Source organism: Pholis gunnellus (genome assembly GCF_910591455.1).
Source record: "Pholis gunnellus genome assembly, chromosome: 9".
Taxonomy (NCBI): Eukaryota; Metazoa; Chordata; class Actinopteri; order Perciformes; family Pholidae; genus Pholis; species Pholis gunnellus.
Window position 1 is genome coordinate 10,402,889 of NC_136535.1, and position 69,851 is coordinate 10,472,739.

The window sequence follows — 69,851 nt, forward strand, 5'->3', positions numbered from 1 at the left end:
ACACTGGAGGGTCGAAACACGTTGGAGGATCACGTTATCCCCCCAGATCCCTCTCTGTGTGCAGACACGCTGCCTGAGTCTCCTTGCAGTGACATTACAATCTAATACAACTTAATACAAACAAATAGCTTAAACTCTAAACAATTCAACACTCATGTAAATCATTTCACTCTAAATAAGTTATTTAACATTCAGCTAAATTCAATTCAAATGAATTAAGGTGCTTTCCTGGATTATGGTGCTTGACATTAACTGGAGGTTCAGTGTTTCTGTTGCACCACCAGCCGTCAAACTGGTCTCTCCACTCCAGATAAAGCCTCACGTTCCTCGCCCACTCCGCCTCAGGGTGGTCCCATAACGGCCGACACTCACCGGGACTTACCGTTAAAGGCTCACCAGGACCCTGAGGTGGTTTAGCGGGACTTACCTTCAAAGGCCCACCGGGTCCCTGAGATGGTTTAGGGACACTTACCTTTATAAACGCACCCTGTTCCTGGTGCTTAGCATTACCTGGCGGTCCAGTGGCTCTGTTGCACCACCAGCTGTTGCTCGCCCCTTCAGAGTCAAGGTGGTCCCATAATGGCCGACGCTTACCGGGACTTGCCTTTAAAAGCTCACCGGGTCCCTGAAGTGGTTTAGGGGGACTTACCCTTAAAGACTCACCTGGTCCCTGAGGTGGATTAGAGGAGCTGTGGAAAAACAACAAAATAAGTTCTTATAATTATGCAAATGACACACAATGTTACATAACCATATCACCAGGGGACTATTGTCCAGTACAAGCACAGAGTGAGTGCATTGGAACAATCAGTAATTGAATGTGGGAGATTCTTCTTCAATTAAACAAAGACAAAAGGGAGGTAGTTGTTTTGAAGCCAAGGAGTACAAATTGGAAGTCAGCGCTCTGCTTCGATCAACAATGTTGAAAACCAGAGACCAAGCCAGGAATCAAGGTGTAGTCAAGGACTCTGAATTTCAACAACCACATGAAGGAAATTACAAAGTCAGCCTACTAGCACCTTGAGAATAATCAAGGATTAAAGAATTTATGTCACAGCAGGATTTATAAAAACTTGTCTATGCACCATTTATCTGGAATAAACTACCAGAAAACTGCAGGTCGGCTACAACTGTGACAGGCTGAAGTCTTTCTATTTGCCGCTGTCTTTTAGCAAATCATTTCTGACACTGCACTCTAACCTTTAGTCCTATTCTATATTAGCTTGTCTTACTTTCCTGTTGTCTTGGCTCTTTAATGTTTTTAATTGTATTTGAATGCCATTTTGTGGTGTGTTTCTTTTGTGTAGAAAACTTTGAACGGCCTTCTTGAAATGTGCTGAATAAATAAAACGTACCTTCTCTTGTCTCACCTTTGGGGGGAACTTAGGGGGAGGCTACGGGAAGAACTAGAAGAGGCGCTAGAAGAAGAACGAGCAGAGGAGCTGGGACAAGCTTGCCGGGACAAGCTTGCGCACCTAACACGGTGGTAACTCCGTCGGCTGTCCCACCTGCGAGGATTAGGTTCCTCTTGGAGGTGTCAGAACAATACCTTCGGCCTTTTATCTCACCCCGTAGCTGAGTCGTTAGGATTTCTAATGCCCTAGGCGCTCTCAGTAGGATGTAACCCTAACACTCCTACTGTAATAGGTTTTTTTCTATTCAGCTTTCGCTGATTTGCTAAAGACATATAGTCCAGTTTATACCCTGGACATCTCCCCTCCTCTCTCTTCACTCTGACAATTGTGAGGAATTTAAGTTTTGAAGCGCTCCTATGTGATACAGTATATTTACTTAAGGAAGTTAAGAGAGTGGTCATTTCATACATTGAATGTCTGTGTGAGGGGGTTTGAGGAATGTGCTGGGAGCGGGGGATGGACGAAGGTGGCTGTGAGCAGAGGTGTCTGATCCTGAAGAACAATGGGTCATCGGCCCAGGAGGGGCTTATTGGAATCCGGCCAATCACTGAGCTGATCGATTGGCTGTGGAATGTGAAACATGATACCTTTGAGATACTCAGCAGGGACAAAGGATCTTCGAATTGCAGAAGATCCTCAGACCTCCTTCGCATCATGGGACAGACACACCATTCTGTCCTGTGGTGTGAACGGGGCCTCATATTTCATGGAATATTATGTTTGTTTTACTGTCGATAGAAGCCAAAACAATCGCAAACTGAATTACACTGTTAGATATTCTGAGATTCTGGCCCTGCTTGCTGATGGAAGAAAGAGAGCAGTAGGGGGGGGGGGGGGGGCTGCTTCTTCTCCTCTGTGGTCTGCTTCTCCTCTGTTTGAGAAACTTCAGCCTCAACACAATCCTGCTTTTTTCAGGCTCTCTCAGTCAGCTCTGGCTGTGAGTTTGTTCTTTTTTTCATGCTGTCTTCTGACAGCAGAAGGGTCTTCTATTCCCGACCTCTGAGGGGATAAGACCCCTAAGGGTCTATTAAAGAAGTCTCTCCCAATGTCTACTACTGGTGAATCGTCTTTTTTTCTTGTTAAATAAGTATGATCCAGGCTCTATCCAAATCCCACTCTTTCCTGGGAATCTGTCCTTTCTTCTGTCTCTCTCTGCTCTGCTGTCTCTTTTTATGCTGTTTAATATACTGATTTCTGTCAGCTGTTTAGTCTAAACAGTAATATGTAGGTGTATGTAAATTTCTCGCTCACGTACACATATGTAGATACTATGTGATATTATTACAGTTTACACAGAATACATCTAAACTCAGATACATTTACACAGCGAGGTTTAAGCCAGACTACGTAAACAAAATGTCAATTTGAAGCTGTCTTGCTGATTGACTTAAAGTTGTAAACATATCAGCACTTCTTCTATTTGTGCGGTTGTTTCACTCTTTGCAGCTCATCGTGTTAATGTTCAAGACACGATGACATAAAAATGATACATTTATGAACGACTTTTTTGTGCAAAATAGCTTCCTCATCGATAAAGAGATATCACAAGTATATAGGAAACGTGTAAATTGTGAACACATTCAAATAATAGCACTAAAATGGTTAAATTGTATAGAGAACACTTTAATGTAACATTTCTGACAATTTAGTCAGAATCCACAACATCTGATAGTATTCAGAATATCATTTTGTATTCACACTAAATGAATCAAGAATTAGGCTGCATGAAGCTATATCTGTCTATCGTGGTGCATTTTACGAGTCGGTCTTCTGTGGCATCACCTATGGCAGGGGTGGCCAACCCGCGGCTCGCGAGCCGCATGCGGCTCTTTGCCCGGTTTCATGCGGCTCTTACGTTCATATCGAAGTTTGTATTTGTGTTTTTTTAATGTTCGTGTTCGCTTCGCTTGAGTTAAATACGGTATTTTCGTCAAACGCGCATGTGCGGCCACAGATTACGTTCCTCGTCGACCCATTTAACGCCGAGACGGACTGTTTGAAAGCCCCGCTTTAAGTAAAAATGTAAAAGTCGGACAATTTACAAATATCCGTTGTATCGCGCAAGGCGGAGCTCCTCCCCGATCCGCACGCGCCGCGCACACCTCCACCAGCGTATGTGACAGCAGCAGCAGCAGCCACCCTCCCCGCCGACGAAGAAGGAGCAGCAGCACCCCCCCCCCCCCCCCGCCAACAACCGGCCCTTTGGGGGCAACCATGATGCTGATGTGGCCCCAGAGCGACAATGAGTTTGACACCCCTGGTGTACACAATGTTCATTGTTGAAAATGACTGGCCTGTGGTCTTAGGAGTCAATTTCTGTCATTATCATATTGGTGTGTGACATTTACAATAAATCTGGCTGAGCAAAGGTATGTGTGTGTGTGAGGAAGGGATAGGGTGATGTTCATGTGTGCCCATGTGTATGATGTGGCTCTTTGCGGTAACACAGTAAAAAATGTGGCTCTTGGTCTCTGACTGGTTGGCCACCCCTGACCTATGGGGTCAGATCAGTCTCAATAATCGCAAATGCACACAGATAGACTCACAAATGCAAACAGAAAGATTCACAAATGCGCACAGAACAATTCACAAATATATTCGATTTACAAATGCACACAGAAGGATTTACAAATATATTCGATTTACAAATGCACGCAGAACAATTCACAAATACATTCCAATGCACAAATAAATAAATTACAATTTATATAAATGTAAAAAAAAAAATCACAAATATATTTCTGCATTTGTATGTATTTGTGTGTGGATTTGTATGTATTTGTGTGTGGATTTGTATGTATTTATTTGTGGATCGCACTGCATTCATTTGCAAATCGCTTCACATTCGTGTACGGATTTTTGAGACTGTTCTGCCTTCGCTGGATTCACAAATGCGTTTTTTTCAACATAGACCTGTCTGTAGCCAATCAGATGTCAGCCTCATTTTCAACCAATCACATGAGCGCAGCTTCATACATATTCATACATATTGTAGCCGTCTGTGTTCACCCAGAGCTCTACGATACCTCATATCAGTAGAGACCGGACCAAACTATGTGTGTGTAAACCATATGGTACAAACAATGAGGCCACTAGGCTGCTAGCGTAATGCTGCGGTTCACACCAAACACGATTCGCGCCGCGTTAATCGCGCCGCCGTTCTCGCCGGGGGACTATTTGTGTTCATTCGCGTGAATCGGTGAATCGCGCTGGACACGCCGGTGAGGGAGCGCGGCTTATCGCCCTGATAGCCGTTCAACTGTCCGCCGTCAACTGTGGAAAAAATAACCTCTATTTCTGCTTAGTATGTGTTGTGGAAGTCCCAGATATCACGGGGAACCAAACGCCGTCATGTCTGGTTCATAACATAGTTCATCGAACTGTATTCACTGTGTCTAGCAAGCCACACGTCGGCTGTTTACCATAGCTGTATGAACACAACATAAACTGATTTGGCTATGATTTAACGGCAATAAACCAACAAAAAGGAACTCCGAAATAACATTTATACACATAGTTTGGTCCGGTCTCTAATGATATGAGGTAGCGTAGAGCTCTGGGTGAACACAGACGGCTACAATATGTATGAATATGTATGAAGCTGCGCTCATGTGATTGGTTGAAAATGAGGCTGACATCTGATTGGCTACAGACAGGTCTATGTTGAAAAAAACGCATTTGTGAATCCAGCGAAGGCAGAACAGTCTCAAAAATCCGTACACGAATGTGAAGCGATTTGCAAATGAATGCAGTGCGATCCACAAATAAATACATACAAATCCACACACAAATACATACAAATCCACACACAAATACATACAAATGCAGAAATATATTTATGATTTTTTTTTTTTACATTTATATAAATCGTAATTTATTTATTTGTGCATTGGAATGTATTTGTGAATTGTTCTGCGTGCATTTGTAAATCGAATATATTTGTAAATCCTTCTGTGTGCATTTGTAAATCGAATATATTTGTGAATTGTTCTGTGCGCATTTGTGAATCTTTCTGTTTGCATTTGTGAGTCTATCTGTGTGCATTTGCAATTATTGAGACTGATCTGACCCCATATTAAAATGCAGTAATAATTGATAGTTCTCATTAAGGCTTGAGATTTCCACATTTGAAACCCTTCGTTCTTGTGTTTGGAAAAGTTGTCATTTACACATATATATAGAAATCGTGTCTGCAGTACAAAGTCTGTCCATCAGAGAGCATCCAGTTGGTTTGTACACTGCAAAATGTCCCGCTCACTACGTACACCCAACACAACGCTCCAATAAACTCATTTACAGGATTATTGAAAAAAATATGCATTTTGTTCAGAAGATATTAGCGGAATTTTCGAATAAGATTTGTAACTTTTCAAATGTCGGTACCTGCCTCAAAAATTCAGTGATGGGTCGAGCTCTACTGGGTCCAAATAATGTCTAATCGGGTCAGACTGGGTCCAGTTGTGTTACTGCAGGTCTCAGGTCTGTGAGTCAGCTTGTCTAATATCCACATGGATCCATTCTGCTTTATCATTCTTACTAAATGTGAAGGACATGAACAGTGGCATCTATTGAATGCTCTTTTTCGTTTCTTTTTTTTGCATGTTTATTCTGAATCAGGCCTAATTATTTAGTCCATAACAACGGGTGTCTTTCAAAATGAGTCTATGCATGTTAGGTTAGGGTAGTTTTCTATGTGAAGACCTCTACTACGTAGACTCTCATACCCTATGTAGGTATGCAGATGCAAAATGACAATGTCCAACATATGCAAAATAACATTGGCACGGTTGTGCATACTCAACCAGAGGTGTCGTATATCGGAGAAGGTGAATTCTTGTATCTGTCTGAGTTCTGATAGAAGAGGACCGCTTTAATCTGTTGGGTCTTCATTCCGCCACTAGAAACCGATCAAACACCACGTGTGAAGTCGTAGCTCAAGGCTTCTGTGTTAGCTTATTTGTAGAGTACGTTTTGGGTTTTATGTCGTTTCCTTTTCAATAAGACCAATCTTACAAGAACTCCTTAGTGCAAGAAGGATGTGGGTATTATTTGGGGGCTCTTATCTGTTCCCCGTGGTGAGGAGGTACATACAGACGTGGTCAAATATTGCAGCACATCTATATCGTCATTAGAAGGAGCACATCAGTACTCCACCCGGGACATGACCGAGTGAGACGCCAGCATTCTGTCTTCCACGACAGTATGACAGGAACACAGCACAGCACAGTGCTCCGTTACAAATTCTCATTGATTCTCATGGTTTTTAATCAGTTTAAACTGTATACGAATAAGTCTCTCATAATACAGAAAACATTTGTTTCATGTCCAGAATCCAGCGTCCCATCGTGAGCGATTTTTAGTTTACAAATGATGAAGGTTTTTGATTTCGGCGCCCCTTCCACGTGGTCGTGTAAAGAAGAGTTTTTAGAAGACGGATGTAAATAGCACATTTAGTTTGCATGGGGTTTCTTTTCTACAGAGCGACTAACATCTTTGTGTCTTTATCCTGTAGATTGTTTAGTTCAAGTGTAAATGGTTTATTAATGTGTGGTTTATATAATCTGGCTTACTATCGCATTGAAATAATGACTTTGATCCTGTTAAAGGAAGGAGGGTGGAGCTTTGTTTTGGGGGATATTTATGATTTTTGTGTACATGTGGAAGTATCAAGACTTTTGTGCTGTTTAATAAACCCTCTCCTAATTACTGACATGAGTCATGTGTAATTACTAATCCAGTGTTCTGTAGCTCTGAAGGTGGAGCGGGTCGACCACTCATCACAAGGTTGGAGCTTCAATCCCTGGCTCCTCCTGTCTGCATGTCGACGTGTCCTTGAGCAAGGCACTGAACCCCAGGTTGGCCCTGATGGGCAGGCCTGCGTCTGGCATGGCAGCTCTGTTACCATCAGTGTGTGTGAATGAGGAGCAAACTGTGACGTGCTTTGTCCACTAAGCTAGAAAAGGGACATAAATGTCCATCTAACAGCATTCCAACAATAATATTGGTTTAAAGAATATTGGTTTAAAATATAATGATGTTTTAATCATGATTATTGTGTAAATCTCCTTGTACCTTTGCTTTGAAAGATCTTTTTTTAGGCTTTTTTTGCCTTTATTTGACCGTACAGCTGAAACACTTTTAATCAGGCCTAAAATGTTCAATGAAAAGTAAACAACACTCCTTTATCTACAAATCCTGATTCAATTAGAATTTATTTTTTCAAAATCATTGCTGCCAATATTATTCATTTATTATTATTTAAAACTCAAATTGTCATTATTATTATTATTATGTTATTGTCATTGTTCAGTTAAATATCACATTATGAACTGAATAATGTGGCCCAGCCCGAGCTCTCTAAGAAAACGAGGAAAAACTCCCCCAAATCCTGATGCCAGGAAAAATGGGAAGAAACCTCGGGAAAGGCAATTCAGAGAGAGATCCCCTCTCCTCGGACGGCTGGGTGTGATACAAGTACCTGCAGAATGACGATGAAGTTCCTCACGTTCTCCTTCCTGTCAAAGAGGCAGAGCAGCGTTAGTATGTGAATGACACTTATGCATGACATTAGATAATATTAATATAATAATTCCAATTACTAACTGGCTGTTCCTTTGCAACACAACCTCATCCTGCAGAATGACGATGAAGTTCCTCACGTTCTCCTTCCTGTCAAAGAGGCAGAGCAGCGTTAGTATGTGAATGACACTTATGCATGACATGAGATAATATTAATATAATAATTCCAATTACTAACAGGCTGTTCCTTTGCAACACAACCTCATCCTGCAGAATGACGAAGGAGTTCCTCACGTTCTCCTTCCTGTCAAAGAGGCAGAGCAGCGTTAGTATGTGAATGACACTTATGTATGACATGAGATAATATTAATATAATAATTCCAATTACTAACAGGCTGTTCCTTTGCAACACAACCTCGTCCTGCAGAATGACGATGAAGGAGTTCCTCACGTTCTCCTTCCTGTCAAAGAGGCAGAGCAGCGTTAGTATGTGAATGACACTTATGCATGACATGAGATAATATTAAAATAATAATTCCAATTACTAACAGGCTGTTCCTTTGCAACACAACCTCATCCTGCAGAATGACGAAGGAGTTCCTCACGTTCTCCTTCCTGTCAAAGAGGCAGAGCAGCGTTAGTATGTGAATGACACTTATGCATGACATGAGATAATATTAATATAATAATTCCAATTACTGTGTGTGTGCCCGCTTGTAGTGTTAGTCCTCTGCGAGCCATGGGTGAACACTGAGCTGCTCCAGGGTAGGACGCTGTATGGGGTCGATGGTAAAACATCTTCTCAAGAAATCCTGGCAATCTGGAGAGAAAGAAGGAGAAGAAAGGTGAGGGCGACGGCTACAGTGATCCATCAGAATGTCAACTGAAATCAACAGATATGTTTCTGCTGACATGTTCGTGAGTATGTTTTTCTTACCTTTGGACAGCGTCTTGCCGATTCCCACAAGGTTTCTCAAGAACATCCTGGTGTCAAACTGTTCACCACTGTGGAGTGTTTGAAAGAGGACCGCTCCAATCTGCCACACTGTGGTGGGTCCGGCGCTGTAGCTATGACATGTCCACCACTCTGGGGGGAAGTATTCAGGGGTACCTAGAAGATACAGACATAATAAGGTGATGAGGATGAGGAGCTGTGTCTAATTGTAAAAGTCACAGATGGGTAAGTTAGTGAAGAGCAGGAGTAAAGCCAGACATCTTACCGCGGAAGATGCTATAAGAGGATTTTCCCTTCATGAAGCAGCTCAGACCAAAGTCAATGAGGCGAACTCGCGGGACGTCCGAGCCGGTCTCAATCAAGATGTTTTCACACTTAATGTCCCGGTGGAAAATATCTTCCTTCTCAAGGTCAATCGCTGCATCTACCAGCTGTTTTATTATGATCTGACAGACAAAAAGAGAGAGAGATGAGGGATCACAGAGGAGGATGGTTTGACATGTTTTCATGGCTGTGACTCTGAGCTGACTACAACTACAAAACACAACGTTTCTAAAACCATCTTTAAGCCATAGAAACTGAAATGCACAAGAGATTTTCAGTAGATTGCGTAAAAACCACATCTGTTTATTTTTCTCCTCCAAATAAGTTTAGTTGACCTGGAGCTTTGTCTACCATCTGTTTGACTGCCTCCACTACTGTTTCTTGATCCATCAGAACAATTACTTTGGTGAGTACAATGTTACCATGATCAACAGACACAATGACCTAAAAACTAGGAAAATAAACCTTAAATTGCAAAGAAAATCCTTTAGGTAGTCTCCAAGTTCCTGTAAAAAGTTAAAGACACACAAGGATCCTCCAGCAGCTTACCTTGGCCTCCTGCTGTGGTAAGCAGCCTTCGTTTTCGTCGATGTAGTTAAATAGGTCCTCAGCGGGGATCGGTCTCTCCATTACCAGGATCAGGTCCCTGTTCAGATCGTACCAGTCCAATAGAGACACAGGTGCTGACATCCCCACTGATCCACTTGTTTTGTCCGCCAGTTTCAACATGATGGCAACCTCCACGGGCAGCCACTTCCCAGTTTCATCCTGAAACATCACAACAGAGAGAGGATGAGGATGAGAGAACCATGATTCATCCATAATACATTCAGAAACAGAGTGCAGTGTTGAATACAGAAGATTTTAACAGCAGCAGGTGTTGCTCACTCACCACGTGGTAGAGAATGTCCTTCTTGCGCAAGTGTTTGATGGCAACCTACGAGATACAAAAAAGACTTGTGTTAGCACTCCCTGACCATATTGTGTGTGTGTGTGTGTGTGTGTGTGTGTGTGTGTGTGTGTGTGTGTGTGTGTGTGTGTATGTCACACTTACAGGTAGATTATCTGCTATGCGATAGCCAGCAAACACAGTTCCATATCCTCCTTTACCAAGCAGACCCTGCTTTTTGTATTTGGCCCTAAATTTAGCTGAACAGAACAACACATATTATGTCTTAATACAGTTGTAACACCAAATATATGCTACCTAAGCTCTAATATGAAACCTTCCTGTATTATACTTAATATAGATCCTAATTTTACACTAAGATGAGGTCAAACCTTACATTTACTACTAATAATAATAATAATAATAGCGTTGTTTATATAGGACCTTTAAAAAAAGAGTTTACAAAGTGCTTTGACAGACAAAGCAGCAAAAGCAAGGCAATAGTAACAACACTATACTGACCTTTTATGGCATCTATACAACGTTTGGTCTTCAGTTTTCTCCTCCTCTTCTTTTTGGTCTTCTTTGGTTCTTCCTCATCGGCGACGGCCTTCCTCTTATCGACTCCCACATCCTCCACAGATGTAGTGCAGCTTCCTACAGAGGATAAAAACAGCCAGAGGATCATCAACTGTATGGTATAGTTGTGTTAGCTTTTTGTAAAGACTTACACTGATATGTTAACACATGTGAGGCACATGCAAACCCACAGTTACACACCCAAATATTCTTTTAAGTGTGTTTATCCTGGATGTCATAGAGCTTTCCAGAACATTGTGTTTCTAAAGTTTTTATTTTGTTTGTTTTACAGTCACTCGTCATCAGAGATTGAGGATACCAGCCAGACTCTGCAGTCAAGTCCTCTTTCAAGGTGTTCTCTCTCCTTATTGTTTTCATTCATGTGTGAGTTCATGCAGTTCAAATTAACTATAAATGTGTATACGACTTGTTATCAAGCTAGACTGTGAAGCAGTTCAATTACACTGTTCTTGATACTACTTTAATTCAATGTTACACTGTTGATGCTAATAAGTTCAGTTAGGTCAGATGAGGTCAAACCTTACATTTAATAATAATAATAATGTTATTTATATAGCACCTTTCATAAAAGAGTTTACAAAGTGCTTTGACAGACAAAGCAGCAAAAGCAAGGCAATAGTAACACTATACTGACCTCTTAAGGCATCTACAGACTGTCTGGTCTTCTTCAGTTCTGTCCTCTTCTTTTTTCTCTTTGGCCCTTCCTGATCATCATCGGCGGCGGCCTTCCTCTTACCGACACTCACATCCTCCACAGATGTACTGCAGCTTTCTACAAAGGAGAAAAACACCCAGAGGAACATCAACTGTATGGTAATGTTGTGTTAGCTTTTTGTAAAGAAATATCATTTCTGTTGATGCTAATGAGTTCAGTTAAGCTGGTCATTAACGATTTTATTGGTTTATTAGTTTTCTTCTAAACATGCAGTACATTGTGAGTTTTGTGATGTAATACAAATGTCCCTTTATTATTTGAGAACAAGTAATGAACTGCAACATGTGTGTATTGAATGTCTACTGTGATTATTTTATTTGTTGGGAATTAAATGCTAAAGTAGCCGGTTGTATTACCCTTTATAAATAAATGGTAACATTCTGGCACCGTAATATCACGGTAAAACCTAGTTATCCTTCTATCACCTACAGTAATCCAGTAAATTACCGTTAATTTACTAAGATGAGGTCAAACCTTAAATTTAATAATAATAATAATGTTATTTATATAGCACCTTTCATAATAGAGTTTACAAAGTGCTTTGACAGACAAAGCAGCAAAAGCAAGGCAATAGTAACACTATACTGACCTCTTAAGGCATCTACAGACTCTCTGGTCTTCTTCAGGTATGTCCTCTTCTTTTTTTTCTTTGATCCTTCCTGATCATCATCGGCGGCGGCCTTCCTCTTACCGACTCTCACATCCTCCACAGATGTACTGCAGCTTTCTACAAAGGAGAAAAACACCCAGAGGAACATCAACTGTATGGTAATGTTGTGTTAGCTTTTTGTAAAGAAATATCATTTCTGTTGATGCTAATGAGTTCAGTTAAGCTGGTCATTAACGATTTTATTGGTTTATTAGTTTTCTTCTAAACATGCAGTACATTGTGAGTTTTGTGATGTAATACAAATGTCCCTTTATTATTTGAGAACAAGTAATGAACTGCAACATGTGTGTATTGAATGTCTACTGTGATTATTTTATTTGTTGGGAATTAAATGCTAAAGTAGCCGGTTGTATTACCCTTTATAAATAAATGGTAACATTCTGGCACCGTAATATCACGGTAAAACCTAGTTATCCTTCTATCACCTACAGTAATCCAGTAAATTACCGTTAATTTACTAAGATGAGGTCAAACCTTAAATTTAATAATAATAATAATGTTATTTATATAGCACCTTTCATAATAGAGTTTACAAAGTGCTTTGACAGACAAAGCAGCAAAAGCAAGGCAATAGTAACACTATACTGACCTCTTAAGGCATCTACAGACTGTCTGGTCTTCTTCAGGTATGTCCTCTTCTTTTTTTTCTTTGATCCTTCCTGATCATCATCGGCGGCGGCCTTCCTCTTACCGACTCTCACATCCTCCACAGATGTACTGCAGCTTTCTACAAAGGAGAAAAACACCCAGAGGAACATCAACTGTATGGTAATGTTGTGTTAGCTTTTTGTAAAGAAATATCATTTCTGTTGATGCTAATGAGTTCAGTTAAACTGGTCTGGGAGAAATTATCCAAACTATCTGCATAAATAGATACCATTAGACGGAAGGGATAATTTGTTTTCCTTGTAATTTAAGTGAACTGAAGTCTATTTAGATCAATCTACCAACACCCCAGTTGATGTACATTTCTGTAAGAGATCTGAGTACATCTTCCACCACTGTCTGAACCCCGTGTTTAGTAAACTGATGATTGGATACACTCCCAACAGCAGATTCACATGATCAGCTTACCTTTCTCAGAGTCCTTTGAGGAGGATGCCGACTCCTTGCCAAACAGGTTGAGGTCAAGTCTTCCCTCTTTCTCCTTCTTCTTCATTGGTGTTCCCTCTCCATCTTCTGTGGCTTTCCTCTTCACTCCTCTCGCACTGAAGCATTCCTTGGAGGTGGATGGGTAGTCACTTTCTGAAAGCCTTTTCCTTTTGTTGGGGGTTAAACTATCCGGACGGGTCTTTCTTTTAACCCCCCTAGTCGTGTCATCGTTTCCGTGAGCTGAACTTGTTGACGACATGCTGATATAGTTGTGAACTAATTATGTGTAGAGATATATATATACGATAACTTCAGAGCAACCAGTGTGTCGAACCAATGCTTGAATCTAACTGAAAGAATGTGCCAATGTGTGTGTTCTTAATCCGTGGTGAATAGAATGTGGAACATGATGAGTTGTTCTAGCATGAAGAAAGTCAAAGTTCTATATGCAAATGAGTGTTTCGTGCTTTTATTTGAATTGTGTGTATATTCTTATCCACTGAAACAATGCATACAATGCATAAAATACACAAGCGTACAATGCTTGATATTGACTCCCTCTCAGTCAACTGGATGACTTTACCTATTGAAATGCCCTTAGGTTGTTTTTATGAACCATTCATATTGATCTAAAGTCAAACATTTTAAGGAATAAATGCAAAACTATTCTTTGTTTTCTGGTTGGCAATGTTGTTCAGTCTGTCAAGCCACCATTTTGGTCCAGACTGAAATATCTCAACAACTGTTGGATGGATTGAACTTTGGTTCTATCTATCCTACTGACTTTAGGTGATCACCTCATTTTTATCGAGCAACGCCAAGCGGTTGACATCTGTGGTTTTTGCATGTGAAGAAATACATTCCTGCCAATGTTATAACATTGATCTCTGATCATTAGATAACATTAATATGCCAAAACAATTATAAAGCTGCACTGTGCCAGCAAAAGGCAGGGAACAACACAGCTAGCAAGTGAAAATAAATAAAATTTAACAATGCATTTAAAAAAATATATATATATAAAAGGGACATTTTTGTCCAGAGTGAGCTCTTGTCTGTAACTATTGCCAACTAGCTGGCCTTACTGTTTGCCCAAAACAACAAAGAAACATGAAATGCATCATTTCTGTGTGCCAAAAGGAAACATTTGAAATGAACACCAAAATGGAAAGTTTTCATTAAGTTTTTATTCATCTTTTTTCTTTCACATGAACTCAGCAACAGAGTGCATTTAAAATAAACGTTTGTTCCCCTAGTGGGGTCTGAGGATGGTCGTGTTAGCTGGTTGGTCAGTTTCTTTTTTAGCATATTCCTTATGGACATCAATTATCGTTGCAATAAAAACATTAAGCTAACAAAACGGACATTCAGACACACACACACTTTTGTCCTGTATCTACATTGGCGTTTGGGAACAACATGTACTCAGTCCCAGCAGAGCGTGAATGTGTTCTCCGTCCTGCCCAGTCACAGATCATGCTGGTTGTCTGGGAGGAAAACAAAGCTTGAGACCCAAGATGAAGGCAGAGAAGGAGGCTCCTTCAAAAGCTAAAATAATTTCCCAGATGTTGATGCTCATGTGTCTCGGTTCCTTCAATTCAGGTCGGTCACATTTTCTGTTTCAGGATTTGCTAAAGGTTTGCCTGACAATGGTCACTTGCAGGTTTATGTAATTGGAAAAGCTTTAACTTTGTAAATGTTTACATTGTAGTAAATAAGGAACAGCATGAAGTCTGCTTTTTGTTTGTTGGTTTCAGAATGAGGGAATAAAAAAATGACAAGCTGCAGATATGTTAGTTATGCAATGTGAATCAACACCAACTTGCTGGATGAAACAATCCGAGGGTCCTTCCAGTAGCATATGCAACTAAACACTCACTCAGAGAACATGCTGTCAGCTTTTGTGGATGCATAAACCCAAAATATGTGTTGTTGTTGATGTGCAAATGAGTATATTTAATTAAGTGTGATCTTTGCTTTTCTTTTAAAATGTTTCCATGAGAGAAAACACCAAGAACGTGCCACTGCATTGCCTTAATATTGTAACCCCTGAAGTCTTTCAATTCTAGTATTTATTTGTGTTTCTTTCTAGGTCTTCTTGGTGCAGTTTGGGCATGGCTTGTTGCTTTATTTGACAAGATGATTTATGCTTATGTGTTATTAATTTTTCTTGAATAGGTTAAAGACAGAGCTACAGATGTGATGAGGCCTTAAAATATGGGGTCAGATCAGTCTCAATAATTGCAAATGCACACAGATAGACTCACAAATGCAAACAGAAAGATTCACAAATGCGCACAGAACAATTCACAAATATATTCGATTTACAAATGCACACAGAAGGATTTACAAATATATTCGATTTACAAATGCACGCAGAACAATTCACAAATACATTCCAATGCACAAATAAATAAATTACAATTTATATAAATGTAAAAAAAAAAATCACAAATATATTTCTGCATTTGTATGGATTTGTGTGTGGATTTGTATGTATTTGTGTGTGGATTTGTATGTATTTATTTGTGGATCGCACTGCATTCATTTGCAAATCGCTTCACATTCGTGTACGGATTTTTGAGACTGTTCTGCCTTCGCTGGATTCACAAATGCGTTTTTTTCAACATAGACCTGTCTGTAGCCAATCAGATGTCAGCCTCATTTTCAACCAATCACATGAGCGCAGCTTCATACATATTCATACATATTGTAGCCGTCTGTGTTCACCCAGAGCTCTACGATACCTCATATCAGTAGAGACCGGACCAAACTATGTGTGTGTAAACCATATGGTACAAACAATGAGGCCACTAGGCTGCTAGCGTAATGCTGCGGTTTCTTCTTTGTAAATCGAATATATTTGTGAATTGTTCTGTGCGCATTTGTGAATCTTTCTGTTTGCATTTGTGAGTCTATCTGTGTGCATTTGCGATTATTGAGACTGATCTGACCCCATATTACCCGGCGCAGGGGTTGATCGCTTCTCAACCAACACGGATTTTGTTCTAAATATTTAGAAGCCAAATGAATAATTGTAAAGCATTCATAGCTGAAAAGCCAAAGTCCATAATCCTGGTCCACGATGAATGTTCACCAGCATACTTGCAAACCTCCAGACATCAAAGCCTAAATCTTAGTTTCTACTCGCCATAGTGAAGCCGCGTGCGTGAAAATGACGTAATCACACGCGGCGCTTGCTAACTCTCTCAGGATTGTTCTTTCTAAAACCCACCTTGTGATGAAGTGCACCGAAGGTGCGCCAAGAAAGCCTGACAACCAAATTACCAAAAGAGCATTTGTAACATCCTCTTGTGTGCACAGAGCAGCAACTAACCATCAACTTGTGGAGGTACAGAGATAAAAAAAAATAAACGCTTTGTGCAGAGAAAGTAGCGACAGCTGCTGATGCTGAGGACTCGTCCTAACTGCCAATCAGACCGTATCTCTAAGAACTTTTCTTTCTGGTTTTCAGCAGCAGCAGTTACAGGTTTAAATATCCTCCATCATGTGAATCATGTTGTTTATCCTGCTGTCATATCGTTTCTACACAAGTTTTTAGATTTTGTTGGCTGCCGTTCACGTGTACGCATTCAGTTATAGTTAATATCAGTTATAGATTAGTCTGGAAGCTTCATCACAGTTTACACACAGTTCATCTATACTAAGATACTGTTTTGTGAAGATGTTGAAAAAACCCTACAGTATATTTTTTTACTGAAAGAACCTCTGAAACCAGGAAATATTTTGGATATTACTTTACAGTAAAAGATCAAATCAGCGGATGTGCATCTCTTTAACATTGTGTGTGACGGACAAGAAGCAGGTGACATGGAAATAGTCAAATACACCAAAACTACATTCATTCTTTCAACAATAGAACAAATGTTTTAAATGGAAAAATTAAGTTTTACAATCAGAGATCACTTAAAACATGGAATAAGATTCACCCCAAAGACAGACTCTGTAAATTAACATAATGCTACAATTGAGTCTAAGACTTGCAATAAACAGATACTCCTCCCCCACCCCACTCCCCCAAACCTCCCCCTTTTGTCTTTTTGTATTGTTTGTGGTTGGGTTGAGTTTTGTGTCTCTTAGTTATTTTCAGCTATTTGTAAATGTAACTTGTATAAAAGTATACAAAACGTGCAATGGATAAACAATTGTCAGGGAGATGATGAAAGAAACTTTTCAATAAAGTGTTAAAATAACCGTGTGATGTTCAGGTTCTTATTGCTCTTACCATGTTCTTAATTGGAGGGACTGTAACCGTGCTGCCAGGGTCGTAGTCAGGTGGGGGTCTACGTAAGGAGCCGATCAGGGAGGGTGGACTGTGGGACACCCTGGCCCTGGGTCCGTGACCTGGACGGTGGTATATCTGCACCGTCAGACACACTGAGGGTAAAAGCAAACACCTGATCACACCTGATCTGATGATATTCAGAATATCATTTTGTATTCATACTAAATGAATGCAGAATTAGGCTGTACGAAGCTATATGTCTATCGTGGTGCATTTTACGAGTCGGCCTTCTGTGACATCACCCAGCGCAGGGGTCGGGGTCATCGCTCCTCAACCAACACGGATTTTGTTCTAAAATATTTAGCGGCCAAATGAATCATTTTAAAGCATTTATAGATGAAAAGCCAAGTCAATAACCCCGGACCACGGTGAATAAGTACCAGCATACTTGCAAACCTCCAGACATCAAAGCCTAACGCTTAGTTTAAACTCGCCATAGTGAAGCCGGTGCGAGCCGCGTGGTCGTGCACATCTGAAATTTTTGGAACTTGCGTGCGATCACGTGACTGTCGCAAATGGTTCACTGATAAAAGCACTATTTACATGACGAGGGATTGTGCAAAGAAGGACAATTCGTTTTGAGATGCTTTAGAAACAGGAGGCCTTAAAAATCTACATTCGAGTACATATTTTTCAAACCAAACAGTTTTGTTTCTTTAGAATGCATTTAAAACGTACGCCAACTTAGACAAAACATGTTGGTTAATGTTACCGACTTTCAGACCCTTTGGCTTTGACTGGATAATCAAAGTCACACAAAAACTAAAATTACAGTAAGTGAAGCCCTGAGACTCAACAGTCACAACAAACTGAAGACTTGGCTAGGCTGACAACAACTGATAAACATTGTAACACAAAGCACATCACTATTATAGTCGAAACACATAAGTGTTGAGGGTTTGAGAGTTCCCTTGTCCCCCCGCAGTGTTGACAAGAGTCAGCTAGAGGAAAGGCAAAGGGAGGACAGAAGAATTACACAAGCGGCTGAAATCACAGCACTCTGTATGCAGGGGACTCAAGCGTGTTGGACTTTTGAGTCAGTCGGGTAATGGGTGAAATTGTGTCTGCTGCACAGCTTATAAATCGCAGTGCTGGCAGTATTCATCTATGTCACAGACAATCCTGCTAGGAGATGGGAACGGTGAAATGAGAATCAACAGCCTGTTTCTCCTCCCCTCAGCTCCCGTCAGGTCATTTCACCCCACCAACCCTCCTCTCGAAAGGCAACATGTGAGGAGAAGCTGATAAATATAAAGCAAGTTGAGAGCCGCCTGCCTCTGCCCTTTGCATTTCGCCCCAACAATTCCTGAGACCATTTAAACGTATTTTGTCCAAACCTAAAGGCAACGCAACTTGCGAAATTCCTTGCAAAATATGAATGTATTGCACGGTGAAGTATTCATTCCTCTTTTAAAGCAATTCCTGTCCAGCCCTTCCTCATTAAACGCTTTCAACTCTAATCCTCCATTGCATTTCCACACAAAGTTCCACAAAAAGTGCATTTTTTTATTATCTAAATCGGGGGACAGGAACTATTTGTAGTCCACCATCCTACACAATTGCCTCCTGGCTTTGTCTGTGACAGTCACACCTTGTTACCACATCTCCAAAGGATAGAATAGAGGAGACAGACAGACGTGGGCATGTGGGAAAGGGTGGATGGAGAAAGAGGACAGGAACACAGGGAGGTAACAATAGCACGCAATTTCAGGCTTCATTGTAATTCCGCTCTCATCTCGGTCCCAAATGACAAGCGGCGAGCCGCCCTGGATTCTAATCATTCCTGTTGTCAGATTGGTACCCCAAGTGAGATTGAGTTGATTGCTTGAACAAATTTGCAAAGTAACGATGCAATTTGCTGCAGTATGCCTTGGGAGGGTTTGGGCCGTCAGATTGGTGGGGTCTGTGGAGAGACTCGCAAGAGACCAGGCGGGGAAGTTGCTGTCTTCTTAGAGAGACTTCTCTGCAAGTAAATTATTCTCACTCTTAATCTTTACGCCTGTATGAGAAACTGTTTTATATCTGCAGCTAAAGTCCCACGGTGACAAAATCCACCAAGCACCTGTTCACTAATTAACAAGTGTGTTTTTGGTTTTATGGCATTATATCACGATGTGCCATGCTAGTTCTTGGCCAGGTGCATAGAAATCAAATGTTTAGTTTTTTTGTATGGATTAAACATCATACAATGTGTTTATTAGAGAGCTTTAAAGGTGCTGGTTGGCGGATATTGTTGCCTTCAGTCAGAGCCAGGGTAGATGTTTCCCTGGTCTTTATGCTAAGCTAAGCTACGCTAACTGGCTGCAGCTTCATACTCCTCGTACAAACATGCGAGCGATATCAACCTTCTCATCTAACTCTCAACGAGAAAGCAAATTTCCGAAAATGTTTATACTCATTTAAAGCGCAAAAGATTAATATGCAATGGTTTGTAATTGGAAATGAGGAAACATTCACTCTGTTGTGTCTGAAACAACCTCTGCAACGCTGAGTGTTTTATCTCTATGTATAATGAGACATGTCATTTTCGACTAACTCCAATCATTGAACATTAGCCTGAAAAACCTCAATCATCACACGGTATGAAAACATAAATTGGCTGTCTGTCATCTCAAGTTTAATGATTCCACTGACATGGTACTGCACCAAACATAAAGACCATTCAATTCAGCACGGCAGTTGCTGTTTTTCACAGCAATTACTCTATTATTGAATTTGACAAATTTTAATAGAAATGACTGTTTGGGGGAGTGAGGGAGGGAGGGAGGGAGGGGGCCAAGGTGCGCCTGAGATGCAGATTTGTCTTGGAAACAAAAGGACTCGTCAGTGAGTCACATTGACATCTTGGAGGCATTTCCATTCATGCATTTCTTGCAAACAAACATGTCTATGAGAAAGATCTAAAAAGATTTGTTTAGAGCTAACTGGTGGGAAGATCAATTGAATATTTGCCAAACAGGCACATTGTTCCCCACATTGCTCTTTTCTCTCTGAAGAATAAAACTCATTAAATTTAATAAAACAGAAAAGAAAAGAATGTTCGTAGCCAAAGTCAGCGTGTGGTGAGCATTACGCGTGTTACTGTTGATGCTCCGCTGAGTTGAAAGAGCCTCACACATATGAATCAAGCATCTTAACATTCTTTGGTTTTCTTTCACGTTTTCTTCATTTCCTAATAGGATTTCATAATCACATTTTGTTCTAGTTTTTATAGATTGTTTTTTTTTTTTGTCCTTCGGTGCAGCACTTCGTAACTCCTGTAAGTGCTGCATGCATAAGGGCGTGGAGGTAGACTCTAATACAATGTAGTCTGGAAATAGTGGTTAAATGTAACTAGGAACATTTACTTAAGTACAGTGTTGAACTACTTGAATATCTTCATTCTGTCATACTTTATGCTTTAACTGAGCTACATTTTACAGGTAAATATTGTGTCTCTGTCACAACAAGCTAAAGATTACATTACATATTAATGTGTCAGTATCAATAATCTCTTATATATTACAGGGGGCATTTTATTTTTAACAATTTATGTACATGTTGCTGATATACGTTCTGTAGTTTTCAAGCATTGTTTTATAATTTTTACCAATGAGTATGCCTTTTTTCATCATTTATTCACGCTAAATAATTCATATAAAAAACAATATGTGTATTTTTAGGTTAACATTGCCAAGCATCTCCACATGCTGCATGCTACAGGACAGCAGAGTCAGTAAAGACAGTGCTTCCGCTCATATTGCTGTGTGCACTGAGCTGCTACTTAACTCTCCCTGAGCTGCAGGAATCGCTGGAGGACCACTGGAGAAATGATTATCCAGACGACACCAGTGGGCTGCTGGCTGCTCCCACTGGCAAAGCAATCACTGTGTTATTTGGGAGAGAATGAATTGCTGAACATTTTAAGATTAGACCACTTAATCCCCAAATGAATGGCTCAGGGCGTTGATAGAGATTGTACCAACATTTGTGTCTCGTCATTTATCCTCTAACACCTCACGTCACTCCATGTTTTTTCATGCATCTCATATTATTCTGGGTTTTATACGACTGCGGAAGGAGTAATTGTTTTCTTATGAGACTCCCTATAGTGATAGCATAATAAAAAGTATTATCCTCTCCTTTGGTTTTTCTTTGTAGCTGATCCAACTCCGTGCCTTCACACATGTCCTGAGGCTGTGTGTGATTTGCTGTGGTCCTGACCACAGCTCAGCGCACGGTGATGTCGTCTCCAATTACCAAGAAGCACAGATCTCTCCAGAAGTGGGCCAGACAACAACAACAAAAAAGCAGCACAAATTGTAATGTGTAAGCAGTGTTGAAATAGAGGCTGCAGAGGATATGAGTTTCCTTGTTCAAAGAGGTGTATCCTTGCAATCTGAATCAGTCAGAAAAGTCTGTGCCCTACAGGGATTCCCATCATCTCTCTCAGACCTTGATACCAGGTTGAAGACGGAGCTTGCACCCGCTCTTTTATCTCGCCTGAGATTGGTGATTTGATTGAAGAGCCCAGCAGAGGAGACGCAGCTCTTCTCCTCCACACCGAGAGGAAAAGCAATGTTCCACAAGACTACACATTCATTACTCAAAATAAATCTCCATTAAACAAATGCCATAAGCATAATTAGGCTATAGGAATAATTATAATTGTGATTAGTTTCTCCATGGGCCGACCTATGTAAATCGTGATTGACACCCGGCAAAAAACGGAGTGCATAAATCAGGCATCAGAGACACAAGACACACACTGCAGCACAATAACAAGCATCCGAATACAGAGCAGACAAAGGGATTCAGGGCATGGGTGGCTGGAAACATGCCACCACTGCACATTCGCAATCAATGCATACAAGACAACTACTGTATGTTTTTGGTATAAGGAATAAACAGTCAAAGAATGCATTACATTGCAATATAATAAATAGAATATAAAATACACTCAGTTGCAGGTTCACCTACGAATAGAGTCAAATACATTTAACAGTCCTGTAATAAGTTCTACCTTCTATCACAGTTGTGATCTTCAGTTTTCGTTGAAGCCGTTTGTCTCGTTCTTTTCATATAATTGTGGACAAAACATGTAAAGACCGGTCTGAAACAGCGGTAACAAAGCACAAAAGCAAAATGCATAAATTGGATAATTGGATTCAAACAAGGGTCAACCTGTGTCTCAATTCCATACTACATAAACAGCACTTCATAGTATAATGTTTTTTGCAGTTAGTATTTAAGAAATAAACAAACTCAACTCTTTTCTAGGATAGAAGAACATAAAAATGTTTTTTTTCCAAAGATTCCTCCAAAGTTTATTTTCTTTCGTCTCCTCAGGTGATCCTGTTTCAGCACCATCAACATTTAGTTTTAATGATTTCCACCTGTGATTAGCTGCTCTTCCTTTGTGCATTGCATTGTGGGGTAATAATGTCCATCAACAACAGGCTCAGACATTAAGTTGTTCTTGTGTAAAGACTGTTTTGAGTGTACTTTTTAAAGGTAGTTACCAATGTAAACACACTACATGCTCAAAACTTGCTTAGAATTCGTATATAGTGTGGATTTTGTAACAAATTGCACACCAATCTATCAAATAGTTGAGGGAATCACCAGCATCTGTGGGCTTTATCCTCTGGGGACCATGAATGTCTGAGAATCTGGGGCCAATCTATTCAGTAAGTGTTAAGATATTTTAGTCTGGACCTAAGTGTTGGACCAACATCGTCTTCCCTAGAGCTCTGCCACGAACATGGCTAAAAACACAAAAAGGCTTGTGAGGACATCTTACCAACAAAGAAGAATATGGCAAATAAAATTGTATTATAAAAAGAAACACAAGACACACACTCATGTGGTATTCAAATGCTAGAAAAGACAGCAGGAAAGGGGCGAGGCTCATTGATTAAGCTGTGAAAATGATTTTTCACATCTGGTGGTTTGGGCTACGTGTTTCACACTGAAATATTCTGGAAAATCTATTAAAATGTTACAAGTAACAAATCAGTTTCAACAAAACCAAAACACAGTAACATTCATAAAAGGTTATTGTCACACTGCATTGAGTTGAGCGACATGTACCCAATAAACTGACCACTGAGCTATAATCTGTCATGAGATGCTACAAACTCACAAGTCGACTCTTGTGGCGTAAACCTGAGCAATATTTGCAGTGAAGCTTCTTTAAAGAAGCAGTCGCTTTTGTTTTAAAATGCACCGCCGATATGTTTAACACACATGATGCAACAGGACAGAGTTGCATGCCACAGTGGACTAATAGCACAGAGGTCCCGGTCTCTCTCTCTCTTCAAAAGGAAACGATTGCAGCGAGAGCCTTGATCTGCCCCGCCGCTCCAAGAACCCGCTGGCGGGGCAGTCCTGATATTTGTGTCGAGATGTGTGGAGCAAATTAGAACCAGTCTGTGGATTCCACTTGATGTGCACCTTTCATCTCCAAAAGCCATCTCTTAGGGAAACAATAAGCAGCCCCACCCATCCCTTTGAACTCACCAGGTGGGGGGGCAGCAGTGCTGTTATGAACTGAACATTGCTTTTTTTTTTTTGTGTTATTCTCTGCAAGGCTGGTCTGTCAATACACATGGTAGAACCAGTGTCAGCAGGTGTAATGCATATGCAAAAGAGCCAGACAGGTTGCGTGTGGCTTCTTTTACATTTTAATGGAAAAGCTGGGAATGACGGATAAAGCCATTAATAAAAAAAAAAAAATGAAAGAAGAATGTATTCCACAAGCAGAAACCAAAGGAGACGTCTTCAGGCTTCAGGATCCAGACGTGCCGTATGGAAACCCAACTCTTGGCTTCACACAACCCCCCAAAATAAAAGACCACAAGCTAAACAGGTATGATATGTTCACATTTATTGTGCAGTGACTTTTATATACATACATTTTATACACCTAATTTACATGAACAGAAATAAATTAATCTGCTAATGTTCTTTAACTCATCCGGCTTTACTGTTGCCACTGACTGGACGCAGCTCACTCTGAAACAGCAGAAGTAATTCAAAGTGACACATGACATGGCAGTAATATGAGTCAATGTAGACTAGTTTTCATTAGTGTTATATCTTACACATAGAAAGAAGCAGTTGGTAAGAGTTTTAGTGTTAGCGATAACTTCTAAAATGTTAAAAACATCTATAGGAATCTATGAATATAAGTCGTTTTTTTTTTTTAAAGCGAGGCCATTAATCACAAAGCATTGTATTCATTTCAATTGGTTGACAAGGTCCAACAATCTGGTCAGTCCACAGCGCAGACTGCATGACGTCTGTATTGTTGGGAATCATTTCCAGTGCACGTTTCAAACATGGAATATATTTTCCATGGATATTTCTTCTACAGTCTTTTGAGGAAACATCTGATTTAAACTTCTTTTAAATATAAAAATTATATCAAATAGGAGTGTTTTTTTAAAAGAAAAAGAAAAATCAAAAAAATGTAAAGGTTCCCCGCTGACAGCAGGTTAATGAGACTCAATCAAAATGATCTAAAAATGGCTAAAATTTAGACCATAGATGCATCATTACGCACCAGACTGACAAGAAGTCTCAGCATGATATCGTAGACACAATGTTATCCGTTAGGAAACCAGTTTCATTCATTTTCGTCTTTTAAACACAAAGTTGCATTTTTGTTATGCGTGTCTATACATTCATTTTCACACTACTTGCTGTTATTTAATTTAATGACGTGAGTTTGTCTTATTTGTATCTGAGGAGATCGAGTAAGTAGCGACCAATGTCTCGACGTGGCCAAACGAATGCCCTGCAGAGGTCAACATTACCAAAAACATCTTACAAACTGCATCTTTAACCTTAGAGATGTGACTATTACTATAGTGCTACACACAGGATTCATCACTGACAGACACACAAAGATAAAATACAACTTGGCTAATTAGTGTTTTCTTTATAAAAAAGTAACTCTAACGAACTAACGTGAATATCATCTTAATTGTGTACACTGTAATGTGCGGAAACAATAAAAAAAATACATTAACTGTAGATTCGCCAGGGCCCACACATGTGGCCCGGGAAGAAAGTAAAAATGTAAACCAGTGGAGAAATCCTCTCTAGGTTTCGCATATACACAAACTGTAAATACAAACATTAACCTGCGCTCATCTTTTCAGTGTGAAGGAACTCGCAGGAAGTCTAACGTTCTACTGCTAGCTTATGATAAACACTGACACTAACTAGAGTGACATGCCTATGAAACACGAAACAACACACTCCAGCCTCCTCCTACCGCACAGAAACACAGAGAAAGAATTTACAGGATACACTGATGGGTCTTAAGCGCTACACCCGAACTCTAAGCCATCAAAAACATGCAGCTTGTGGTGAGTTTCTACAGTACTATTCAGTAGTTGTTGGTGACAAATGGCTGTGTGAAAACCCAGAGTTTGTTTCTTTTATTACAATTATTTCTTAATCACACGCTCATGATTTTTCAACATGGCTCTGCTGTTCCGTTGGCCTCGCATCCGATATCCAAAAAAAACCCCAGACTCTCTCGCATTAAAAGTGAACAAATAAAACCACGAGGCAGCCATCGCATCACCACACCACCATACGGGAACATCCGATTATTGCACACTAGCACTGAACTTGCAAATGTTCATGCAGAATGTATGAGAAACACACTACACTCAAATCAGTGGTTGCTCACTACGTGACAGATGACCATACACTTCTTTGGAAGACTAAAATACGTCGTTGGGGAGGGTCTGGGACATACGTTACAACCTAAGGGGGGGGGGGGGAGAAAGAGCGAGAGAAAGAGAGAGAGAGAGAGAGAGAGAGAGAGAGAGAGAGAGAGATGAAATGACGTTTTAGATGAATCAATATTAGGATACTTGACACCGACTGCGGTACTTTGTTTAAACGTAGAAAAGGAGGAGTGTTAGAGATGATCATTGCACCCGAGGAGGGGAAAAGGGGGAACATTTCTGTGAGAGAATCTAGCAACCCTCTGTTTCAAGCAAATTATAGCGTCTGCATGTAAATATATATTACATCCATATCCAACATTCATAGCATTGTTTCTGTTAAAACACAAAAATAGTTAAGACTCACAGAGAGAATCCCAGCAAAGAAAAAAAGAAAAGATAAGAGGCCAGGGTTTCATCTGTTTGGAGATGGGAGCTTAAAATTGGTGTATAAAGTAAAAGCCAAAATGGGAAATAAATGCAAATCTTTTCACACATTTTCCTCACAAACTATTCCACACACCAGACTAGTGACTAGACGAGTGAAACGGTCGTAAGGCTTAAACTGTGGCGGAGTAATGAGAGGAGTGACACTGAGAAAGGGGGGGCCGTGGTGATGGAACCTTGTGTTTGATGGACTGTAGACCATCTTCACTCCAACTCAAGGGGACTGAGGGCCTGACCTGTAGCTCTTAAAGCTGCCCAGCAGACTCTGCACCCCCTTCTTGACCCGTCGAGCCACAGAGTCAGCAGGAGGAGTGGGCAGGCAGGAGGCCAGGCTGGGCGGACGCGCATCCAAACATTTCTGGTAACGAAGCTGTAAAAAAAACAAAAAAAAAAGACAACACAAATGGGTCAAATGGTGCATTTAGATCTCATCTCTCCTCCTGTACGGTTTTGCATGCATTCGTTTATGACTCACCATGCAGGCAGCCTGCACAGCCTCACTCAGACTCGCTGCGTTGGGCTCACACCAAAACATGTGACAGGTGTAATCCTGGGGACCCTCGGCCATGATGAACGCGAACGAGTGGACGTTCTTCCCCACACCCATGAAGGACAGGAAGCGCACCCTGCACTCTGACAGCACCTCCTCAGTCTGCGGGTAGAAAGAGACACCGCGGTGAAATAACTCACAAAGTTCACTTTACTGGTGGTATATGTTGAGCGTTTTCACAGTTTGCAATGTTGCACGTCATCCCCGACACCTTAAAGAGTTATATTTTACAAAATGCTAAACAGAACTTCCTCCCAGGGTTCATGTCATTCATGTTCAGTTCGTAGTCCGTTACCTGTTTAGAAAGTATTGTGAGGGTGGCCGGCGCGATGTTCACTGAGACGGGAGTCCATTCGCTTTTATCTTTGCCTTTAACTGCTGCCTCCAGCGTGTCGTTGATTATTTCCATACCTGAGAAACACACAAAGCACATTACACAATACATTAACCGTACCAAAAATCAGAGCTGTGATCGGGACACAAAAAAAAATATTTCGAATGAGTTCAAGGCACAGCCAGCTTAAATAATGACAGAAGCCACTCTGTATTTGAAGGAGTTTTCTTACCGACTGGCTTGGCCACAGCCTCACAGCCGAGGTAATAAACATGGAAGCGGTGGAAGAGTTCATTTTTCGGAGCAGGAAACTCTGTGAAGGAAGGAGGAAGAATCAAGAGATCTGTATCCACACGTTGAACTATGAAGGGTATTCAAAGTACCTCAGGCCCTAAAGGTACTTTACCTTCGATGGGGATGACCACGTCAGAGCTGAGCCGGCTCACCCCGGGCTTGGTCGCCTTCCTCTCCATCATTATCTAAAGTCAAATTAAGAGGTAGAGACTTGTGAATTTCAAGCAAGGAGCACATTAGGGAGCGAGATATTGCGCTGAATTCATAATTAAACTAACCTTTGAGCACATCTCATGTAGGCTGGTGGCTATGTTCTTGGCAGGCGAGTCGCAGCGGAAAACATGACACTTCAGGACTTGAGTCAGGTTGTCTCGAGCCACATAAGCAAAATCCCTGCAGGTGAAATGAAAAATGGAAAAAAAAGGTCACATTTACATATTGAATCATTAATACAACATTATGTGTGAGTCAGTATGAACAAAATATCGTATGCAGCTTTAAAAAGATAGGAATCGTTAATGTGTACCTTTCCCTGTTCATGACGGAAAATGCAGCATGAAAGAGAAACACCATTGTTAGAGTGCAGCGAGACAAGAAGCAGGCAGAAATAGTCGAGGTTGTCTTTTGTTTGCAAAGCTCCTAACAATCCAGCAGAGGGCAGCAGTGCACCATTAAAAAAAACGATTATATAAAAGAGTACAATGAGATTGTCATGACAGATTTCTTTAGAAATGCCGGAGCCTCTGAGCCACCATGACTCACGAGTACAGGAGGAGGAACATTATCTTAAACGGGAACAATAAACAGCTAGATGTGCTTTTTCTCTCCTCGAAATAGAACTGGCCTATGATCAAAAGGAGCCTTTTTGAAGCATGATTGATTTAAAACAAGTTAGATGCATAAATCCCGTGTAGTGTAATGAAATCTTCATTTTGACCGTGCTCTGTGGACACTGACCTGCCGTTGTCTCTGCCAACGCCCCAAACACGGATGCTGCCGATGGACTGAGCGTGGAGCAGAGTCTGACCCAGCGGGTCGATCAGGTTCATGGTGTCATTCTCCAGAACCATCAGCATGTCCTTACCCTGTCACACACACACACACACACACACACACACACAAACACACACACTCTTAGTATGAGCAGCCTGCCTTAAAAACATTTAAACTATCACAGTGATGTGGGCTGTTAAGTTAAGATAAAGTTAAGATATCTACGCATGCATTCATTTAAATTCAAATATCAATCAATCCATCCATGAAAACGTCTCTTAACAGCTTATAAATACCTGGAAATATATATTCACATTTTCCCAATGGATGAAGTAACGTCATCAATCACTTTGTTTAACAATAACCACCAAATACAAGGTTTTCTTGTGTAGACAACGTACACTTATTAAAATCTGTGCGTGAACTTGTATCTTGTCAAATGTATCTACATCAGAGTGGACATTACACTCACCTCTCCCCAGATACCGGCGGTGTCATGAAGGTTGTGTTTGTGGTAAGAAAGCTGCCGGATGCAGTTGTTGACAGCAACGCTGCTCTTGCCGGGTACCATGTCCTCCTCAGACATCTCCACCCAGCCCAGGGAACGCACCGCAAAACACTGACCACACAAATATGCAGCACATTAGCACAAAACAGGCCGGCACAGGGAAGGTGAGGAACAATTAAGGTAGGACAGGGTGGACGTTGGTGGTGTGCTGGATCCTCTATGAGTTGATGCTCTTTCAACACTGAATTACCTTAGTTTCTAAATCTGTGCAGAGTGGAGCGAGCTTCTCCTCTTCCTCAGACTGGGAGCAATTGTAACTACAATGAGAGAGAGAGAGAACGATAAGGATAAGTAACGGAAAGAGAGTAAGAACAGGAGATAATACACCAACTATTAACTCATCATACTTCAGGTTTATGGATGCATAGCGTAGAGTCGCCCCTTCAAACTCCTTCAGACTTTGATCAGATGCAACCTCAGCCTCCTCCTGAAGACACAGACGAGAAGAACAACAGTAAACAAAGGAACTTTTCAAAGACGCTAACCCATCTTTTATGTATTTTGAGTACATTTAATTACATTGATGACAACTTACATTCCACAGTTCCCCTTCACCGACTCCTTCCTCTGTGCTGGAGAGATGAGCCCAGGACTCCTGGAAAATTGAACAGAAAATATTAATGTCTCCAGACTCTCGGGGCATTTGGCTCCATCCAAGCGAATGTGCGTCGGACCTCACCTCGGTCTCCTCACAGGGCGTAGTCTCCAGGGACATGGTCGAGGACATCATGGAGTCGCCCACTTTCCCCTGGGGTGAAGGAGGCTCCCACTGGGTGGTGCCTGTGGGGATGTGCCAGTAGTACGTGCCGGATGTATCGCGGACCCTCATCCATCCTGAAGGCAGGTCCGTGTCTGTCTCAAAGGCACTGGAATCCCAAAAGGACTCTGAAGGGCAGAAACACAGGAAACGGACATTGTTTAATGTCTGGTTGAAAAAGACAACAAACACAACAAGGACAGGTTCTGTTAAATGTATACGGACAAAAGCAGTGAAGTATGGTGACTGACAATCGGATGAACTGGGATGTGATCTTCTTTACAGACTTAACAACCAATAACCACAGCACTCTTTTGTTGCTGAATTACTGAATAATTAATACTAAAATATAAATATAAAAACAGATTAGATTATTACTATACGTTGCTATATTAAAGTACTATAACACTAATGAATACTTAGACTGATAAAATGAGACGCACGGGCATCACAAACCAAAGTGTTCGACCTGACTCATCAACTCCACAGCACAAAAAAAAAAAAGAGCATAAAAATATTCTCCAATGGATAGATTAGTGTTTTACCGCACAGATTACTATGATAATTAGTTAGAAGAAATTCCAGATGTATCTGTAATTTGTTTAAAGATTGTTGTAGTGAAAGAGAGGGCTTTTAGCTCTTTCTGTGGAAAAAACAGAAGTCCAGGACAAATTAAAAGTATTGAATCTGAAGTGCGGTACAAAATAAAGACTTTTCTTTTAGATGGGTAGCAGAAAAGTTCCAAAAAATGCCTGATTTTATCAGTAAGACTTCCCTTAAAGATTCCCCTTTCAGCATTTATAAGCAGTATACAAACATGTAATAACTGGTTTATAATGTAGTTGTAAGCTATTTGACAGTAATTATAACTACTTGTCATTCACTTGCTGTCTGTTTGTAAACACGCCTCCACTTATAGGTGCATCTCCACAAAAGTTATTGTCAAGCATATTAATAATAATATAGTGCGTTATAAACCATTTAAATACATACACACACACTGCTTGTAAATGCTAAAAAGGGTAACCAAAAAAAAAAAATAAGTGTTGCCCTTTTACCACGTCTCCTCCATCTGTAATGAAATGTTGTTTATGTGCATCTCGTTCGTGCCGGCTGTGACACCCAACTGCTCTTTTCGGCATGTCAAATGTTGTATTATTATGTGAGGCCCAAACATCACCTCCCATGTGCTTCTATATTCACCTCTGTTGCCATTTGGAGAGCAGTCAGCTGGGTTGTCCTGAGACAGTGGAGGCCAACTGGGTTCCTCATCATTTGGTGTCCCGTTTATGTTGGAGAACAGCAGGCAGGGATTTCTCCCCACAACACCGCCCTCCCTCTGAGACTCCACATCAATCGGTTCTTCTGTCGCTGTCTCTCCTCCGATATCACTTGAGGTCTCCTCGTCTTCCTCTGATGTCTTGTCCTTCTCTTTGACATCTTCTTCTCTCTCCTTCTCTTCTGTAGACTCCAGAGTATCGATGAGTAGCGGCTGATTGAGGATGTTCTTGGACTCCTCCTGGCTGAGACCAGGGGTCATTGCTATCTTGGGAGACTTGGTCTGCTCCTCGTTGCCCTGTTGCTCTTGCTGAGTGGTGTTCTGGTGAGGGAAGTCATCCTTGTTCCCGTTCTGACTGATGTTGCAGTTGTGGTCCTGGTCCTGGTGGTTCTCGGCTACTTTCCGCAGCTGGTTCTGGCCTTCTTTGAGCCACTTGGCATTGTTGCCAGTGGACTCCTGGTCACACCAGAGACTGCTGTCGTTCAGCTTGTTCTTCAGCTCTTCGTCTTGTTTTTGTTTGTTCACAACGTATGGCATATCTTCATCATCATGGCCACCCATGTTAACTTTCCATGTAACAGCGCTGATGGAGACAGAGGTTGGGATGTGTTAGCATTACCGTTAGCATGCTAGCGACACAAGATTAAGACAGATATTCAGATACATGTACAGTGGCTGCTGGCTACAGATACAGTCCAAAGTTTAAACCATGTTACCATTGCTAAAATATATTAGTAGTTAGTACATTGGATGTACGCTAAAGCAACTAGCTAGTCACATTACAATCTGGAGACCGAAGTACGTTTCTTGTTCGTCTATCCGGGTTGGCCATCACCTTGTTCACTTCACCGGTGGATTGTTCAGATCAATATGAAACGTACTTCAGCAGATTCACCTTCCATTTGCCAACACGACCTTTTTCTATTTTGTATTGAGCTCAATATAAAGCTCAGAGTATCACTTTAGATTTAGTCTGCTGCATGTTAACTAAAATCCAGTTCCACAAGCAGCCTGCGTACTGAAACACACCAATATGAATAGGAAGTCATGGCCGCAGCTGGAAATAACGGGAGCCACCCGCCACCATCACCGTAGTCATCTTGGCTAGGCTACTGTTAGCTCCTCAGCTAGCTCACGCTCACAAACAGGACAATCACAGCGACGAGCATCATCGAGCGGATGTTAAGAATCTCTACTTACCAGCTCCACTAAATCTCTTGTTGTCGAAATGTACTGAACTGTGCGAGCTAGCTACATATTTCCATAAATCCCGAGGACTGACTTGGTTTCTAGGTGGTGTTTTTTCTGTCAGTGGGCTCGACTGGTGATGGAGGGCGAACCTGCGTCACTGAATCCACGTCACGAGCCCACTGCTGCCTCTCAGGCACAGAGCGCGAGGATAATTTAATGGATTAAAGTGGAGTTTTCCCGACCGTTTTAGGACATATTGATCCGGTGCTGCACACATCGTCACCTGTAAAGCATATTGCATATATTCCGTGCCAACAGCAATATCTAAAATACATAATACTGTTGACAAGCTGTGGAAAAATGTCTTCAGTTCGTGTTTATGCTTATTTAAGGGGGTTTTAATGGTTAATTTGACCTCTGACCCTCTGGAAAACAGCTGCTGGGTACCTTGACCAGAACCCTTTTTAACTATTCATTTACATTTAAAAATGCAGACTTGATTACTTTATAAAAGGACATTTTTATTAATGACTTACACTAACATTTGCCTACTTGAGATTTAATACACTTTATCAATGACGAACTAACTTTAGCTGGTGGCATGTTAGAATGTGAGAAATCTGTGACGCGTATTTAGTAACTTTATCAAAATGTACAATAAGAATTACGCATCTAGAATGATAGCTTATTAGAAAGTAAGATACTTTTCATAACCTGTTTTCTTAATTACAAATATATGATCGATAAAGCATTATCAAATTATTTATTTTCATATTTTATCGTTTTAAAAAAATCTATAGAACCTTTATAAGGGGTGACTTAGTGGCTTATAAGTAAGTGGAACCAAAATATTCAACAAAAATATATATTTTTAGAGACATTCATCAAAGGAAAATGATATTAAAAGGAGCAATGTGTCAAAGGTTTGTCTGGAAATATTTGTTTCACACCGACTTTGAACAGTAACAAACTCACTCATAAATACATGGAAAATAAGAGATTGAAATCACATGTATGAAATATTAAGCCAAGATAATAAAACCTAACAAACTCACTGACCTACATTTTGAGGCGAATAATTTGCTCGATTTCAATATTTGATCTGCTTGATTGTAGCTTTACATTCATGCTTATTGATAACAGGGATAACTTTTAATACCTTTTTAAAAATGTATTAGGATTAGGTAAATGTATTTTGATATGTAATTTGATAGTTAAATACTTCAATTAACATTTAACTTGACTTTTTAATATGAACATATGCTGCTGGAAAATATTAAATATAGTTTCTTCAAATTACTTTATAATCTTTTCCCCTTTTAGGACATACAGTAAGAATACATATAGCTCCATAAGTAATACAGTTATTCCATGTTGTCAGTGATTGAAGGACCACCAACTTCAGCTCTCTTTTCTCATCTCTTTTCCTTAAACATGACTTTTCTGTTGCTAATTTAACAGTAATAGTAAGAAACTCATTATTACAAAAATATCACAAAATCACTATTGAATTAACTGTCAGCAGTTAAATAACACTGGCCTGATGTTTTTAATGCTCATGTTTCACATCAAGAATTATTCAGTTGAACATTTGTTTTCTTCTACCAAATAACCCAAAAGCATCCAATTCCCACTATAAATTCCCACATTCAAGTTGCCAATATGATTCCTTTTTAATATACTTATATATAAATACATACATTTGTATAAGTCATTCTTGATTTTGGCTTCAGCACAAACAAGCAAGCTGGCGGAGGCACAGAGACAACGCGCAGGTAGAAGAAACAACCCATGAGGTTGAGACAAAGTCCGAAGTAATCTAGACTAGAGGATCAAAACAACCCGAGCAAGTGAGAAAACATTACAACAGTTTGCAGGATGTGAACAGCAGCCCTTAATGTCTCAGTCACCTTCTGTTCACAGCTGCTTCTGATGTAGCCATGAACGTGAGGAGGAGGAAAGGGGAGGAAAGGCAGCCCTCATGCTCAACAAAACAACAACAAATTACAACTGTACCTGTGGTATCCATGAATAAATTACAGACTGGGTTGCAGTGTTACAAGGAAAGCAAAATATTGAATGTTGGATTACATATGTTGCCAGTATTCAACATGAAAACACATGATTGTAACGCCTTTAGACGTCTTGCAAAGGAGAATACATACTCTCTTTGTAGGAAAGTACAGAATTTGATCGTAATAAAACTGTTACATTGAGATTTTGAAGGGAAAATAAACTAGATTACATTCATTTAATTGAGTAATTTAGTGGTAAACAAGAGAAAATCAGCAATCTTGCAATGCAATTTTGAAAAATAATCCCAACATTGCAAAGATCAACACCGACATGTTGTTGCTGCACCGGGAATAAAGTTTCTGTGGCCAGTTTTACATCATCGTACGCAGGTGAAGCTCTGCACATCACTACACAGCCAAGCTGTAAGGTACAACACTGCTCAGTACTCCCACAGGCACGACTCATACATACACTTTTTTCTTAATCTTAAATGTTTGGTTTCAGACATTTGTCATGCTAGCCCAGTTACACACAGTTCTTTCCCCCACAACACAAGCTTTGAGTTAATATGTTATTTGTTTTATAGAGAGCAAACATTAGAGGAGCAGTTTCCTTGCAGGGTGACTTGTTTTCAATAGTCAGCCGACTGTAGTTAAGAAATATAAGGCCTTAAATCCACTGCCATGCTGACCTCCACAGGTTATTCAGTCTAGCAGATCGAAGATGATTGTACTCAGTCCACATGATTACAGTTTATAAGATGAGTAGCATCGGCAGACAGTGACAAAGATGAAGACGTTAATAAAAACTTGAAACACTTTGGAAAAAGAAAAAAGAACATAAAAGGCGTGACTGCTGCTGAATTCATCTCAGAAGCTACAGTGGCATTGAATGCAGCAGTAGAGTAAGAGTTTAAGGCAATACTGGTAAGCACCACACCACCACATCAAAAGGGATACTTTTGGGGGAAGAGTTCCCCCGAAGTCAACGCTTCAGAACAGGAGGGCGGAGGAGGTCTTTCACTTGTCCTGCATTTTTTCCAGAATCGGCACAATCATGTCAAATTTAGGCCTCTTTGCCGGGTCCTCGTTCATGCATATCTTCATGAGCTTGCAAATGTGGGGCGAAATGCCGGGGGGGATGGTGGGCCTGAGACCCTCCAAGGCAACCTGTGGGCCAAAACAGACAGAGGGTTGGTGCTGTAGGAGAGATATATCTTGAATGCAATACAGCTATGAGTTGTAGTTTATTTGGCCTGCAAGCATTTGTAACTCAGCTGCTGAATCTACTGAACGAAAGGTAACTCTGCTAACCTTCATGCCAATTTCCATGTTGGAGAGGTCAGCGTACGGCACTTCTCTGGTCACCAGCTCCCACAGCAGGATAGCAAAGCTCCACATGTCTGCTGACCGGCGGTTGATCTCTTCTGGCTTCTTCTGCAGGGCTGGAAATCACAAAGAGCAACGAACGAAGGTTACGCAAAGCAAACAGAGGAAATGCCTCCTTCCATTCAAGCACAGCTGAGCACACGTTTGTGACTACTAGGGTTGAAATGCAGAATTTCTACATGAATGTGAATCATTACTTAAATACATGCAACACCACTGGATGAACAGCTTGATTTTGTACTCGTGTTTCAATGCTAACATTATCTGAACATCGAAAGCATTCAATTATGCAGTTATTTTTGCAAGCGGTCAAATATCCATCCATTTATTGACGACCACAAGCCACACACACATTTGTGCTGCGTCTCTACTGTTAACACTGCGCACAAGTAATCATCTATTCTCTATGGCTGGTCAGGAGGTGATCTAAGAAGTGCTCGATAACCTCATCGCCCACATTTAGTTAAGTATGTGTGTAAATGTGAGGTTGATGCCCCCAAAGGCACGGAAAAACCGTCTCTAGCCACAGAGCAGTGGCTTAGCGGCCATGATTCACTTAACTGTGTGTGTACTGGTAGTTGCACACCATCCAAAGCAATACAAGTGAGCAAACTGTTTCCCCCACTGTGTCTCACTTGAGGCCCCTACCCGCTGGGGGCCGGTTAGGTGTAGCGAGTGAGGAGTAAGCAGTCAATCATTTCAGTTTTAAAACGGGCAACAAAAGCTGTTTTGAGAAAGTGTGCATCATTGTAAACATGAGAGGTCCTTGACGATGCAGCCGTAAGAGCACCCAAAATATTGTGCAATTGGTGCAACAGGATGTGAGGTTAGCCGCGGTGGACTGACACAAAGACGCACACTCACACTCACTCACACCACAAATCTCATTATCTCCTGGCGGAGATAAACAATTACAGATGGCAGGCACGAGAAATGAAAAATTCTGATCAAAAAGCACAAATCACAGTGAAAGAGGAGAAGTGGTTTACATTAATAAATGTACTAGGGCTTTCTTTCACAATATAAATCAACAAGGAAGTGAAAATATTCTGTTTTGTATTAAAACATTTTTAGCTGGCATACACAAGTATGTTTTAAATCTTAAATCCATGATGAAAATTCTTTTTTTTAATCCCATAATACACCCAAACCCATCGACTATAAAAGATAAATACCATTATATTGCCCCAGCAGTATCAGTGACTCGGAGACCTCGGTGCTTCTGTATCCAAATTAAATCTCAAGCTCCTTTTCCTGAAGCAATTTCTATCCATCTGTTCCAGTCAGTGATACAATAAAAAAAAAAGCCATTTTTCTCCATAAATCATGATGGACACCTACTTAAGTTGGAATATATAATATATTCAAGATTAACTTAATTACTTAAAGATGTATTACTTAAACGTGAAAGGCTGGAGTTTATCTGTGTTACTTTACTTATTAAAGACTCATCGCTCTATCCATCGGTTATCTTACAGGGTTTAAATGTTACAAGAAGACATCCGAGCTGAAGATAAGTCCTAAGGGAATTCTTCACCTGAGCCAAATGTGTACATTTATGCCGTATCAATAGCAACACTCTCTGTGCTTCTATGGTAACAAGCGTCCTGTATCTCATGCAGTCACTGACATCACGCCCCATCCGCTGCTCTGTAAACGTAAAACCTTGTTCTGTGGTTTGCCATTACCACTGCTGCAGATGTTCCCTGGTTATTTTTGTTAATCGGTTTATGTTCACCGTATCTCAAGGGGACATCAGCTGTAGATCACCATTTAGTTCTGAGACAGTCTGGAGTTCCCTGCGTCCATCACTCACACTGGAGCTTGTGTCACTCTGGATCTGTGCTGTATGAGTGATGCTTACCCTCGGGTGCTACCCATGCAGGCGAGTACATCCTGCCAGGACACTGGAAGGAGAACTTGACATCTGCCATGCTGATCCTGGCTGTCATGTCTTCATCGATCTGCGGAGACAAGCAATCACTGAGATGTCACTTTTAAATGAAACAGAAAACACTTTCTTCTTCTTCTGCAGTTTTCTGTGACCCGATGGGTCAGCTCTGTTAAATCCTCAACTTCTTCTTACCATAACACTCTTGCTGTTGAGATAGTGGCGAGGGATCATGGGTTCAAGTGTGTGTAAGAAGGCCATTCCACAAGCAATGTCCAGCGCAAACTTCACCGCCTGTGTCTGGTCCACCACGAAGTCTAACAGTAGGGTGAGAGACGAATCATGAAACAGGTTTCAGCCACACTTACTTTCACCACATAACAGGACGACAGTGAAACTGCTACTGTACAAAAAGTGATGGCAACATAATGACAAAGTGCAATAAATCACAAATCCCTGCCAAACACTCAAAATGGTGACAGGTACAGACTTTGTGGAGTGGAGTAGTGGTACTCACTGGTGCCTTCATGCAGCACGTTGTAGAGGGAGCCATAAGGCATCCAGTGTGTGATGATGATGGGGTGAGGGGCGGGAGGAGACTGACATGCTCCCAACATGGGTAGGACATTCGGGTGGGAGAATATCCTGGGATAGAGCCCAAGAGGGAGGCACAGGGAGGGGGGAGAGACAGACAGACAGAGGATTTGACATAAACAGACGGCTTGTGTGAGATGCAATACCCCCAAAAACAAATCATAAGTAAAAGTTTGGTTCAACACAATGCAAACAGACAAATGAGTGACTGACCACAGCACATAGAGACTGTAGAACAGTCAGGATTAAATAATAACCTGAGTTTGGGACATTCCTCATTGAAATCTCTGCTTTTCCTTGTGGTCCAGTCACGAACTTTTAGCACCTTAACAACAATCTCATTTCCTTGCCAGCGCCCTTGCCACAGCTACGGACAAGAACCAGAAATAGAAAAAAGGTGAAATGAACGACATGTAACTCTGCATGACCATTCAGTAACAAAAGGAACAAAAGGAATAAGAGCAGAAGTACCTCTCCGGACTGGTTCTCATTTATTTTAGCCAGGAGAGAGAGCTGTTTGTAGTCAACGCCTGCATGTTTGTTCAAAGTGCCGTTGCCTATAAACACAAGATGGAGTTCAGACAAAAGCCCGGTTATTCATGTGAAACTTCAAACATTCAAATTCCTTGCCTGGCCAGCGAGGGAACATCATCTCTTTTCTTGCAGCATGATGAGCGAACCAACTGATGGAAACTGCTCATAAACTGGTGTGTGTGTGTGTGTGTGTGTGTGTGTGTGTGGGACTCACGGGGTCGAGTTCTGGTGGTGCCTTTCCAGAACGTGTCCTTGAAGGGAATTTTAGCCAAGTTCTGTCCCATTTTCTCAGCCTTTTCTGCGTGGTGGAGGGATAGTTTGCAATGAGAACATTGAAAACAAAGACCTCCCAAAAATGCATTTGAACCTGTTGGAATGAGGCAAGGGGTAACGGGGGAGTCGGGATACCTCTGAGGAGTTCACGCAGGTGAGGTTTGGCTTTGTCCAGGGGAGTTTCCCCATATTTGTTACAGATGCTCACCTGAGCCCCATTAGTCACAAGGTCCTGAGTGAAAAGGACAGATTGATGTCAGCGCTACTTTAATAGTTCATTGTGATGGGAATTACACAGAAAAAAAAGAGAAGTCTCAGCTTCAGCACCACCAGGGGGAGCACTAACCTCGGCCACGAGGTCCTGGCCCCAGAAGCAGGCGTAATGCAGTGGTGTGTTCCCGTGTTCATTAGCTGCATTAGTGTCTGCTTTGCACTGGATGAGCTGAAAGAGAAGCAGAAACAAAGGATTACATAAAAAAATAAACAGATGGGTGAGATCTTGTTTGGGCTGTATACAGGGATGAGTGCTAATGCTGCCGATAAACATCGTCTTGCCCGTGGACACATACCAGAGGTATTGAGACATGCCTGACATTAAACTCAATAGCTGCATGACAGCAACTCTAAATCAGACACCCTGGAGCAGAGGCCTCACATTATGGCATATGATACACTTACAAAGATATCTTCATACTTTTTAAATGAATGTCTTTAAACAAATACAATAATCAGGCAGTTCACTTGCATTTTATTTAACCAACTAGATCTGCTGTATTTCAAACCCTGCTATAATAATTGTGCAGCCTCATGGCGCTCCAAACACCACGGTGCATGAGGCACCTCCAATAGCAAACTAGTGGATAACAAAGCCTTTAAACAGGACACACAGAATACTCGTGTGGTGCATCTTACAAGGAATCGTGCAGGTGATTCTTCTCATGCTGCACAGGACACTTTAGCAGACACAGACTGGCCTGTGAATGGATCCCTGCATTGCAATTAATGTTTTGGCGAATAAAAATAAGCCACAAAATGTCCATCAGCCATAGATTCAACATGCAGTGGATGTATTTGTCCTAAATGTCCTGAGATATATTTGAAAAATGAGCAAGTGGGCAAACTGACTGTCCCTGAATAGAAAAAGGATTAATAAACATATTTCATCATCATAAATAGCTTGTTAAGTAGGTTTTATAGTCACACTTGCAGCTTTTGAAACTTCCCCTCAACACTGACGCATTGCTAAGCCTCCCTCAGCCCCCCTTCAGTTAAAAAACGCTTATGATGGAACTGCAAGACCAGACAAGACCTTTGTATCTATCACTGCTGATGACAACATTTTAGATTTCATAATATCCTGTGTTTATGAAGCCAATTTGAAGACGTAGATCATCTGTCTTTTACGGTGGAGGATGAGCAAAGGAACCAGGAAGTGACCTTTTCCAGCATCACGTTGTTTCTGCCCCAGTGTTTACATGAACCCTACCTTTCCCACGATGTCGCGGTGACCGTGGCTGGAGGCCAGGTGCAGAGGCGTGTCGTCCCCCCGGTTCATGACGTTAATGCGAGCCCCTCTCATGATGAGCATGTCCACCACGCTGGAGCGGCCCTCCCTGCATGCCCAGTGGAGAGGGCTGAAGCCGTGGTCGTCTCTGCGGGGAGAGAGGATAATTCATATTCAGCACAGGTTTGGTCCAAAACCTTCAGCAAAGCAAGAATGTAGCAACGTTTCCTGCCTGTCTTGCAGTTATTCTTTGTATCATTTGAGTGTGAGAGAGAGTGAGAGAGTGAGTGAGTGAGTGAGTGAGTGAGTGAGTGAGTGAGTGAGTGAGTGAGTGAGTGAGTGAGTGAGTGAGTGAGTGAGTGAGTGAGTGAGAGAGAGAGAGAGAGAAAAATGCAAACCACAATAAGTTTTCTGCTGCAAACAACTCTGTGGTGTAACTGGCACATGGCCAAGTGTAACAAACTGGAACTGTATTTTCGGAGCGTGTTTTGCTTTGACAATAAAAATATCACTTCTCAAAAAAGGACAAGTGTGCATTCCAGAGAGAAAACTGGGTAATCAACAAGAAAATGATCACTTTAATAAGCTGTTTTGCATTGCATACAGACTCTGAGTACTACTCATTTAAAAAAAAAAAACAAGAAAGACATTATTTGTTTCTATTAAACTGGCAACTAACAGTCCTGCAATAAATCCTCCCTTCATTGAGTCTCTTATATGGGTAGACTAAATAATAGTTGTTTTAGGCTATTCAGTATTGTGACGCTCAGCTTTGAGAGTACATAATGAAGAGTTTGTTCATTTGTACTTTAGTCCTCTTCAGAAGAAGAAGAAGGAAGTTGATGCAACTCAGACTCAGACAAAAGCTTCGAGACCTCGGGTCTCATCATTCCTCTTCATCTCAGTGACACCGGCAGCGACACGTGTTAGGACAGTGGCCTCGATGACATGACAGAGTGACTGATGGCGCAGCTCCTCGGAGACAACGAGATAAAGACTGAGAGATCCAGACACAGTAAGAGCTGAGTGACAGAGAGTCAATCAGGAAAAACAACAATAGGCCGAGCATTTGCTGCAGTCCTTATAAGGCCCAGAGAGACTTCCTTCAGCTGTCATTCATCATTTCCCTCCCCTCTCCACCGGGCTGTGGCCACCACCTCCTCTTCATCTCAAACTCATTTTCCTCCCTCATCAGAGTCTCACGACTCCCCCGTCCTCTCGTCCTCTCCCTCCCACTGATACAGCTGCACTGATGACACATTCCACTTCACATACGCTCTCCTTTTCGCATCAGGGCTTGTGCCAGGACACAGCACAGTCCTCCGGATAATAAAGTTATGCACTTGCTCGAGAAATTATGAGTAGGCAGACAGCAGAATAATGTGAGGCCAGAACTGAGGGAGTATTATGAATCTGCAGGAATCTGAACCCTCTGTGCCCCCCCCCACACACACACATCAATTCGCTGGCTTGTATTCACACATCCTGCAGAGCTCTGTTCAAAACAGCATCAAGAGCCCCACAGAGACCCTCAGTCCCAAAACACACATCCATCTGTGCATCTGGGTGACCCGCCGCAGTCACACCAGATCTGCTCTGCGTGCAATTTCCTCTCAGACTAAAAGGCCAAATCCTAAAAAACTAATTAGACTAAGTTTATGAGAGAAAAGCTCCCCACAGACCCACTTCACTGATTTGAAAAGTTGTCTGTGTTAAGCTCGAGTCTGTTCAGGGAAGGAGGTAGAGTTGTGAAGTTAGCGGCTCTGTTCTTTAGACGCCAGACTGCAACCAACTGGCTTATTTATCTAGATCTTACATTCACAATTTGCAAATAACCAGAGCTGAAACGGTTAGTCGATCTACAGAAAAACAATCTGCTACTATTTTGATAGTTTAAATCTTTTATCAAACAGAAACTAATTCTCTGGTTTCCGCTCTTACAATGTGACGATTTGTTTTATATCATTTTTAACTGACTAGCTTACATACTGGGACTAGTTTTGGCTTGTTGGTTGGACCAAAAAAAAACAAACCCATTTGAAGATGTCATCTTGGAATTTGGGGAATTCATTCATTCACAATCCGACATTTGGATGTGCGGTTGAAGAGAAAGTCAAAGGAGAGGCAGACAAACAAACATTACGTTTTAGTTAGAAAATATGGACCAAAAGAACATCACTCTCCTTCTCTCATTGGTTCTGTTTGTGTATTCCTATCTTGAGATATTGTGTAACCTTTTTTTAATTTTATGTTTGTCGCTAATGTCCAAAATAGCCTTTAGTGTAATCGTTTTTTAACATATCATTCATCACCCATTGGAAATAAACTAAAGATCATTTATTATAAACAATCCACATGTAACTGAAAATGTACTTACACATCAAGTGAGACTCATGCCTCAGCTTTCTGTGTGCGCGTTTCTATTCGGGGCCCTTTTTATAGGATAGATTTTCCCCTTAAGCTAGCTTCATCCCCATAACCCAACGGCACTTGAGTGCCAGGGTTTTCTCCGGCTCGCCCCCCTCCACACTGGCTGCGGTAATTTATTTCAGGCACTTCCACCTGCCAACAGTGCTCAGTTTGGCAGACGGAAAAGCCAGAGGAAGAGCCCTTGTCTGCACCCGACATCCCCACCAGGTCCTTTAAAAAGCCTCGGGACCAACTTCACGGAAACACCGAACAAATGAAAAGAACAACAATGTGTCTACAGAGAGAACAACTTCTGTAGGATTTATATCCTTTATTCTGTCGCCTCGCGGAAAGTCAAAGAAATATGTTATGCTCTATGAGATACTGTTGAACATACAGTGCATGAGAACAGCAGAACTGATGGGTGTGTTTTGTCCACCTCAGCCTGCTGGTGTTGCATCTCTGCTCTCCTGTAGCGTAGCCGGAGATCATTTGTGAAGGGAAAACCCTCCACGCTGTAAAACTGCATTACAACCTGGAGTAGACTGTTCTACAACTCCAACAGAGCGATACGTCTTCTCTGTAGCAGATCGCTGGAGAGATCAGCGGTCAATATCGGCAGATACCCGATATGAAAAGGCAGATCAGGGCCCAAAAAATAAAGCTTAATCAGGACATCCCCACACAATGCATTTGGGGTCAATACAATTAATCTCAGATTAAGAAAACAACAGCTGCAGAGTAGAGATGTCCCATAAAACCCATGATGAATAGGCACTGATCCTAACTTGGTTTAATGAGTATTGTTAAATTCAATTGGGAACGCATACCTGACAATCTGTGCTGCCTCATTCACATAAACTGCTACTCCTGATTCTCCTGAGAGCATTTCTACCTGCTGCAACAAGCCTCTCGATCACCGTCTGTTTGCAACAGTACACAGCGCCGCTCCCACCAAAGAGCTTATATATATATATATATAAAATCAGTTTTCACAGTAAATCTAGCTCCTTCCCCAAACAAGGAGCCTCAATCTTAACAACACGGTAAACAGCTCCTTTAAAAGACATGCTGTCCTACTGTTCACAACAGTCATGAGTGTAAAGGGGAATGTTCTGCGAGAACTGTTATCCACACATGCACAGGACTTCTTTTGGATGCACATTTATACAGATAACCATCAAAGCCACGATTACACACTCAAAGGCCAAAGAAATCACAAGAGCATTGAGCTCAGTCGTCTCTGGCCAAACAACACAAACGGGCCTCATAAGCCTTGCGTTTGTAATGGACACCGTTTCAATGCAACTAGGGCTGCAGCAAACAATCCATTGACATGCCAACTATTTTATCAATAATCATTTGTTCTACAAAACGCTAAGAATAGCGTCAGGATTTCCTAAAGGCCAACATGATGTTTGTTTTGATGAATTTGCACTATTGTCGGACTAACAGTCTAAAACCCAAAGATACTTTATTCAATGTGTTATCAAGTGAGTCTTGTACATTTAAGATGCTGGAACACACATTTTAAACTATTAATCACTTACATTGAAATAGATACATTTGCAGCCAATTGACTAATTTAGAGGGGAAACGATAAATCAATAGAAAATTCGCCAGCAGCTATTTTGATAATTTATCATTTATTTGATAATTTCTTTAGCTCAATAAATGAGTCCTTTTTACAATGAAAAACGCTAAACGCTCTCTAAATCTAAACTTTAAAATGTGAGCATTCGCTGCTGTTCTTTGAGATATGTGAGGATAAACAGAATAGTTTTGGGTTTTGACTTGATGTTCGGACTGAACGAGGAATCTCAAGACATCACGTTGGACTATGGGGACATTTTTCTCTATTATCTGATTATTCAAGACAATAATAACAGTTACAGCCTCGTCGATTAATTGTCTCAGCTCCACATGTTCATTTTCAACACAGAACTATGACCTGTACAAACATTCTGCACCAAACAGAGAAGCCGTGTAAAACGGAGATAATAACTGGAGGCGGATTTGCTTTAAACTTTGTAATTAACTCTTGTAAACTTGGCGGAAACGTTGAAGGGAAATGATTGGAGCTATCTAATACCACTGGGAGACCAACACAGGAAACAGAAGTGGAGGAGGAGATGGTGATGGGCTCTGCTATGGCTTACTGTGCATTTCCCTTTTGAAAAATTCACGATAACCCCCCCCCCCCCTCCCTCAATACATGCACACACAAAGATCCTCTGTCTCGTCACACATAACTCCTCCAGTCCTGCCCCGCTACAATACCCTCCTCCCCTCTCTCTCGGTGTTGGTAGGTGGTAGACGGCTCCCTCGAGGCCTGGGTGTTATTCCTTGTAAGGAGATTCAGCATTCCACTACGACTCTCTGCGAGTTACATCAGTGTAAACACGCGACCGTCCAGGAACACGGCAAGCGTTACAGTGAGGATCCGTTAGGATGAGCTTTAGTGGGATAACGGAAATATAAGGAGGGGAAGAACTGCAAGTTCTGCAGGGAAACGAAAAAGAGAGGAATAACTGTTTTTCTCCCGCTGGGAGAGATATATCAACCGGAAAGAGCGAACTCGACATGCAATCAGCTAATGGACGAGTCACATGTTGGGAATGCATCATGTATCCACACGGGCTCGATGCAGTCATACCGTCTTACAACAATGGGGAAACCCGAGTAAAGTGAAAAATAGACACGGAACAAATCTCTCTGGATTTCTGCTCAAATAGTGAAGCTTAAAAAGGGGAAAACGAACGCCGCAACATAAAAAGACTATTTGGCATCTTACACGTGCTGACTTACTTGTTTTCTTAATTAATTAACGTCTTGCATATCATTATACTTTAAAAACTATTCTTGTATATTCAAATATTGTAATAAAGGTATGAATCCCTGTTTTATCTTCTGGGTGTTATCAGTCACTTCTCTTTAACACAAAAATGTAACGTTTGTTTTGTTAAACTTTGCAGTAATCAAAGAAATGAAACGACGTCTTTCTTTGAAGCCTCGGGTACTTGACACCATGTCCTTTAAAAAGTAATTTATATGAAATTCAGCATAAAAACAGCTCAACGTTCATACCATGGAACAGTAAAAAGGACCTAAAAGAGAGAAGCGCCAAGGTAAACAGTCATAATAATTATAAGGATTGACTCAGCCTCTCTTTGTTTGCTCTAAAAACAAATACCGGTAGTCTAAATCTAGGACAGAGGAGTGAAAAAGGGAAGCAAGCTCCGCCAAGTATTTCTTTACAGAGTCAGCTGAGGATACAGAAGCCACTCAGGTCTGACCGATCTGTAACTATCACACAGATATTTTGTATAATAAACATGTCCAGTCCTACAGAAGCCTGCAGTATTATTCTCAGTCCATTCTTTCTCGTAATTTCCACGAGGCCTAAATTCAATTGCAGCAACTGAAAGCGTGACTAACTGTAACGATCGCAGCAGGTTTCCTGTCCAACGTTACTCTTTTGAATTACTCCGCTGGCATTCTGGACATAAACATGTGCCCACACGGAAATGGGTTCAATCACAGGCCACGATCTCTGGAGACTGGAGAGGCGGGCTCTCCGCCTGCACAGGCAATCGGGTTTGAGAAAGACACGTTTAAAGTGAGCGATGAAACTACAGTGTACCTCCTAATTAACCGAGATTCTGATTTACTGTATTTAGCATCACAAATGTACACTGTGGCAAGTCTCATGCATATAAGTCATTGTTTAGATAAGTTGTTTAAAAGAAAGGAAAAGTTTGGCCATGGTTATTGTGACAGCATTGTTGAATAACGGCATCACAAAGTGACATTTTTTTAAAAAGTAAAAGCAAAAAGAAAACTTTGGCTCACCCTTGATTGAGGTCATTCTCCGTGTTGTCCAACCATAAGCGAACTGCCACCGCATTGCCTTCGCGGCACTGCGTGAAGATGTCGTCCATCGTTGGCTCGTGGACTCTGCTTCTCTTAAGGTTCGCCCGTCAGAGTAGAGGCAGAACGGAAGTGGGACAGACGAGAGAGGCGACCCGAGGGGTTCAGCATCAGTCCCTCATCTGGGATTACGAGGGACGCCTTCAGAGAAGCTGAGCAGCACTCCAGCAGCCCTGACGAAAAGGGGGACACGAGAAGGGAAGCTGCTCTGTTAACGCATTATTCAATCTGTTTGATCTCTATCTCAGCTGATAAACCCTCTCTGTTATGACTCTGTGGTGCAAACCTGAAGAGAAGAAAGCCAAGCAGCCCAGTGTTGAGTAATCGTACTCGCCCATAGTACTGCGTGACTCACAACACTTGGTTGTGACTAGCACCCTGTACACCAGCGTAGACACATATCTCCGTCCAGAGTCACACTAAATGATGTACTGTTATATTTGAATTAACACGTACATGAATATTTGAGTCATCAGTTAGCCAAGTTTATTCATTGAGAGAACGTGAATCTGCAACTATTTTGAAAATGGATCAGTTGTTTAAGACATAGATAATAATACAAAAGTCAAACATTACCTGGTTCTCATTTCTCAACTTTGAGGATTTACTGCTTTTCTCTCTCTTGTGTCAAACTTAGCTGAATTATTTTGGGGAGTTTGGGGCCATTGGTCAGACAAAAACAAGCAATTTCAAGATGTCAGCTTGAGTTGTCTTGAGGAAATGTGTCATTCAAAAAATTATAATAAGAAACAAAAATGTCTGTTTCACACAGCCTGGACTATGATGAAAGTAATTGTTTGTCTACATGTTTGTTTGTTTACAATTGAAAGACTTAACTGAAGATAACAGAGCACTGAGATCTCAATTTTTGTACTGTTATTCACAATCACTATGAATGAAGAAACACATTTTAATCTTGATGTTAGATTAAGCCAAGCACTCAAACTTAAACAACATCTATGGTAGATGACCACACTACAGGGTAACTCATGCCTTTAACCACACTGAGGTTGACTCAGTGTGATTTCTTCATGTAGTGAACATAAACACAGCTACACTCTGGTGTCACAGTAGTGAGTTCACCGTGAACAACCCACTATCTTCACAGCAGTGCGACTAGCTGAGCCTAGTGAACAGAGAAGAACAGCTCGTTTAAGTTAGCTGGCTCTTCCTCCAGCTCCACCACCGTGTGCTTTCACTGCACTTGATCAAACTAACGGGGAGTACATTAGCTCCCCGCATTAGCTAGCATCCTCTGGTTGTTAAAACGAGACATGGCTAACAAGCTAACTGTCCTAAAGCCTAAAGCCGCGTACCTTTTTCCCTCGTTTGACGCTTCACTGAGATGCACAATAAACAGTAAACGTTGGTGGTTCAAACAGCCCAGCCCGATATTAAACGTGCCTCCAAGGCGATAAACTTACCGGGTACAAAACGCCTGTTGCTGAGTAATTCGGTTAGAAGTTATTAGCGACGTTATGTTGTCTCCAGCAGAGTGAATAATGCTGTGGGACGTCCACACCCTCACCGCCGTACGGACGTACGTGGTAACGTTCAGATGAGGAAGACGGCGCACCGCCCCCTACAGGCGGCGGGGAGCACTGCATGTCGTCTAAATATCCACAGCCTCAGGTCATGGTTATTTTTAAACGAATCTGCAGAGTAACGACAGGTATCAGGTAATGTAGGGGAGTAAAATGAACACTATATCCCTCTGAGTTGTAGCGGAGTAGAAGTATGTATAGTACAAGATGGAAATACTCAAGTAAAGTCCAGTAAAGTAACTCAATATTTGTGTAAATGTGCTTGTTTGCTTTGCACCAGTGGTTATGTGCATGTTCAGAGAGAAAATGTCCCCAAAAACAAAATATAATTTATATTATGGTATTATGTCCAATGGTATGATGCTTGTTATTTTGAGTTGTAAAGTGAATATGTACAAACACAAAATTGTCTCCCTGCAGATTGGACATCAGTTTCTAGTTTTAGGTTTATTTGTAATTTAGACTATATTAAAACAGACACAGCTGAAATAAAACATTATTTCCTCAATACCAAGGTTTAAAAACTGGCAAGTTGTTGTTTAAAACAAAAACATTGTGCATAATCTTCATAGTGTGAATTATTGCACATTTGAAGTTGCTCTTTAAGTCAATATTGTTGCACAGTTCGACCTCTTCTTTAACACTGTACGGCTCTTTTGCTTTAAAACATACACTTTACATATTCTTATGGTACATTTCTATTTCATATTTACAAAACTTTACTTTTGCACTACTTGTTTTTTTCTTTTCTCTATTATTATGACCGTTATGCACTAAATGACTAATACAAAGTCCTTGTATGTGTAAACCTACATGTCAACAAACCTGTCAGTAACAGATCCACGCATGTTTAAGTAAAATGCATATCGTACAGTAAAGAGTATAAATATTAAACAAGACCGTAAAACATATTTATTCATTCATTCAGAGTGCTTATGATGATGATTTTTATTATAATTATTATTATTATTAGTGATACAAATAGCCTAGTTGAATTTTGAACATTCTTAAATCCTGAACAAGAGCAGAAAATGTAGGCTCTATGTAAGAACTACACGTCCCATAAATCTCCGGCGTGCTTGCGTCATCCACATGCGCCTGTAGTTCTGTTTTGCTTCCTTCACGCACATGAGACAAACCAACGTGGCTTTTGCTTTTGGCAAGACTTTTTTAAACAGCTATTACATATATTTACATGTTTATTAAGGAAAACCTTTTTATACAAAACACCGCCATCAACGGAACAAGACGTTTGAAGTAAAGTAGCTTCTGCCTCGAGTCAAACCGGTGAGTTATCTGAATTAGCCGAGTTAGCGCGTTGATAGAGAAGAAGCACAGTTGTTTGCTCCTCTCCAGCAGTGCTTTACATTCGTATGTATGTTACTGTGTTCCTTGCAGTCCTCCGGGAAACATGTTTAATGAGGAAGAAGACTGGAGTGACGAACAAGACGCTCAGGTCCTGAGCAAAGCGGTCCCCAGAAACACCCAGAAGACGAGCAGCAGCACGGATGTCAAGGTAAACGTGCCAGCTGCATTACAATAAGGAGTAACCAGTATTATGTGTGCTATATGTGCTTTATTAGTATGCTGAGTTGTGCAACGCCAACATACATAGCAGAAGATGGTGAAACCATTAAATAGGACAGATGATATTTAGGAAATGTAACAGCTGATTTTCTGTAGATTGTTTTGTTTTTGTTTCCTGTTCTGGGAGACAGTCAAGCAGGGAAACATTTCATATTTCATAAAAAAACAACCAACTAAGATACAGTAGCCTTCAAGTGTGGACACACACACACAAATCGGAAATGTAATTTGTAGCACAAGAAGCCATTAAATATGTGATTTCCCACATTTACAAAGAAAAAGTGACACGTTCTACATTGGACAGTCTTCAACATTAGTCTGCACATTTCAGTTCAAACACTTATTACATTATTTTAATTTTTTTCCCCGGATCAGCCCAAGCTGGTTGGAAAGAAGAGCCTGCTGCGGACCCTGCAGACACTCGGGTCAATACCAGAGTGGAAGAACGACGACCATCAGCAGGACAGCGACAGTGAGGCAGACGTGGTCCCATTACCTGCCAAGAAGAAGAGGAAGAAGAAGAGGAGGAAGCGAAAGCAAGCGGAGACAACAGGAGAGCAGCAAGACAATGGAGACTTGGATCCGACGGTGAATGAGGAGACACTTGCAACAAGAAAGAGGAAGAAAGACAACAAATTTGGTGAGTAATTAACTGGTTAAAGGCTTGCGTTTCATCAATTTATAAACAACAATGTTGATATTCACAGTACTTAAATATGAGATAATATCCAAATGTTTTTTTTTCTCCCTTAAGTTAGGGCCCTGAAGTTAAAAACCACATCAATGGTCGAAACAACGGATAACCAAATGATCAAATCCAAACCAGAGGACGACGCGGGGCGAGTGAGCAGACAACAGTGGAAAGCCAAAATGAAGAACAAGAGGAAATGTAAAAATAAATTCAGTCAGAATAACCCAGGGAAGGAAATCAATAAAGCAGAATCTGCAGAGCAGAACAAGCCAACGGAAGAAGTCCAAATAGATTCATATAGCAGCAACAACAACAACGGTCAGACACCAGCTAAGAAAAGGCAAAAGCAAAGTAAACCACAGAAACTGAAAAAGCCAGAAGAGGACACAGACGTCTCCGGTACAACAGACACACAGACGCTCGCAGAGGAAAAGCAGCGAGTTGTACCTGAAGTGGAGATCGCAGGTGAGCCGCCCATCAAAATACTGAAACCTGAGCTGAGCAAAGAACAGATTCTGAAAAGAGAGAAGCTCCGGAAGTTGCTCCACAGACAGGAACCGGTCCAGCAGGAGAGTCCCGCGGAGACGAAAGACGAGCCTGCGGTCCCCGAAGAAGAGGCGAAAGAGGACCGCTCTGCCTCCCTGAGGTCCCGCATGGAGCAGCGGCTGGAGTCGGCCCGGTTCCGATACATTAACGAGGTTTTGTACAGCACGTCCAGCGGCGAGGCGAAGCGCATGTTCAAGCAGGACCCACAGGCCTTCGGGATCTACCACAGAGGATACACGGCACAGGTTCAGAGATGGCCCGCCAACCCAGTGGACGCCATCATCGCTTACATCCGACAAAAGTGAGACGTTCTAATCAATGTATTCATTTGCCTTTTAATTCAACATTTTTGATTTTGTTGAATTTCTTCATTTGGACATGGACATTCATTCTTGGCCTTTGAGAACAGTGTGAATAGTCAAATAACCGAAGATCAAACGAACATTTATTAGATTCTTGTTGCTTTCAACTGCATGTCGAGGTCTTCTTCAGCACCTGGAGCTGGCTCAGGTGTCCTCACGTGATCTGAAAGGTAGGATTTGGGTCACGGGATAACTAGCACGACCCAACTCCTACACAACAAAAGGAAATGTAAGTCTCTCACTTCTCACGCGGGGACTCTTGAGCCAGCTCCGTTCGCTGAAGACGACCATAGGATGCGGTTTGAAGCTACAAAGAGATAGAAGTGGGCCTCTGAGCTGAGATTATTTTGTTGCACACTTTGCAGAGAGTCGACACATATTTCTGATTGTGATTTTACATCATAGTTTAACTATGATACAGGAACACTTCTTTAGTTCAGCTTTTTCTCAAAACAGTAAAACAAATTTAATAGCCTTCACATTTCTTGTTGGGGGTCCAAACCTCCCATTATCTCCATCATTTATCCGCTGCACACAGTAAATGCCTCCCATTACTCTGCTGAAGAGTAATGCAGGCGATGCTGCTGCACGGTGGGTGTTGAATTGACGCTTCATTTGGCTGCTGTGAGGAGACGGCTTCGTTAATGTCGGCAGTTTGGGAGAAGATCAACCGTTTTGACTGCTTGTGGTCCTATTACTTAAAGATGTGCATTGGCCCCGTGTTCATGTCACGTAAAAGCTGAGCTGCTACTTTTAGTTTAATGTGCTGTAATTGTAAACGCATCATTTGTGCCTTTTTTTTTCTCCAGACCTCCCTCTCTGGTGGTTGCAGACTTCGGTTGTGGCGACTGTAAAATAGCGCGCAGCGTGAAGAACAAAGTGCACAGCTTCGACTTGGCAGCCGCCTGCAATCTTGTCACAGTCTGTGACATGGCCGACGTGAGTGTGTCGCTGTTTTCTGCGTCCCAATCCACTTACAGTCTGTGCGGTTGTTAGAAAATATCAAACGCATTGTCTCTGTGCAGGTCCCGCTTCGTGATGGCTCTGTGGACATCGCCGTGTTCTGCCTCTCTCTCATGGGAACCAACCTGGCTGATTTTCTAGCAGAGGCCAACCGTGTGTTAAAGAGGGGGTAAAATATGTCCCACTGATTTAGTACAGGCACGGCAGTGTGTTTTTGGTGTATGTATAGTACATGTCTGGATAACTGATTTTGCACATTTGTTGTAGGGGAGTCCTGAAAATAGCAGAAGTGGCGAGCAGGTTCGAGAACGTGCGGAACTTCGTCGCTGCGCTGGCGAGTCTGGGATTCAAGATGGTGACCAAGGTGAGACAACAAGCGAGGGACATCGGGGACAGAAACACTTCCTCATTCGTCTACTTTCTCATGTTTTTTTAATATAAACCAAGTTAACGCATGTAGATGAAATGAAAAGGTGAGCTCACACTCTAATTATGAAGCGAACACTTAGTCACACATGTAAACATCTTCATTTTACACTTTTGTTTCCAGCTGTAAAATCTTAAACATAGAAAAATATGCAATAATATTTATTGTCATGAAATCAGGATTCATTTTCCTTTTTAAAGTCAGTTTTCTCAAAGAGGGAATAAGCAGCTGGAAGCTGCATCATTCATAATGTTTAGTTAGAGGTGGTGGTGCTGTGGGCAGCAAACCTCAGGGAGAACATATATTCAGTAAACTGCTTTATTGTTGGCAACAAACAGACTTTTTAAAATGTATTAAAGTTAGACGTACATCATTTAACCAGCTCAGTCTGAAGATTTTAACCACACAATGGCCGGTATATAATACATCTATCTAGTGACTGGCTGTATGTAAAGAGTGATTTGTGTTTTGATTGTTGTTTTTTTCTTCCTATAGGACGCAGAGAACACTCATTTCTACTCCTTTGAACTATTGAAGACGGGAGAGGCTCCAGAAAATATAAAGAAATTTGGGCTGCAGTTGAGGCCCTGTCTCTACAAGAAAAGATGAATGTATGTGAGAGGACTTTATGCAAACAACGTATTTGTTATACAGTGATACTTTTGCTTTTGAAGCAGTGTGTTTGTGAATGTGCAGCTTGGATCTACTGTTTTTCAAAGCAGCAGTTGTACATTTGTATCTAAATGTATCGTTCTTTAATTGCTACATTTTGAAGCCTCTGTAGTTCACAGATTTGATGGGACCTGAGTTATCTGCATACATGGGGTTTTCATGTAATACATCAATATAGATATGTGCTGATCAGTAAAATAACCCGGAGTGTTCTTTTGTTGGAAAGAAAACCTACAGTATATACACCACATTATATACAGACCACCATTGTAGTAATTCTTACAAGAAAACACGTTAAAGTCAAGCTTGTCCTGTTGAAAAATACCGACAGTTCTGGAAAAAGTGAAAAATAAAATATACATTTTATAAAAATGAATCTGTGACTGTATGATTTACAGGGCAGGAGCGCTGATTGTAGTTATTTATTTTTAGTAAAGTGCTGTGTTTGTATTGCTCAAAACCTTCTCTACACTTAATAGATCTAAGAGAGTCTGAGGGGAAACTTAATAGGAAACAGATTTTTTTGATTTCATGGACTTAGTGGTCGTGACTAAAACCTGATTCACTCAGCTGTGTGTGTGATCATTTGCCACAAGAGGGTGTAACAGCACTGCAACTCAATGTGGGCGGATGAGATGAGTGGCTCTGCATCTGGTTCACAAACCGTATGAGAATTTATTTATAGAGTTAACTCTGGTTGTCACAGCAGACGGTCCTCACTGATTTAGTCCACCAAAGATATCACAAGAGCAGATGGTGGGAGGCTAAAGACAAGTTATCTCTACTATATCTGGAGTATGTGTTTGTTTTAGTTCAGTCATGTGGTAACTTGATAACAATAATACAAATTAAATAATAATTATGTTCTGAAGATTTTATTGACAACAATGTACATAAAAAAACATACAAAATTCAAGTAAGATGAATAAGTGCAAAGGTAATGCTTTCAAGACATTAATGCCAATCAGTCAAAATTAAAAAGCTATGAGAATAATTCACATTTTAGTACATTATAAGGATTATTTCACTTCTAATTCTGAACTCCTATGAAAATACACAGAAATAATAAATGCTGCAGTTCCAGTAAGCCTTCATATCCAGTTTGTGCACAATGCAAAGCAGAATGTGTAACTCCAAAGTCTTCTTGTCTTCACACTGTACTCTTGATGTCGAGGACGATGGAGTAACTGACCAGCTGAGTGTATTCCTTACTGTTATTTTCCGTCACTGCTGGCTTCTTCACCTCAGGAGAGCCGGGCTCTTGCATCAGAGATGTCAAGGCTGAGAGAGACTCCTTTTTCTGAATTATATATAATATATATAATGTATGTGTAGAGAGAGAGCAGAAGGAAGAGAAAAGAAGGAAACGGGTTGAGAGACTGTGCTGATTTCAGATTTGTATAATAACTGAGCAAAACCAGAATAAAATACTTAATTTACAATGAATTACTGGATTCATGAAAATGTTTCCAGAGGAAAACAAACTTGCATGTTGAATTTACTCTTACCTTATATTGTGAACTGCTATTTCCTTTGCTGTAAAACAAAGCAAAGAGATTGTGTGAATCATGTGAATGATCCTGTTTTGAATTCTTACATTTTCTTTCAAGGTGCTTGTAGGGCTGAACATCACCACTAGATGACACTGTGACTTAATCTGACACACAGAGTTGTGTTGAAATGGGGAAGTTGCAGGTGTGAATGCATTATGCCACAGGAGCATCAATGGAGACGGTGAGTGGTGACCGGAGTCCTCATCATTGATCTCTCATGTCAGCTCACTTTGTACATTATGACCTCAGCGACATCAGCGCAGTGAAGACCTGCAGCCGTCAAAAAGTGTCTCCAGTACTGGAGGGGAGGGTGCGAGGGGGGTTGACGCTGGTTCCCGAAATAGCTTTTCTCCTGGGGAGTCGTGTTTTCTTGTGTACGCTATGTGACTGACCTTCCCAAATTAGCCTGACAGGACCCTCCCACTGGAGCCAGGGATAAAGGGACAGAGGCTCTGTCAACCAATGGCACCTTGACCAAATGTTCTGACCTGAGAGCCCGGGCCTATTGAAACCGCTTCTGAACCGCTGTTGTGCTGCACAGTGCATCTTTATTCACAGCGAGGCCTGATCTGATCCAGACAAACATTCTTCAGAGACGTTAGGTTTGGCAGTGAATGTGAACAATGTGGAAAGTTCTGCACTCAGAAGCCATTAAACAGTTCTAGGATTGTGACAGATATCCCACATCAGTCGTAAAAAGACGGATGACTCGCTGATTTTTTCCAACTGCAGTAAGATTAAGAGATGGATTTGTGGATTGTTTCCTCATGGTGATTGGTAGCTTGAATTTCATTATACTAATAACTTCCGAAGTCGTGGACTTTGAACCTTTTACCTTCGCTTTTGCAATGTGGCATTGATGATAATGGGCCAACAAACAAGCAGTCTACTGCCAGACAGTGCCAGAAGTAACGCTGCTAAAAGCCAGAAGCAGGAAACTGGAAGATAAATCTGTTTATCTCTTATGTTCTACCTGTCTACACGCAGGGCTGCGGTGGCAGAGGCACCTGTCTGCTACTGCCACACTGCTTCCTGTTTGTGAACAGGATAGCATGATACTGGGGCTTTTGGTTAGTTGGGTTAACGATCCGCGCATCCTGTTTGTCTCGTGCAGTATGCCAGCGGCAGCGTTGCCCTCACTTGCCCGTCAACACATCACCTGCCGAGCTACAACCACGGTTACCTGTGCAGGCGTTTAACTCACCAGCACACCCAGAGGGTGACGACGAGGATGAGGAGGATGGCCAAGGCCGAGGAAATGCAGACAATGGCAGCAAGTGCTGAAACACATACACGACACAGTTGTCTAAGCCACAAATATTAAAAAAAACAGAAGTTCCAGCAAACTTCACACTGAAAACATACCTCAGCATGTTGATATGATCAGAATGTCTTGAGTAAACACGTCACTCTGATTGTAGATGGAAAATACAACATGGTCCGCATACTCACCAAGCTGCTTGTCCCTGCTCGTGACCTCCACTTGAATGTTGACTGTGGCTGTGTGGTGATAGAAGGACGCCCGGCAGCTGTACAGGCCTTCATCCTGCTCTGTGAGCTCTGACCGGAAGACCATTGCAACCCCGTCCATGTGGACAAACGAGCCATCACTCCTGAAACACGAGGGACTTTGAGCTGAATTTGTATTTCAAGGAGTGTTTTATATTTTTCTTATTGGGAACAAATCACTCGAAAGGAGAGAAACCGACGATGTGTTCGTCCATTTCTCAAATGTTTCTGACTTTTTACTTTGTTTACATCTCATCTGTTCCTACACTTTAGACATAAATGTTCAAGATTGCACCAAAATATGAAGTTTAAGTTGTTTGCTAAAAGGCTCAGTCATTTCCTCTCTCAGCTGCGCACCGTAGTTTTTTGAAAAAGTTACTCAAAAGCACAACAGGAGTAAATGCGCATTAGTTACAGATTTATACACATTTGGTCTTCTAGTGAGTACTTACAGCAGAATGTGTGTGTGGAGTTGATCCAAATAAACTACAGTACCCACGATGAATCTCTCTAAACTCACACTTTAATGTCAACGTTATGCTGGGTGATGTCCGTGTCATGGAAACAATCCAGTTTACATTTCCAGGCAGATAATTGTTAACTCTGGGTGTAATAGCTCCTTTAAATTGGGCGAACATTTCATTTAGCGCCGTACACTGTGCGTCCAGCTGCAGCCTCATTAGCTGGTAGATAAAGGAGGACACATCACCTTTTACAGACGAGGTTGTACTCTGGCACGTTGCCTTCGATTCGGAGCAGCACTCTCTGGTTGCGAAGGTTTTCCTGGAGAGCCAGTCTGTGTGTTATGGTTTCACCGCCGTAGCGGCTTTGCAGAGGACTCGTGTGGTTTAAGACTCTCACAGAGGAAATATCTGCAGAAAAGTCAGTTTAGCAGTCAGCCGAATGCATTTGTGTGAATCACTATTTTTGGAGCAACTAAAGTTTGCAGGTGCTCGTAACAGTATTGTTTCTGTTAAACTCACGGAATCTGGGGACGTGAATGGTCTTTTTCTCTGTGGCTCCATGTTCAAAACGATACGCACAGGTCAGGTCCTGCCCCTCATGAAGGGCCAGAGGAAACTGATAAGTCAGCCTGGCTCTAATGACGCGGCCCTCATGCTCTGAGTGCTGGGATGTTTGGCCTTTGGCATTTTCGGGAAGGACCCAGGCGAGGTCAACCCCGACACCCTGCCCTCTGCAGTCACACACTGCCAGCCAGAGAGGAGAGTCCTGCTGTCTCACCAGAGACACACTCAGCAGAGGGGCTTCTGAAAAAGACAACAAGGGGTGACAGGAAGGGGATGAGCAGTTGCGTGAGTTTGTGTGAGTCACAGAGAGAAATATCGCAAAGAAAGAAATAACGTACTGTGCACAAGAATGTGTATTGTTCTTTTTTCTGGCACCTCCAGGCTTGGATGCTCCACTGTGCAGGTCAAATTCTGACCAGAATACAAAGATGACAAGACACGCGCAGAGCTCCGGGCCGAGACCGAACCATCAGCCTGGACTTCAGTCTGGGACAGATAACTGATGCTGTTGTCAACGTTTCCAACATGCCAGCTTATGTTTGCTGCGGGGGCAACGCTGTCCACAGAGCAGTTCACCTTTGTGAACTCGTCACCGTCTCTCCACTCAGTGCTGGAGTTGATGGCGATTTTAGGGCGAGCTGCGTGGGAAAGAGAAAGTTGAAAACACTACTTTTGAGAGAAAGACACAAATCTGCGGCTCTTGTACGGGCCAAAAACACCGCCCGCTGCTCAGACAAAATTATCCACCGCTTGATTTGTCGAACATACCGCAAAGAGGGAGGGCAATGCTTCTGTTCTCCGGCTCCTCAAACGCAGGGTGATTTATCACACACTCTGCAGTGAGCTCCCAAGGCGAGCAGGCAGGGAGGAGTAAAACTCCCCTGACAGAGTGGCTTCCATTATGAGAAGTGAAATTGAACCAAGAGACTCCAGACACACCCTCTGGTAGGAGCCAGGACATGTCGGCTGCAGGCACAGCATCAGCTGCTGAGCACTCAATCACACTGTGTCCACCTTCGGTCTTCAAATCGACTCGAATCGTTGGAGGAACTGAGAGGAGAGAAGGTTCCATGACAACATTTCACACATTGCAGAAAATTCTAAATGTAGCCGTGAAAGTCTTTTCAAGAAGTACGTGCAAAGAGTTTCACCTACCAGGCTGTATAACTTGAGGTTTAATGGTGACATTAAACTTCAGCGTTGCTTTCACATGGTGATAGGAGAAGAAGCATTCATACAGGCCGGCATGCTGATGCGCCACGGGACCCTGAACTGTGAGGCTGCTGCCAACCAGCTCCACACCGTCAGGCAAAGGCCCGTCATCTCTAGAGGGAAACACAAGCAAGAATACAAAGAGGAATCCATGTTTCAGTTTGGATGTTTTTACCAAGATTCAAATATAATATGACTGTTATTTCAATCAGGAAACGTGTCTAAATCTGGTTCCTGAAGTCTATCACTTGTGGTTTGGTGCCATCGAACGTGTCACCACATCCTCCACAGGGTACGTATTGTTTCAGTCAGTAGTATTGATGTTACCCGTCTCTGTCAATGTGTTTCCACGTAATATTCATCTTTTTTTTCCCCAGAGTAAAAGAAAACAAGACACTCATAACAAAAGCAAAAAAAATAAAAACAATCACAGGCCATAAGTTGCCAGATTTCTTTACATCACCACATTTTTCTTACTTTTTGCAGGTAACGTTGTAATGTGGCACATTCCCCGTGACCTGCAGGCTGATGACAGTGTCTCTCTGTCCTTCCTGCACCTCTAGAGGTTTAGTGCCTTGGAAGTCATCACTGTTGCTTCCCAGCTCCGAGTTCAACAACTGAACTCCAGACAAATCTGCAGAATAATAATAAAGCACATCTCTGTTTTCCTGTAACTTCTACCTCATGAGCATCAGCCGAGTACATTTTAAAGGTGAAACATTGCTCATACTCACAAAAAGACGGCAGTGTTATGACTCGTGACACTTGGTGTGTAAATTTGGGGTGGTCGAACACACAAGTGACATTTCGGCCCTCATACACTGTTGCAGGGAGTAGGACTGAGCTTGTCCGCATGTCTGAGTCAGTGTTGTCCTTGGTCTGAAGCTCTTCGTCGCCGTTCAAAGCCAAGGCGATGTCAGCGTCAGGTCTCCCGCCAGATGAAATGCACGAGACCACCCAGAACTCACTTCCTCCTTCTTGTACCATCTCTGCTTTAATGCTTACATTTGGCCTCGCTAAAAGAGCAGGAGGAAAGGCGAGAAGAGTTATTCTTTCTCGAGGTCTGATGTTTTTACCAGCAAATCTAAAAGTCAGATATCAAGTTGAGGCTCGGGGTGTTTTTGTTGAATAGGAAGCCGGGACCGGATGAGCTAAACACAAGCCGTAAGGGGCTTCTGCTCAGGTTTTTGGAGAGTGCTGACTTAGGCTTATCACCTGTCCCATCTGTTGGCCGGGCTGCAGCTGAGAGCAGATGTCTGGCCCAGCTGCTGTCCAACCGAAGCTGAGAGAACCACAGGCTTTAATGCAGGGAATCAGCAGAGATCACAGTCTATTATCAAATACATAAAAGTTGTGGTGTCATACAATATCCAGCCATCCCCAACGAGTAAGAGAAGTGAGTTCGGGTTTTGGCAAAAGAAAAAAGTTTTTATGTGCGATTAAAGTGAGTTAAAGCACTGTGGCTTTAAACATGTCATCTGTTGACACCTGCAGTTCAGTGTGAATAACCACTGCAGCTGGAAAATTACCTAAGCTGCAGTGCTTCAATGGGATCTGAATGTATCACGGACAAATGAGCTGGCTGGCCTGGTTTGTGCTAATGGGATCTTTACGTCGTGCAGACTGCCATAGATGCTCTGCACTGCCTATAGATCCCTTGAAAAATGAGAGCATTTAAATGTTGATGACCAAATTGCGATGGTCCTAACGAGCGGCCTGATGCTGCACCACATAAGAGCATTTACTCGGTTTGTTATGAGTGACCTATTTTGTCTGTTCTGTGCCAGAGTAACATGTGAACCAGAGCCTACAAACAAAACTAAACTTCTCAGAGTTTTTGTACCAGCTCGTTCTTGTCAGCTTGGGTAGCATGTACTTAACTTTTGCACGACTCGTGTTTGACTTCTAGATTCTAAGTTCCATTAGAGGATGAATCATGTTACATTGGAAAAAAAAAATATATATATATATATATATGTAAATGTATGTAAATATTATCTGATTTTATGGCCACCTGGGGGCAACAGAAACACGTCGTCAATGCAACATTGATGTAACTTTTAGGTATTCAGCATATACGGAGCAACATTAGCATTCAGTCGTGTTCCTGGTCCAATATCCACTCCCTTTTAGTTCTGTTTTTGGTCCCTACTAACTCCATAGGGAAGATATCTGGCAGGTCGCTAACTGTGTCTGAGAATATAGATCGAAGCAACTTTTTACAGAATAAAAGTCTACACTTTGGTCAAAACATTGACGAAATAAAGTGAGTATCCTGGATTTCTAGTTCCTTGTCACTCAAGACTCTTTGCATACCTCATTAAGACTTTATGGTATATATGAATTTAGTTGAAGTTGAAAGTTGGAAAATCAGAAAAATAGCTTTCACCACATATAGGCAATTTGTGGGTAAAAAGTTTTTGATTGCAAAGAAATTGAACAGGAGAAATGTAGTCACCAAATTGCACGCTGCTGTTATTAATTATTTACTGGCTTATTGCTGCATTGTGGTGTTCCATATGCTCGACGTCAGTGAAAAGAGTGCATTCCCACATGAATGCATTGCATTGTGCAATGTGATTTATGGTCTGTCACTGTGTATGTGGAGCAGAGTGGGAAGGAACGGCCAGCGTGAAAGAAAATCAGCAGGAGAACGTTATTGTGTTGCGAGATGCTGAGTCATGATTCACGATTACAAAAGTCAGACTGGTGAATGCAGCACAATATGTCCCCTCCTGGACAAACACAACAACACCGACACGCTCAGTTGTGAGTGTGAGCTTACTGTAGGTCTCCACCCTGACTGTGGTGAGTTTGGGGACTGGGAGGGTCGGGTGTTGGACCACACAAGTCAAGCTGTCCTCGTCCTGCAGGTGGGTGGGGAAGCGAAGGATGCTGCTCAGGGTGGAGGTGCCGTTTGAGTGGACGGTTTCACTCACGACCACAGCAAAAGTGTCATCTGAAGGAGGACGGCCGGCGACCAACCAGCTGATCTGGGGCATGGGCCTGCCACCGACCGCAGAGCATGACACCGACTGGTAGTGAGAGCCGTTTATGGTCTCTGCACTCACCAGCATCTGTACATCAGGCCGAGCTGTGAATGAATGTAGTAAACATGTCAATCTTCTTAGACAAGACATCGGCATGTCTCGGGTCAAAGATGCATTATCTCCAGGTGACATTCAAAAAATGATTGGTGGTGCAGCAGTTATGATCTTTTAGATTTATTTTAAATTATGGCGACACCATTAGGCTAATTTCTTCTCATAGTGGTGAATGAAAGAAAATCAGACATTATTGGCTTGGCTTACCTACTACAGTGAGATATGCGCTGTAAAAATGCTGCTCTTCCTGTGATTCAAACTCACAGATGTACTCTCCCTCCACTTCCACACTGGACACCTTCATCTTAACAGTGAGGTTGGTGAGAGAGTCTGGGTCTGAGATGTCATCGCGGCTAAATGGTTTGCCATTAGTAAATCCGGCCAGTCGCCTGAATGTATTTTTGGAGTTAATCAGGCGTTTCCACCCGGCGCTCTGGATCTCACTCTCGCCCAGATAACTACAGCTCAGGTAGACGTCCTCTCCCAGGACGGCTGTGATGTTGTGAGTGATCTCAACGATCCTCTCTCCACCCAGACCTGCAAACACCAGCAAAGCAGACATGTTTGAGGGGCAAAATGGGATTGTTCCTGACCGACAGCAGGTTGATAGATTGTTGTGCCTATGAAAGCTCTTTCTGCACATCCTTATTGTCTTTCACTATAGTTGAGTGAAACTGTGATGGATGAGAATGACTAACCGGCTCAGTGGTGATGTGGTTCTCAGTCGTTTTATCATTATTAGAATGTGTCAATGACTAATCAATAAAAGCAAGAGTGAGAGTCTACAGCCATGCTAACACGCTCACACTGACAATGCTAACATGCTGATGTTCAGCAGGTAACCACCTTCACTGTCTTAGTTTGCCGTGTTTACTGATTAGCACATAATACAAAGCACAGGAGGTTTCAGAGGAAAGGACATTTATTAGAGGATGACAGGTTATAACACTTGCAGAAAGGACAGTGTGCAGACTCCAATGCATACAAAGTTCCAATAATCCTGCTTCCTCTGACGACTTTATTAAAGTGCACTTGAGGACATAGTTTGACCCATCAGCCAGCTGAAGCCAAGAACCTGTATTCAGCTTTAGATGCACGATGAGTAAAATAATGCTGCTGCACTGCTTCATGGAAAACCCCAGAACTTACAGCCAGCTGCTGCAGTCTGAACTGAACTGTTTGCATCAAACACTGAAAGCTGAACCGCTGTTGGTCTTACTATATATCACAGCAAATGGAAACAATGTGGAGAGTCTCCAAAGCCTTTTAAGAGGAAAGGACACAGGGAGAGAAATAAATATGCTGCATCAGTTCAATTATGCCTTGTGGGTTTATAATTCATTTGCCCTTGCAGGTTATTGCCAAACTAAATGTCAGCCAAGCATGGAAAAGGCACACCTTAAGGATACAAACTAAGTAATAACTGTGAGAAAAATCAAATCAGTTATTCATGCACTGCACCATATTTCCTGAGCCCCAGAGGCTTCTTTTTCTCACCAAACAGCAACCATTCACCGGTGGCGCACAGCAACTCTGCCTTCACAGACTGGGGATGTGGTAAACAAATAAGACTTTCGACTTTGAGAAACAGAGCTTTTTAGCATGTTCAAACTTTCATCTCCAGCTGGAAGTCCCAGTGACAGCAGAAACAAAGACTTCAGACTGAAGCTTCAAAAAAAACATACAGTAGCACATCTGAACTGTAGGCTGCAGAGGGATTCTCCCTCACACAGAGAAGAACCTTAACAGCCCTCACATATTAACTTTTAAAGGCTGTAAAGGAAATGTGGTTTTAGGTGACACCACTGGTCAATAATAATGAACTGGCTGCTGGAGTGACAATACCAACAATATACTGCAGAAATAGTAATTATTTAGTGCGTTCAAGATGCATCCAGCATGTGGCTTTATTGCCTGTGTGCATTTATAATTGGACTAATCACTTAGGAAAACCATAGCAGCACTGTTCAGTTTAAATGCCACAGGTTAAACAAGACCTGGAGGGCCAGTAAAAATAAGCCCATAAACAGCTGACAGTCACAGACGGATTGTAACCCTGCAGACTTACCTAGGATGTCCAAGCAGTGAGCAACATTTAGGACAAAACACAAAATAAACAGCCCTGAGCATCCCATGATGGTGTCATTGAGCGAAACAGAGTTGGATCATCTGACAGCGTGTGAAGCATTAGGGTATTTAAAGTGTGTGACTTCTGTGGTTTATGGTTAGATGTACACACCCTCTTCAGCTGAGACTGATGTTTTTTGCCTTCTTGGGTGCATGTTTGCTGCCACTCACCCATATGTGTACAGGCTCACACACACACACACACACCCACACACACACACACACACGTGTTAGCTGTTTGTAAAACCACTTCTCCCTTTTTGCTTTCCGAAACAATAGATGGGTTTCTGTATCAGAGTTGCTGCAGATTTGCATGTCTCTCACAGCTTTTCTCGTCACAGTCTGTTTTCTCCAAGTCGCCATGCACTATGTCTGTTCAGTTACTCAGCCACCTCATATAGCAGGGCGCCTTGGGAAGTGGTGAAGCCATACATCATTCATACCGTCCCGTCACTGCTGGGGCACTCGGAGACTGCCCGTCTACGAGACAGCTCGCTACGGCTGCTCATACCCTGCAGTTTGGGAAATCACTCACTTCTGGGTATTGTTTTATGGCATAATGCTACTCTAATTCACTCTGAGGCGGTGCGGTTTTAGTTTTTTACTTCCTCAGTCAAGACTTATTTGTCACCCTGAGAGGAAAACTGCAACCAGAAAGAAATGTGGGTGAGAAAGATAAAGATGTTTTGCACGGGGCTCAGCATTGCATAGCATTTCGGGGGGGGGGGGGGGGCAACTTTAGTGTTTAGTCATTGAGACCACAGGCGGATGACGGTGAATTGAAAGACCTGACAAAAACACATCATTTGATTTTTTTGTGGTTTGTAACGGCTTTTTGAATCACCTGGTTTGAACCTGGCAGCCGTAGTGACATTGTGTAGCCTGTGAAAGTGTGTTTTACGACAAAGAAAATAGTTGTCGCATCCTCTTATTCTCCCTCTAGTTCACACACACACACACACACACACACACACACACACACACACACACACACACACACACACTATAGCGAAGTGAATCTGCAGTAAGGCCCTCACTACACAACACAGACACATCTTAAAAAAAAGCCTAAAATGCTTTATCATCCACACACCTCTCTTAAGATTCCTTAAAGTGACCTATTTCATGCACATTTGACTCTAACCTCAATTCGAAAGTCCTTCAAAAGGGTTTTAAGAAATTTGTATGCAAGAGTTAATCATATCTTGCTTCGTTGTTACGTTTTTCTTGAGTTATTTTGTATTATAAACCTGATTGAAAACAAGATGGGAAGCACTTTTTTTAACAAAACATAGAAATCAGCTTTTGAGCCGCACAGATAGTTGAGGTTTTGTCAGCACGATAAGCAAGATTAAAGCTCTTATTACTTCCAGTCTCGCTCCCTGACTTGATTCTGAGTGCGGATGATCGTATCTCCGGAAGGTAAAACACAGTTCAGTCTATCACCGAAGTTACAAGCAACATCTGACTCGAGGGCAAACACTTGACACAAGTTCTCTCCAAAATCCTTGTGTAGTCACATGAACACGGACCATGGTGGTCATTTTTTCAGCTAATCAAATCACTTGAAGTAGTTATTCCCTGAAGGTGGAAGTGGAGGGGAGTTTAGACAAGGAGTCTGGAAACCTTCAGTCTTTTCCGAGTGTGCCCTGCTGTCTGCGAGCTAATGCGTTTTACTGACAATGACTTGTTAACGTTTCATAGACAAGGTACTTATAGATTTCACAGATGTACAACTGGCATCCTTTTCACCTTGCTGGCTTTCTCTTTGGACACACATGTGGGAAATCCTGCTGGAAAAAGGTAGTCGTTGATCAGCCAGTAAATATTGTTTGCGCAGTAAAGCACAGGTCGAGCCTGCCTGTGAAGGGCTGCGTGGTAACCTACTTAACTCTGTGAAACCTTATCATCACTTTCTTCAGAGGAGGAAACTCACTGATCATCTGCACCATCTCTTCCTGCTGTTATTCATTTAAAGCTGAGTTCACACACACACACACACACACACACACACACACACACGAAGGTGCTTGAATGGATTCCACATTGACGCAGAGATTGATTTGCCACCATTAATGTGAATCACATCACAGTTTTGGCATGTGACACAGCTGGCATTCATGTACAAAGTGAAATAAATAAACAGAAAAGTAGATATAGGCCTATATCACTACCATCAGCATGCACTTCTCTCTGGGCTTAATCTTATAGCACAATTTAATACCACTCACGTTTGAAAGAGACATGTGTGGCCTGCAGCACAGAGAGAAGACAGACGGTCTGGTTGGAGAGGGCTTTTATTTCAGCGCGCATGTACACTCTCCTGGTTTGGAAAACAAGTAATGAAGTAAAACAAGGGTTTTAACTTGAAATCATTTTGGATCAATGCAAAAAAATACTCCGGTACATACACAGAAACATTATCAGCTAATAGTATAAAGTGTCAAAAGCAACCACTAGTCAAAAATGTATTGGAGTAAAAAGTAAAAAAGTTTATTCAGTACTGTACTTGAGAAAAGTTACTTTCCACCACTGGTTTTATTTCCATCTCTTTTACGGATGAGTGTATGGGTGAATGTTTCCATCTCTTATCTGTATTAGTTTGGCAGTGATCTGTCATAAAAAGCTTTACAAAAGTTTGATCGATTGATAATGCATATAAGGACACTCACAACTTAAATCCATTCACAAAACATCCTGACCTTGTTTTGAAGAGCACATAATGGTAACTGATGCGTTTTATCAGTGCCTATAAAACATTATGCATCCATAATGAATCATAATCATCTCATGAATGTTTATGTCCTGTTGTCTGACAACCTCCTAAAAGTCACATCACTTCTAATGCTTTTCAAATGCATCACTCGACAAAGAGAAAACCTTGAAATTTCTCACGGTGAGAAGTTGCGATTCTTGATGAATCACAATTTACTGTGAGCACTCCGTTGAGCTTTTATAGCGCACGGTGACTCATACTGAAATACTGATTATTGTTTCTTACAACTGTCTGGAAACTGCCTGAAAGGTCATTAAACACATTCACGCTTGCGATGCAACTGCAAGCATATTGAGTGAGTAAAAATCTGATAAATGCTCCTCTTCATCGAAAGCTTTCGCTTGACAGAAAAATCTCCATTGTACTTTTGTCTCTATGAGACATAACTTCTCTGATCAATCTCTTCTTCTTCTTCTTCTTCTTCTTCTTCTTCTTAGATGCTCCAGTGTGCGTTAATGGTCGAGGAGGCTGGGACACTGAGTGCTTAATGGTTGTTTAGTTCATGGAAATCACTCAAACAGTGATGTGCAGTCTTGATGATGATGCGTCTGATGTTCAGGTCATGAGCCATTTATGTACTTTAACTGTTGAGGTCGGACTGCTGAGTGCTTAATGGTTATTTAGTTGATGCAAATGATTCAAAGACACTCATGAAGAGTGGAGAGGCAAATCTGGTCATTACAGTAAGTAGAGGATGGAGCTGGAAAGAGGGTTTGTGATAAATGATACTGCTTTTGAAATACGTTTCAGGGAAGTGGAGCTCTTTGTTTTCTCAGGCAAAAATCCGAAGCGTGTCCTGCCAGCTGAACCCGACGCTTTGGTGGCTCTTGTGAGAACGGGTGGATTAGTCTCGTTCCAAGGGGTGAAAAAGCGAGCCGCCTGGCAGAGCATCAAGTGAGAATGTAAGTGAAATGGACAGCAGATGGCTCTGGTTCGTGCACCGGTTGTTTGGGACGTGCTGAGCATGGCAGGGCCTGTGCAACCCTCCAGACCTGGCACCCGTCCTGGCTTCCCCCGCAACAGGACTCTTCAACCAGCAGGCTGTGAGTCTGCTGCTAATGCAACCTGTACTACTCCCATCGGGGGAGGGGGTGAGTAACTGAAGCCCATCCAAGAAACATCAAGAGCTATTGTACCTGAAGATTGTGGCCATATTTCTGTCACCATCCACAACGCATTGAGGGAGTACATATTTGAATTCTTGTGTACTACTTATCTTGTTTTAATGCACAAACCACAAAGCTGTTTTGTTGTTGTTGTTGCAGAACCAAAAGGCCACACCTAAGTAACCACTTCCAGTAGTGGCTGTGTAAAGAAGGTCAATCAGCAGTTGCTTTGCCGGGTTTCGACAACGACTTTGACTTGCAAAGGTTTGTTTGGTGAAATTCAACGGCTCAAGTTATTATAGTTAAAATACTATATTAGTCTGCAAAGGTATTCACCCAAAGAGGCCTCTTTGTTTTACACAGACAGCAAGTCAAGAAATAATGATGCAACACCGCAGCCAGATCAGCACAACTTTCCGTGACATCATCTTCCTCTGGTCATGAAGTGTCGGGTGGATGCAAGTTTTAAGAGGTGAAGCGTTTGTCAGCCAGCTGACAGTAGAGAGATGACAGGAAATGAGGAAAGAAAGAGAGAGAGAGAGAGAGTGAGAGAGAGAGAGAGAGAGAGAGAGAGAGTGAGAGAGAGAGAGAGAGAGAGAGAGAGAGAGAGAGAGAGAGAGAGAGAGAGAGAGAGAGAGAGAGAGGAAACAACATGCTTTAAAAGTTCACCAGTCGGACTCAAACTGGGGTTGTTGCGTTCAAGGTCAGCAACTTAACTCCAAGGCTATGAGGCCGCCCCAGTAGGCGCATTACAAAGATGAGGTACTTACAGTTTGTTAAGATGATCGATTAGCAGCTTTTGATGCAGGAGGTTTGAGTCAAAGGTGAGTAGTAGACCAACCAGGTGTTTAGAGGCAGCGTAGCCTGCACCTGGCATAGACCTGATCCTCTACCACACTAAAGGGAAGTGTGACCCTGAAACCTTACATCAAAAACTACAAAAATCTACATGTCATACTTTTAAACAACTACTTGCACTATCTTGAATTACTTTACACATAATATGGTAAAAGACACTGAACACCCCTTCACTCATTACCACTTGGTATCTCCTGGAACCTCTAAATCGGTGTCTGGACATCATGGGGGGCTCTTTGAGGCCAAAAACCCCGGAGAGGAGGAATTACAGCAGAGTTAAAAGAGTTGAACAACGACTTTGCTTTTGCTGTTCAATTAAATCATTTGAGGTGAAACCACAACAAAAACTGAATTGAAACTAGCTGTGTGTTTTCCTCCACAGGGCAGGCCTTCAATCCACAAAACACACCACATCATTAATACCCATGAAAACACCACCATGTCGATATGACACATTCAACCATAGAAGTTGTGCACATCCTGAATGACCCTCCAGGCCCGTTGGCTGCTATTAAGAATAAGAATGTTTCTGTTGATTGACCCAAAGAAAAATGCTGATAATTGGATGATTATGCAAAATACCACATTATGATATGGGTAAGTTTGGGAAAAGATTGTGGTGA

General features: G+C 41.8%; 5 protein-coding genes across 6 annotated transcripts; 1 reads left to right on the forward strand and 4 right to left on the reverse strand.

Moving 5' to 3' along the window:
- Positions 1-8,656: 8,656 nt before the first annotated feature.
- Positions 8,657-17,749, reverse strand: LOC306701153 (serine/threonine-protein kinase pim-1-like; the record flags this gene model as incomplete). Its single annotated transcript, XM_079166406.1, has 10 exons — positions 8,657-8,754; positions 8,872-9,045; positions 9,155-9,335; positions 9,763-9,981; positions 10,106-10,150; positions 10,268-10,362; positions 10,625-10,759; positions 16,415-16,451; positions 17,426-17,577; positions 17,728-17,749. 10 exons carry the CDS (start codon positions 17,747-17,749, stop codon positions 8,657-8,659), a joined length of 1,158 nt encoding a protein of 385 aa, XP_079022532.1.
- A 6,847-nt stretch (positions 17,750-24,596) lies between these two features.
- apbb1 (amyloid beta (A4) precursor protein-binding, family B, member 1 (Fe65)) lies at positions 24,597-32,751 on the reverse strand. 2 transcript variants are annotated; one of them, XM_079166229.1, is made up of 14 exons: positions 32,634-32,751; positions 31,358-32,016; positions 30,077-30,282; positions 29,933-29,992; positions 29,745-29,824; positions 29,588-29,654; positions 29,302-29,448; positions 28,794-28,921; positions 28,115-28,229; positions 27,949-28,021; positions 27,775-27,855; positions 27,504-27,619; positions 27,134-27,310; positions 24,597-27,028 (listed from the first exon to the last, which is right to left on the reverse strand). In XM_079166229.1, the coding sequence occupies exons 2-14, from the start codon at positions 31,992-31,994 to the stop codon at positions 26,873-26,875; spliced, it is 2,043 nt and encodes a 680-aa protein (XP_079022355.1). In that variant the 5' UTR covers positions 31,995-32,016; positions 32,634-32,751; the 3' UTR covers positions 24,597-26,872. The 2 variants fall into 2 exon arrangements, with proteins under 2 accessions (XP_079022355.1, XP_079022356.1); XM_079166230.1 differs by lacking the exon at positions 32,634-32,751 and adding an exon at positions 32,315-32,421.
- Positions 32,752-33,943: 1,192 nt separating this feature from the next.
- On the reverse strand, positions 33,944-48,721 carry LOC306700571 (scaffold protein ILK). The gene is made up of 13 exons (XM_079165621.1): positions 48,588-48,721; positions 47,086-47,336; positions 40,807-40,972; positions 39,667-39,762; positions 39,456-39,552; positions 39,262-39,345; positions 38,985-39,070; positions 38,771-38,880; positions 38,437-38,564; positions 38,115-38,236; positions 37,893-37,992; positions 35,954-36,084; positions 33,944-35,809 (listed from the first exon to the last, which is right to left on the reverse strand). The coding sequence occupies exons 2-13, from the start codon at positions 47,172-47,174 to the stop codon at positions 35,660-35,662; spliced, it is 1,359 nt and encodes a 452-aa protein (XP_079021747.1). The 5' UTR covers positions 47,175-47,336; positions 48,588-48,721; the 3' UTR covers positions 33,944-35,659.
- Positions 48,722-49,856: 1,135 nt separating this feature from the next.
- Positions 49,857-54,278, forward strand: rrp8 (ribosomal RNA processing 8). The gene is made up of 8 exons (XM_079166694.1): positions 49,857-49,994; positions 50,106-50,223; positions 50,670-50,934; positions 51,049-51,832; positions 52,703-52,832; positions 52,919-53,025; positions 53,124-53,220; positions 53,779-54,278. The coding sequence occupies exons 2-8, from the start codon at positions 50,119-50,121 to the stop codon at positions 53,890-53,892; spliced, it is 1,602 nt and encodes a 533-aa protein (XP_079022820.1). The 5' UTR covers positions 49,857-49,994; positions 50,106-50,118; the 3' UTR covers positions 53,893-54,278.
- A 546-nt stretch (positions 54,279-54,824) lies between these two features.
- On the reverse strand, positions 54,825-60,632 carry LOC306701063 (uncharacterized protein). Its single transcript, XM_079166297.1, has 11 exons — positions 59,992-60,632; positions 59,735-59,891; positions 59,201-59,370; positions 58,814-59,095; positions 58,384-58,683; positions 58,001-58,285; positions 57,727-57,889; positions 56,961-57,121; positions 56,713-56,788; positions 55,464-55,491; positions 54,825-55,255 (listed from the first exon to the last, which is right to left on the reverse strand). Exons 1-11 carry the CDS (start codon positions 60,242-60,244, stop codon positions 55,106-55,108), a joined length of 2,025 nt encoding a protein of 674 aa, XP_079022423.1. The 5' UTR covers positions 60,245-60,632; the 3' UTR covers positions 54,825-55,105.
- Between the last annotated feature and the right edge of the window lie 9,219 nt (positions 60,633-69,851).

Coding starts and splice junctions, on each gene's coding strand:
- LOC306701063 (XM_079166297.1), bottom strand. CDS start 60,244: ATGGTACAAGAAGGAGGAAGTGAGTTCTGGGTGGTCTCGTGCATTTCA. Junction 57,122..57,726: donor TACAACCTCGTCTGTAAAAG/GTGATGTGTCCT, acceptor CTCGTGTTTCAG/GAGTGATGGCTCGTTTGTCC. Junction 55,256..55,463: donor ATAGCAGTTCACAATATAAG/GTAAGAGTAAAT, acceptor TATATAATTCAG/AAAAAGGAGTCTCTCTCAGC.
- LOC306700571 (XM_079165621.1), bottom strand. CDS start 47,174: ATGGACGACATCTTCACGCAGTGCCGCGAAGGCAATGCGGTGGCAGTT. Junction 39,763..40,806: donor ACCGCGACATCGTGGGAAAG/GTAGGGTTCATG, acceptor CTTCTCTTTCAG/CTCATCCAGTGCAAAGCAGA. Junction 38,565..38,770: donor GAGGAATGTCCCAAACTCAG/GTTATTATTTAA, acceptor GCTCTATCCCAG/GATATTCTCCCACCCGAATG.
- rrp8 (XM_079166694.1), top strand. CDS start 50,119: ATGTTTAATGAGGAAGAAGACTGGAGTGACGAACAAGACGCTCAGGTC. Junction 52,833..52,918: donor CAGTCTGTGACATGGCCGAC/GTGAGTGTGTCG, acceptor GTCTCTGTGCAG/GTCCCGCTTCGTGATGGCTC. Junction 53,026..53,123: donor AACCGTGTGTTAAAGAGGGG/GTAAAATATGTC, acceptor CATTTGTTGTAG/GGGAGTCCTGAAAATAGCAG.
- apbb1 (XM_079166229.1), bottom strand. CDS start 31,994: ATGGGTGGCCATGATGATGAAGATATGCCATACGTTGTGAACAAACAA. Junction 29,993..30,076: donor CGCCCTGTGAGGAGACCGAG/GTGAGGTCCGAC, acceptor TCAATTTTCCAG/GAGTCCTGGGCTCATCTCTC. Junction 29,825..29,932: donor GTGAAGGGGAACTGTGGAAT/GTAAGTTGTCAT, acceptor CTGTGTCTTCAG/GAGGAGGCTGAGGTTGCATC.